Below are 72,089 nucleotides of genomic sequence, written 5' to 3' on the forward strand. Positions count from 1 at the left end.
AAATAAATAAAGTTAATTGCTTTTAATAAATACAAATAAAGCTAACTTATTGATTTCCATTTTAGTTGAAAAGTTGATTTAATTGCTAAATATGAGAAAAGTAATTTTCAAAAAAAGGGAATTTCCATTTATTTTAGAGGAATATGAAAAAGAAAAAAAAGTCAATTGTTTTATTTTAATGTTTTTAAATAGAAAAATATTTCAACCTAGAAAATTAGGTTAAAACATTGTTTTACTATTTTACCTTGGAGAAGATTTTTGGAGGATATGCTTGTTTGGAGGAGAAAAACAAATTCTGGAAAAATTTCTTGAAAGGAGGATTTGGGTTTTGAATTAGCTTGGAATTCTGCTGAAGCACACAACTTCTTCTTGGGAACTCTAGAGGTTGGTTGAATCCTTCTTGTCTATTTTTAAAAATCCATGCTTTCTTCCAATTCTCTGTTTATTGTTTAAAGCTTGGTTTATGAGTTTTGGGTGTTGAGTCTTTGCTTGCCATGAGATTGTTGAAGAAGAATTCCATCAATTTGGTTACCAAATTTCAAACTCAAACTCTCTCCAAGTAATTTCATAATTTAATTTATGTTCTTCATTTTTGCTTGTGCAAGAAATTCATGGCTTTTGCTGTTTGTAGTTGGAGATATTGTTTTTGGGTTTTAGTAGAGTTATGCTGGCAAAATTTTGCCAAGCTTTTACAAAATAGTTCTTCCTGGTAATTTTCAGTTTAAAAATAATAAATATGAGTTAAATTTCTCTTGTCCATGCTTGTTTGGAGCAAAGAAAATCAATTGGGGAATAGAGATCAAGCTTATTCCCATTCAATTTAATTTTATGAATGAATTGGGCTGATTTGGGGAAATTTTTATTGCCTCTGTTTTGTCTCAGAAGTTTTCTTGCTGGTAAAATTTTTTATTACCAGTGACTTCTCTAATTTATCTATTTGTTTGTAATGTTTTAAAAAAAAAATATAAGGAAGACAGAATTTGGCTAGGGAAATTATTTGTTTTTTTTAACAGAGATTATCTCTGTTAGATGTTTTTTTGTCTCAGACGTTTTTTAATGTAAAGCAGAATTTAATTTAATTTTATAAAAAAAAAAAAAATAAATAAAAAATTAGTAGTTTGGGATTGGAGGCGGTGGCGGGGAGCTGGGCCCAACCCAGCCCACGCACCCCCTCTCCCTGCAGCAAGCACTGCTTCCCCAGCTTGGGGTTAGCAGCAGCGCTGCTTCCCCAAGTCTGAGGATGCAGCAAGCGCTGCTTCCTCATACTTGGGGATAGCAGCACTTGCTGCCGTGGGAGCCTTGGGCCCCACGTGGTATGTTTATGGTTTTTTTAATATTTTTTTTTAAGTTTAAAAAATAATAATATAATAATCGATAGTGTAATAATATAATCAATAAAGTTATTTCTTTAATAATAAATAATAATATATTGTTATTTAAATAATAATAATAATATTGTTATTATTTAATATTAAATAATAATATTAAAGTTAATTGATAGTTATAATGATATTAATGTTAATTAATAATTCTTCTATTTTAGTGATTAGATTTAGTTTCTTTGCATTTTGGAAAATATATAAATGATATGGAAGTGATTATTAATTTTTGGAATAAAGGGGAAATTGGATAAATTTAATATTAATTTTCGTTATCCAAGTAATTTAATATAATCATATGGTATTATATTCGATGAATATGTATCATATTGGAATTATTTTATATTAGCTTATATATATCTGTTTAATTTGATTTAAATGTTGACTTGGTTATAGTCGAATTGGGTAAATTGTAATTTTATCATCATCAACTGGTTGAGGGTTTAGAATCGTAAATGTGGTTCCAATTCAACCTTATTAGACATGTGACTTCATCATTTCTTTATGTTAAATAGATGCGAGTTCTTTAATTCCAGAAATCCTTATTGCGAGCATTTTATGTTGGTGACTGCTTAAAAGAAAGATTGCTTGTGTAGGATCTTGTGTTTTATTAATTGCAGTCTAGTTGTTTAAATGTTGTTGCATTATGGTTAAGATTGTCATTATGTCGTTGATGTTACCCTTGGTCAGGTGTCGATGTTTAAACCTTGAGGATGTGAGCCATCATGTGTTATGTCCCTAATGGTCAACCCTGGGTTTGTGATTGTGAGTCCTTCACCTGTGTTATGTCTGGATTATTTATGGTTGTCAGCCCCACCATAGAGTTCTCATAGAGAGTCTTATCCAGTTAGTGTCCTAGTAGAGAGAGTGGCTTTCGGGCGAGGGTCGCACCCGAAGTGGATGGCAGGATAACCCCTCGAAAGTCAACTATTAAGTGATAACCTAATAATTTGATTAGGGGTTGGGTAGTTATTAATTTAATTAAGATAATGTACCCCGTACACGGTTGAGTGCTTGTATAGGCTCAAGGTGTTTGGGAAGGCCTGGAATGGCAAACCTACCACCTTGTCCTCACAAAAGGATGGTAGGGTCCGCATGATGCTTAGATGGAGCCGGGGGTTCGGGAGAGGTTACCAGGATAACCCAAGATGGGGGCCGGGACCTATGGAGACCTACCTAGGGTAACCATCTTAAGCCATGTGATGACACTCTCTCTTTAGGGTCGCTAGTGTTTTGTGAGTTGAGTCACTTGTGTACTACGGAGTCATGTGAACTGTTGTACTTATCTTGCTTGCTTGAGGGTCTTCTTCTATCTCCTAGCACGGTGGGGTGGTTCCATTATGGGATCACATTGTCGGGTGGTAGTGCCACTTCCCATCGGATATCTTGTTCCTACCTTCATGCGAGGATTGGCTTCGCCGGTGTATCTTGGTTCTTGCTTCGTGTAGCAACTCATGTTCTTGATATTGTACCTTTGAGGCCCGTGTGGTCATTGTATCAGCATCTTTGTAACCTTTGTACTTTATTGTTCTATGGAAGCCATGTAATTTATGGAATATTGTAATTTAAAGATCATTGGATATATGTTGTTTCAATTATCTTTCATCTTATGTATAAATGAATCATTGGAAGTATATATGTTGTAACTCTTTAAATCTATCTTTTGGAGATCAATTTATGAATTTGAGTTATTTAATCGTAATTGACTTTCCCTAATTTTGATGGATAATTGGATTAATTTTGTGATGTAGTCTTCTTTAGAAGTAATCTTCGTTGGTAACCCTTTAGGATGTCAATGATAGTCTTCCGCTTATGTTGTTATGGTGCAAAGTTATGATTAATTCACTTAATCCTTAAAAAAAAAAAAATTATTTCTCCCTTTAGTTGCCTTGTAGTGTTGCAATCCTTTAGGGTTCCTGGCGGGGCATTACAGATAATTGTTAACAGACTTTGTCCTACATTGATTAGATGTGTGACAATATTTATTGCAATTGTAACAATAACAATTGGACTTAGTGACATTTGGTTGCTTACCTTTTTTGATTTGGCACATGTTGGTAGTGTGACCTTGATTTCCATAGTAGTTGCAAATAGGCTTCTTTCTTTTGATGTTCTTGTTGATTCCAACTTGCTTTGATGATTCTCCTCTCTCGGTAGTATGAATTCCCTTCTCGGTAGAGTCTTTTCCTTTGTAATAGAGTCCTGCATCTTTGTTGGGTTGTCTTGTATTCAGTTGCTCATCCAACATCTTTGATGCTTCATAACTCTTCTTCAGTGTTTCTTTGGATTTCTTCTATGTTTCGAGTTCATTGGTCAACCTTGATACTTCAAGTTTCAATGCTTGATTCTCATCATCTTTCAGATTTGCTTCATGATGTGCATAACCTAGTTGATCTGATAGATTTTGTTGAATCCCAGTCAATCTTATGATTTCATCATTCTTTTAAGATACTAAGGCTTCAAGTTGTTGTTTCTCTCTTTCTAGATCTCTTACTTTATCCTTGGTTGTCCTCAATGCATCAAGATTTTCAGTCATTTGTGTGCCGAAATGCTCATGTTCCCTTTTCATTGCTTTTAGTTGATCAGTCAGTGCTTTGTTCTTTTCTCTCAACACTTCAATCATTTCTTCAGTCTCTTCAGACATACTGTTCTCAGATGATGTCTCAATTTGTTCCACTAACTCTTGAGAGTCCTGCAAATCATCAGATAATCTTCTTCTCACTTTCAATGATTTTTGCATTTGTCTTTGCATGTCTGCAATCACTTGATTAGCATGATCCAATTCTTCTTGCAGATACACAATCCTTCGAGATTGTTTATAGTCTTCCATTGATAAGATCTTTCTCTTTAGGCAGTTAAACCCTTTTCCAAGATTGAAGCTCTAATACCAATTGTTAGGCCCAATATGGAAAGCTAATGTACTAAGAGGGGAGGGGTGAATAAGTACTTCAAAAAATTTCTTCAACAATAACTTTACTGTTAAGCATAAACTGAATAGTGTAGTAACATAATATAATGTTAAACCAATTAAATAACAATCATACATGATTCACTCCATAACATTTATATTTTTTTATGCAGAAACTCTTGGTTAGAGAGAAAAACTGCGGTGGGGATGGCACCCACAACTTCACTACTGCAATAATAAAGGTTGCTTGGTTAGAGCTACATGTTTAGCTATTTCTGATGGCTTACCTTGTTAGGAGTATCAAGATCTATTAGATCTACCTTGCTAATGGATTTTACAACACTTAATCTAAATGTTGCACCTGGTTAGAGGCTTTACAATTTATAGACTTGATTAGAGTTTTTTACCTTGTTAAAGGTTTCTCTTACAGTTTCAAAATATTACAATAAAATCATTACAAATATCTGTAACTTTACATCTGAAATGTTATAGCAGATTCTATGTGCTCAAATAAGATTACCTTGCTTATAGCATACCTCGGTAACCCATATAGTAACTCGGTAAACCCTTCTGTTTACTCTGTTCTTTGACTGTTCTCTGAAATCCTTCTCGGTGACCTCCGTGTCTCTGTAACAGTCATAACACTTAATACTTTCACATGTCTTGCTTCATATATTTCTATATCTTCCTTTCTATCATACTACATGTGTATATCTGATCTCAATCCATGTTGTATAAATAGATCTCTTATGTCAGTGATCTAATTCATTGCTTCGATCTTACAAACATGATTTCTCGAATGAATAACTATACAAAATATTTCATTGGTTAGATGACCCCAAAATCATACACAATCTTTAAGTGCAATTTCCAATGTGATAACGGTTCTATGTTCCTCAATCTTGTAACACGTTTTCATATGTGTGTCCAGGTTCAATGAATCTAGTAACACGTTTCACTCAGTGTATATCAACTCGGTGTGTCATCTTTGCTGCTCGGTAGACATGGAATGATACTCGGTAGACAGCTCGGTGCCTACTGGGCTCTGTGACTACTTTCTTCTATAACTTACTGGATTGTGTATACCGACTAAATATTTTGATAGAGGTAACCGACTAGAGTATATAGAATAACTTTGAACATAAGACTAATGGCAACCTTAGTAAGTAGTAACATAAAGTGTTAAGCAAATCTGATAAAGAGGTTGTTAGATCTGATTAAAGAAGTTGAGATATTTGTTAAATGGTTTCAGATTTGAGATAAGTTTGATTTTGAGTTAAAGTTTCTATTGGTCTTAATACTGATTCACCCCCCTCTCAGTATTAACTGGATCATCATAGAATTAACATAGTCATTGTGTTCTGGCAGTGTAGATTTGAAGCAGCTGGTAGAGGAGGAAAAGGTGCAAGCAAGGAGAGATAAGGGGTGGTTGCATAGGTGTGGAGAAATAAGGAGTTTGTAAGGAGAGATAAATGGGTGCACAATTCTGACCGATGGAGTGATAAGGTGGTACTCGAGCTTTTTTTCAATGGGGAGATAATGAATGGTGGAGTGATAAGGAGATTACAAGGAGTAATAAGGAGGTAAGAAGCATTAAGACGATAGAGGAGAAATAAGGGAGGTAATGATAGACATATCTGAGGATGAGGTCCCTCAAAAATGTTGCCTCACTAGTTCATAGCTCCATTCAAAAGCATTTACCGATTAGAAAAAAAAGCACTTATAAAATTATTGCTAAAGCCTTATCTTCAAGAATTAAACCAGTGGTTGGGATTATATAGTTGGACTTGAGTAAGTTGGGTTCCTAGGTTGACATTTTATTCTTGATAACTTAATCCTTGCATGGGAAACATGTGAGTGGGCAAAATAATCAAGGTAAGATGCTTTGCTTGTGAAACTTGATTTTGATACAGCCTATGACAGAATGAGGTAGATATTTATTATCAAAATACCCCAATGGGTAGGGTTCACACCCAAACTTTGTAAACATGCTCAAATGTTATTTTGGGATGCAAATTCTCATCTTGTGATCAACAATTCTCTCACTAATTCATTCCCATTACAATTGTCTACCAGACAAGGCTGCCCTTTATCACCTTTTCTCTATGTGCTTGTTGTAGATGCTCTGAGTTATTTACAATAAAAATTTAATCAAATGAATTTAATTAAAGGCATCCACATTCTTAATAATGTAGTGATGATTAATTCCCATTTTGTTGATGAGAGCTTGTTATTCATTCAAAGCTCTAAAATTAAAATTAATAATGTGTTGAAAGTTATAAATTTGTATTGACTAGTTTAGAGATCTAAGCTTTCCTACCACAAAACATAATTTACTATGATTAATTTTTATTCAATTTCTTCTTGGATCGCCAAAGAATTTGGAAACAATTCAAACATGGACATATTACTAGATATCTATCTATGCTCGTTGATTTTGGGGTCTCTATCTGATATGTGGAGTTAGTTCATAGTTAATTTGAAAAACAAGATCTTTAATTGTGGAAACAAATACTTATCTCTTGTTGGTAAAGTTCAAGTGGCTTAAAAAAAAATTGGCCTCTCATGTTTGTTGAATATCCAGGCAATTGAGATGTTGGGGGTGGGGGGTGGGAGAGGGGGGCGTGAATCAGTTGACAACTTAAATCTATTTCTTCTATTTTTTTACTCACCCAGAGTAACCATCATAATTAATTAAATGCACATATAACATGAAAACATAAACATGCAATAGACCACACACTGAACAACAGATATGACGTGGAGAACCCAAGAAGAGAAAAACCATGAATAATGTTAGTTCTCAATATATAACTGTAGTGTCATAAATTATTGTACACCCTTAATTGGGTAGTACAATTCCACACTTAGGTTAGCACCCGCCTTAGTGTGTTTGCATCTTGCATTTAAAATTCCCTTTAAGTATTTAATTAATTATTCAAATTAAATCTAAAGTCTTCTTTCATCCCTCTACATATCATAAAATTGGTTCCTTTTACATTAAGTGTGCCCCTTTTATTTTATTCTCTCAATAAATCATTTCATCAAATACCCTAATTATGTCCTATTTCGACCTTCAAGGCCCGATTTCGCATATCTAGACATCTCAAATTCCCATATACTCTTGGAATTTGCTTTGAAATCACAATATCTTGCTTCCCCAAAAATTTGGCGAAAAGTTGGTCGGACCGTGTGTTCGGACCAAGTTGGTACCTACTTGGTCCCCACTTTTTCTCCTCTAATTTCAGGAGCATGTTTTGGTAGCATTTTAATATTTAAATCCAAGAGATTGGCAGAAAATATTATTTCTAATTCGACCTATGACTCAAAACAAAAATAGGGTCTCATACATAAAGCCTTTCTTTCCTCATTTGAAGGATCTAAGATCTAGCGATTAAAGGAGCCTCTTATGAAGTGAAAGTGCAGGCTTTATGAAGTCTACAACAGAAAATCAAGAATTCACCAAGTCTACATCAAGAATTTTCAACATCCCTCAGGAGCTTTGAAGACATTGAAGAATAATAGAAGATCACCGACTGATGATTGGCTTGTACCTCTCCCTAAGGGTTTGGTATGGTTTCTTGTTGTTTTCATATCTTTATATGAGCTTCATTTTCAGATTTACATTCATGCTTTAGATATGTAGCTCATTTGCGATTTGAAGCATTTTCATTTTCATTTACAAATATTTAGGGTTTTCTCTCCAAAGCATAGGGTAGAACTCTAGATTCTCTATTTCTCTCATTTAGGATCTTGCATACACATAAGATTCTTGCACACACATTTTCAGTACATTATCAGCTATTTGTGGAGCTGGAAATCACCAAAACAAGGGTTTTGACTAAGGCAAAACCCTATATAGCCACCTAAACACCATTTTTCAAGTTGCAGGTGCAGGTACAGGAATCCAACGGACGCACAAATTTTGGGATGGACGAAAGACACATAGACAGTCTTAGTGCTAGAATTTGATCTCAGATTATAGAGATAGGGGCATAGCGCCTTGGGATAGGACCAGGGTGTGGCACCCTGGTCCCCAAGGTTTTGTAGCTTTTTGTACTAGATCTGCATCTCAGACCCTCAGGACCTCTGATTCAGAAATACAACCTTTTGTCAGCACAAGGACCAAGGCATCCAATTCCCTGGTCCTGCCCATTTTGCATAAGATTTCAGCAATAGGTTTACCTCTGAGCTTCTTTTCTAGTCCTACTTTCTGTATCTTAGTTTTAGTTTATACAAAATTTGCATTTTCAATTTAAGTTTACTTTGTTTCTCATCTCCTAGCTTAGTTGATTGTTGCATCAGGGTGAGTTCACAATAGTGGTTCCCACTTTCACCCACGAAGGAAAAACGTGATGGTGAGAAAATAAATTTGGACGACGTTCCTATGAAGTACCCTTTGGGGTTTGAGCGAACCCCCCACTTCGCTCGAACCCACCCTTTCATTCGAACCCCCTTTAACGATTTTTTTGTCTATTTTTAATTATATTTGGGAGGGGGGGGGGGGGTTCATTCGAACCCCTTTTTCTACACTCCTCTGAAACTTTCTACAAATTTTTGTAGATTTTTGGCCTTCAAACCACTGGTTAAAGGCTCAAATGAAAAATATTGACAACCCAAAAACATGGGATGAATTTGCTCAGGGCAATATTTCCAACAACTATAATTTTTTTTACATTGTGAGTTTATTATAATCTTGTTTTTTACATTTTACGAAATATTAGTTTTTCAATGAACATGAACTTCTCTGTTCAATGCATTGGGAAAAATAGTAAACTAACTCAAAAAAATTATGAAAAATATCTATGCCCTACATATTGATGTCTTATTTCTAACAAAACAAAATAAAATGAAAAATATTCAACATATCACTGTCAAACCAATTTCATGTCCTATATATTGATGTTACAAACCAAAATTCAAAATAATTGAGTTTTTATCATTTATAAAAAAAAAAGTTATGCATTTCGGAAGGCACATCACTCTTAAAAAAAGTTGTTTGCTGTAAGAAACTACTTTTCGAGGGAGATGGAATAATTAAAAAAAAATTCTTCAATTTTTTTTAAAAAAAAATTTAGAATCTACAGAAAAAATTCTAAAAACCACTAATTTACATCATCTTCAAATTCTTAACAGTTTAAAAGTTGTAGGTGTTAGAAGGTGAAGATTATTTTAAAAATGTTTATCTCAGTGTCAAAGTTGGCAAAAAAGTGGGAACCATTATTGTGAGTTCAGCCATCATCTTCTGCATATTTACTCCTCATTTACAACAAAGGAATAGAAACCCTAAGAGATATTTCTTAACTATCTCTTCCCTACAAGAAGTAGTCAAAGGGAGATATCTCCCTATGTTCTTTTGTATTCCACTTTGTGTACATGAGAGTGGGATTAGGTATCCGTCACTTGATTCCATTTTTATGCTCCACAATAACACTAGTTAAGGTATTTTTTACTAACGGTGGTTCATTGCCAGAATGCTCACTACAAGAGGGCTCACTGTCGAAGAAAGAAGAAATAAAAAGAGAATCCACCATTGATATACAATCTGCAATATTGGATTGTTTTCGGTGCCTCAATACCAACACACTTCACACCTTACTATCAACATCAATCAAATTTTTCCTTTTCAATCTCACATATCTTCCACAGAATGCCACACACTTGCCACACTAACTAATTCAGATCATCCTCATATATATATACTATCTCTGGGAAACATGATCTTCTAAGTCGGCCAAAACAACGATCTAAAATAGGTCAACACTAAACATTCCGGTGGTGGGAAGGAATGAGAAGTAGACCATACCACAACACACATCATCGGTCAGATCAACATGTTACATCCATCACAAATTCCAGACCCAAATCATGACTCACATCCATCACAAATTCTGGACCTAAATCATGACTCACATCCATCACAAATTTTGGACCTAAATCATGACTCACATCCATCACAAATTCTGGACCCAAATCATGAGTCACACATTTTTTAATGAAATTTTTAGATGTATGCATTGAATAGAAAACTAATAATTTGTAGTTCAAAGTGGTTCAATATTTTATTGAAAAAAAATAATATTAAAAACTGTCTACATCTATATGTATATATATATATATATATATATATATATATATATATATATATATATGAGATTAGGTCTTATTGGGTGCTTAATAAATAGTTCTAGTTTGAGTACAATTATGGAAGGTCCATAAGATAAAAAATTCATAACAAATTTAAATCTTTAATTTCAATTTGTTTATATTTATAACTTACTTCACATAACTAGAATACATATATAATCAAACTCTAAAAAATTTAATAATATTTTTAAAAATAAATCAAAATAATGAGATTGGGAGAACTCAAACTCTATAACAATTGACTAATTAATGGATACTACATTTCTATACATCATTAAGTTGGTAACTAAATAATGTTATAAAGTTGGTGTTACATTTTAAAAGTCAAAATTTTAATTCAAACTTAACAAATTAATTTTGTAAGGTTAAGGTTAGGGTTAGGTTTCCATAAATTAAAAAGAAATCACAAAATTATGAAGATCATAAAGGAAAATCGAATATTATAAAAATGAGACGATAATTTATTTTTTTACATTGAAAAAATGCCTGTATATAGAAAAAATTGCAATTAAAAATTACAAGAATACAACCACAACAAAAATTTCTCTAAGAAAAACACATTGTTGCTTGGATTGAAGAATATTTTCAAAAAAATAAAAATTATTATTAAACATAAACAAATTGAGTGAATGAGCTTTTTGAAGAGTCAAGGCTTCACAAAACGAGTAATTTGGAGCTTTTGGGTCATTCATTGGAAATTTGCCTCACAAGAAAAAACACACACATTTAGAATTAGAGTTTAATTAGAATTATATTTAGAGTTTAATTTTGGTTATAATTATGATTAGATTAAGGTTCAATTAGGGTTTCTATTTAGTAAGGCTTACAAATTAATTAGATTAAAGTTCAAGATAAGGCAAAATTAGGATTAAGGTTAGGTATAGGGTAAAATTATGTTTAAGATCAGGGCTTAATTGAGTTTGAGGTTAAGGTTACATTTAGGGCTAGGTTTCACTTAAGCTTAAGGTTAGAGATAAACTATAATTAGGGTTTAAATACGATTAGGTTTTTGTTAGCCTTAATGTTATATTAAGGTTCAATGAGGGGAAAATATTTGAGTTAGGGATAGGGTTCATTTAAGGTTATGATTAGGGTTTATTAAGGTTATATCTAATTGTATTATGATAATGATTAGACTAACCCTAAATGTTCTCTCTTACACTAATGTTGTCCCTACTCTTAACCCTAATCCTCACCTTAACCTTATTTGTAGCTCATATTCTATCTCTAACCCTAATCAAAACCTTAAAATCCAAATTTACTTAGTTGAACATTGTAGTACTTGATGTAATGTAATGTAAGTTGACTTATCATGTATTTTGTTAACTTGTAGATTACTTGCTTCGTTTAGATGCATTCAATTTCAAGTGTTTTTAATATTTTTGTTTGTTTTTAATTTTTATTATTTTTTTATAGTGGATTTTATTCCATTTATAAAGATGTTTTGTTGTAGAAACATAAGTAAATTTTTAATGTACAAACATCTTTAATGCTTTCAAAAATATTACATTTTTTCTCCCTCCAATATATTACCCAAATTATATCTTGTTATCGAATGTAACCATTGCACCTCATTGGGGTGCAAGTGCTAGTATTATTAGTACTTGCCATTAGGCAATACTATTGTAATGAATTTTTTTTTTCTATGCTTAAATGGTTATTAAAAAAAATTATTTAGACCAATTGTAAACAAATATTTTTTTATTTTTTTAAACTTTGTTACTTTTCTTAAAGTCTACATTCATATTTTTTAAGTTTACAAATTAGAAAATTTATTTTTCTTATCAACCATTGGACAATATAGTTTTACGGATTTTTCGAAGGCTTGCTAATTTCATGGACACTTCTGTTTTTTATGCTCCCACTAATATTTTATTAAGGTTTATTGTTGTTTAATTTTTTTAATTATAAAATTTATTTGGTTTTTTAATATACAAATAATAATTTCAACTGTTAAAACAACATTGTGGAGAAAGGTACATTGTTATGTGACAATTAATTTGAGAACTGCATACTTCAATGATTTAACCATAACTAAGAGTGTCTATATTTTTTTATTTTTTTTATTAAATTGATGAATAATTAATTACATTTATTTATTTTATTATTAATGCTAAATTATTATTTTTTTATTTTTTAATATTAATGTTAATAATTATCTTATTATATCAATATTATATCATAGTATTAAATCAATTCTATAATAATTAACTAGATTTATTTAGTTATGATTAATGCTAATTTTCTTATATTTTTATATTAATATATAAAATTTATATTCACAATTATTCTATTATATCAATATTATAAGACAAGTACTCGCCACTAGGTGGCACTTGTTTAGTTGGTGTTTTTTTCTTGTTTATTTAATTTTGTGCTTTCCTTCCATTTTTGTATTTTAGTTTGCTTTAGATGTGTTTGAATTATTGATTGTCTTTACTTTTCATTGGGTATCTGCTTTGTGCCTTTATTTTATTATTTATTTTACACATACATACATACATATAATCTTTTTGTCTTATTATTTATTTGTTTCTTTCATTTGTTAATTGGTTTATTTTCTAGTTCTTCTATGTAGGTCAACTATCTCCCCTTGTCCTAGCCTTGTACTTCATGCACCTTCCACCTCCAACCCTCTCCCTTTCTTTTTATTCTCGTGAGGTCAGCAACCAGTCCATTTTTATCTCCTTATGCTCTCTATCATTCTGATGATGAATCAGAGAGTGTGATCTGAAACGTTGATGGTGGGAAGCAATGAAAGCAATAACAAGAGAAAACAATATGTGTGGAATATGATTTAAGTGCATGGTGGGAAGTAATGAAAACACCAACAAGCCAATCTGTGTGGATGATTCCAGTCGCACTTTCCAAACGCGGATTGATCTTGATTTTTGCATACATCGTTGCATTCGTTCTCCAACCAAGCAACAAACTACAGATATATATAATCCTGTGAAAAGTTAAGTAATATGTTGTGTGAGGAATGAATTACGTACTAACTAGTTTATATAACTTCTTTCGGTGGGGCGGCTGTTTGTAGCAGAATGGTGATTTCTAGACTTAAAAGTGTTAAACATTCAAAAGACTGATTTAATATGTTCCTTAATGTGTGTGATTTGAGATTGATGAGATGCGAACAAATTAGACCCCAACTTAATGGAAATACAATGAATGACCCTACAAGCCAAGCAGAATATATACCTCTAAAGGCACACTGCACACTGCATAGACAAAACATAAACAGGGAAACCTCTGGGCATATATTCAGCTCTACATTATCCATATAAATTATATGGCTGACATGGCCTTTTCTTTTCTGAGTGTTTAACACTTTTAAGTCTAGAAATCAAAACTTAGTGTATGTGATTTAAGCCATCTGTACTTTATCCTTCATAGATCTCCACTCAATGCCCAACTCATCAAACTCAAAAAAAATCAAAGTATCGGCATTCATGTTCAGATCACTTGAATTAAGTTCATAGACCATTATTATTCTGCCCTCTCTTCATCATAAAGATCCATCACCAGTCACGAATTGTCTTATATATTTCTTTGTTTGAAGCATCCTATTTAGATGAGTCAGTTTGGGCCAGTCTTAAATCACACACACTAAGCAACATATTAAGTTTAGAGAATGTTAATCAATTCTAAGTATTTTAACATTTTTAAGTTTAAAAATCAAAACTTAATATATATGATTTAAACCCTCCAAAAAAAATAAAAATTGATCAAATTTTCACGCCAGCCCAACATGTCTTATACTCACATCCTTAGTGTCATCTCTGTCCAAACAATGACCTCATTAACAGTCAATCCTCAAAACATAATAATTTCTTCCACGCTAATTAAAGCATCACCTCTTTTGTACTGATAGAGGCTTTGCAATTCGTTGTATTGGTACCCAATGTTTTGAAATATTTTTATTATATAAATGTGCTAATTTTGTTGATTGATTTTGACCAATATTTGTGTCATTGAATTGAATCCATATTGTATCCATTTTGTTAGTATTTGTATATGCTTTTAGTATTCCATCAGCACCATTCACTAGTCCTTCGTTTATGTCATAATTTCCTGCATATATTTCGACCAACATGTCTATTTTCAATTCTAATTGTTGCGGTAGACTCTTTTTTTGATAATTTGTTGCATTGCCATAATTTTCATCTATTTCATCTATTGCATTTATTATGATTGGTTCGCTAAGTTGCATTGATAAAATTTTCATGTTGTGTTGTTCTACTTTCTTGTTAGTGTGGAAAAGATATGGGAATCTGGCGTCATTCGGGGGTGTCCTAAAGGAAGTGGTATTGATGTAATCTATGTCAGTATTAGTCTGAGAATTAGTTTGTGTTTTGTTTAGAATTCATAACATTTGATCATTTCTTTCCAAAAAGTATATGGGAGTTTTTCCTTGTTCAGTATAGGTGATTCAAAAATGTAACTATCTTGTATTGGGTGTGCTTGGTAGAAGTCTCCGCTGAAAATTATGTCAACACCACCAAAAAAAATTATTGGGCTATGTTTTATTTCTCTCATTCTCTTGTCAATGGAGTATAAGAAATGACTTCCTATTAAAGACGCTTCGTCTATAAGCAATACTTGTAATTGTTGAAAATGTTTTTGCAAACTATCTATTGTTTGATTGCTAAGTTGAATGATGGTGGATTTGTTAAATGACAAGAGCAATGCATAATGTATTGTTGTACCTCCTGCATTGTATGCTTCTTTGCCTGTGTAAGCCATAATCAATCCTTTTGGCTTAAGAGAATCAGAATCTGGGGATGAATTGTATATACGAAGTAGGATTTGGAAAATTACTTTTGTTGTAAAAGTTTTGCCTGTTCCCGCTCCACCAATGAGGAAAAGGTACAGTGGTTTGTTTTTGTCCATTTTTTTTTCATTGTAATGTCCTTGAAAATTGATTGTTGTTCTTTATTTAGCATTTGTCTTAGCTTATAATATTCAATATTTTCTAAAATGTTTGGGTTTTGTACAATTTAAAATTCAATATCAAGTTTTTTTGTGCTGGATTTTTGTTGTACGTAGAACAAGTCTGAAGTAAGGTCATATGTGTCTGCATTATTACTTGGTTTTGTTTCTTTGTTGAATTGATTTTCAATTGCAATTTCATTTGATTTTTCTTCTTCAATTGCATTTTCTAAATCTCCCCATTTTGAATTGAAATTGTATGTATATTTTTTTTCGTTTTCTTTGATTGTGTTTTTATAGTAACTATGTGCATCGTGAATTGTTTTGAAATCTTTTGTAATTGAATTTTCATTATTATGAAAAGGTACATATAATAACAATTTTTCTTTGTAACAATTTTCAGGATCAATGTATTTGCTATATTTGACAAATCTGATTACAACAATTTTTTTTCGCCTTATTATTTTTGCCTTTACTAATTTGGTATTCTGAAGCAAATTGTGCTAGGCAAATGTGCTTCAATAGGTGGCGACGTGTGATGTATCGATCTATAAGTGATTTACACATTATTTTTGTTGAGTCATTGTCTTCAACACTTAGTCGTGCTCTCGGCTTTAGAATAAATGCGCGGTCTTTTGGCGGAGATGTGTTCACAAATATACATTGTCATGAACTTGAACTCAAGGGTAGTGATAAAATTATATGTACCGCAAGTTGGCTCGACATTTGTTGTAGGTTTAGCATTGTATTTCCTAGACTTTGAATCATTTGTATGGCATCGATTTTTGTTGTTTCATGCTCTTTTCGTATTTGTCTAAAACTTGTTGTCATAGATTTGTCTACTTTAGTCATGTATGATGAACAATATGTTGCTGCAGCATATGCATTTAGTACAAATTGTGCATCAATATTAGCTTGCCATAATTCTGATATTTTCTTTGCAAAACTATTATTCCAAACATGTGCAAGTTCTCTTTTAAGGAATATTGTTACCTTTGTTAGAGTTGACTGTATTGCTTTTATATAATTTTGTTCGTCTATATTAATTATATTCAAGAAATTTTGGAAAGTAATTGTTTCGTCATAATTTTCTTGTTCTATAATTTTGTAGATCTTCTTTGCATTATTTCTTATACTATCATCCACTAGTTCTAGTGGTTCAAGTATTATTGTGTTTCGTATAGGTGGTGTATATGGTGAAAATGGATAACAACAATAATGATATTGAAAGGCTAAACGAATTCAACCACAAAAACCCTAGCCTAACAACAACAAAGATCCACCATAACATATGAAGATTACCTAAGACAATGCAAATCAAATGAAATCACAAAGATTATACCATCACATGTCCAATAGGGTTTGGATCTCCATTCTTCCTATCTCCATTGATCTTGCTTGATATATTTGCTCTCAGATTTTATGTGCACAAGAGCTCAACAAAGAACGGAATGTGGTTGCAAGTAGGATCGTAGCATAGTCAAGTGCATAAAATTCATTAGAATGCATAGAACGATTAGGGTTTGATAATGAAGGAAGCATATCCTTATATAGAAGACACTATATGAAATGGAGGGATAAGATTGAGAGGTGTAAAAGGAGGTCGGCTATGATTAGAGGGCAGGTAAAAGAAATAATAAAATAATGAAAGGGGTAGGTAGTGTATGAATTAAGAGATGAATGACATGTGTCATGGGTAGAAAAGGTTAATGAATTAATTAAATAAATAAAGATTTATATAATTAATAGAAGAAGTGGGATAATTAAATAAATAAAAATATTTATTTAATTTAGGAAAAGGATAATTTAAATAAATAAATGTATTTATTTAAATGAGAAATAAGGCTAGAAGAGGATAAATGAATTAATTAAATAAATAAAGATTTATTTAATTAATAGAAGAATTAAGCTTAGATAATTAAATAAATAAAAAATTTATTTAATTAGACATGACAATTTTGGGTGTCTACAAGTGGGATGGGAAAATTATATCTACAATTTGTTTTTTTGTTTTTTTTACAACTTTTCGTATGATAGTGTCGATGTAGTTTTGCCAAATTTTCATTAATGTTTTTTGTATTGCATGTAATATACTTGTCAACAATTTTTTCAATTTGTGAGTTGTTTGATTTTCCATAAACGGGAGCATCTTTAATCCATATCAGTGCATGATCATGCTCATTTCCTCTATTTTGGAATTCAGTAACAAAAAAGAAATCATTGACATGTCCTAGAATTGTGTAATAACCCACCATAATTCATCCCACAAAAATTGAGTATATATTTTTTTTCTTTATTATGTTTTATTCAATTGCATACTCTGGGCATCCATCCAATTAGGATTAGGCATTCATCCATTCGGGATGAGCTTCTAACCATACGGGTTAGGCAATTGTCCATACGGGACGTAAATTCCATCTTTCCAATACGGGATAGGCATCTACCCATACGGGGTAGGCATCCATCCAAACGGGATAGGAGATGCTCTGGCCAGAGACTTAGACTCATCGGGACCATTCAGGTCCTGAGCCCCTCACTAAGTACTACATTCTTCTAGCAAGAATGCACCGAGGTCGCCGTCCTTAGGAGTAATTTAAAAATAACACAAGCTTGAATTCCGCCTTGGAATTTGGCTTAAAGCCTCGGGAAGTCAAGCGAATCCATACGGGATTCCTTTCGAGTATGCATTGAATTAAATTGATTATCTTATTTTTCATTTAGGATTCTTACTCAATCAACCCTAGACCCCACCCACGAACGCCTGAGTACGAGGGACAACTCCGTCCCAAGACTGCCTACATACCCGCTTCGGCACGGGATCAAGGCGTAAAGTATGTAGTTCTATTTTCTAATCTATGGTTTGATGTAAACTGATTTGTGGGTACGCAACCCTTTCTAGGGTCAGTGTCCCAGACAGTTTCTCTGTGGTTGCTACCCACGATGGTAGCACTTAAGCGAAGGCTCAAGATGGCCTATTGCTTGTGGCCTAAACAAAAAACTAGGTCCTAATACTTATCATGAGTGTCACCCAATTGCAAATCACCAATATCCCTTCGAGATGAATAAATAAATAAAGAAAGTAAATTTCATGAGAGCTCTTAACTTGACCATCCCTAAGAGGGGTTTACTATGGTTTATCTCAACGGATGTGAAATTCATTCAAAAGTTATCTTATTAAATTATCGATCCAAGGGGGATTACCCGCCCCTCGGATTTTAACTTCCAAATGTCCCTTATTACTCCCCGATGATTTATAGGGACGATGCCACAGACACCGTTAATGCAGCTTTATTAGGCATTAAGTGTAGTAGTTCAACACGACGGCATTACCCGTAAGCGTGACCCAGAGGCACCATATATACCGAACGCTGCTAGTTTTGGTTTTCCAACTTCCTTTGTTTAGTTTTCTAACTACGAATAACAAAAAGAAAGCGTAATTAATTGAAGTAACTACTTTGAAGTGTAATTTGCATAACAAATGAAACTTGCATAATAGTAATTGCATGAAAGATATAATTATTCTATAAATAATTCGCATGCTATGAATCCAAAATAACAATTAAATTTAAGCATTTGTATTAAAGACCAATCAAGTGTCCCAACGATTCTTAATGGGTTGAGTAACTAAATTTTAAAAGAATATAGTCTATGATTTTAAAACTTACTAAGGCAATTTAATTATGAGCTTGCTACATATTAACCCAATTTTTCTAAGTCGAAATACATTATCTTATAGCTTACACAAAAAAAAAGAATTCATTATTCTTAAATGCCATTTCTATCAACTAAAGTAAATAATAAAAATTTAAATTAAATAACAAGGGATATTAATTTACATATAAAAAAATTTCCAATTTAAAATGTCAATTTACAAATTTAAAAAGGGAAGAGAAAACTTTAAAATTAAATACATGTATTAGTTGGTAGTGATAGGGCGCAGGGTGGGGACCACGGGTCCCATCACCCCTGCGGCCCTGCATGCGCAGGTCCGCAGAGGTGAGGGGACCCGCGGGCCCCCCGTACTCTGCGACGGTTACTACGTAACCGTCCATGCACCTTTGCCGACGTCCAATTAGTGCGAAAACGCCATGCATTACGGGGTGTTGGGAGATTTTTCTAACGTTCGATATGATTTCTTGTTTTTTGGTTATTTATTTATTTATTTATATATATATATATGTTATAATATTATTATTATCATTTTTCTTACACAAGAGTATTATAATTTTTTTAAATAAATTATTGAAGATTACTCAGAGCAGGGTAAATAATAGGCAAATAACAATGTTGCAAATTAATTCCAGGGACAAAATGAAGCAGTAACCAGAGGGGTTCTTCTGCTCTTCTTTTCCCATTTCTTTTGTTTTCTACACAGGGAATTTCATTCACAGATAAAGAAGTAAATTATATCTTTTTCTTTCATTTCTTTTGTTCTTTACACAGGGAGGTCTATTCACAGAGAAGGGAGATTTATTTATACACACAGGGAGATTTGTTCACAGAGAAAATTGTTTGCACACACAGGGAGATCTAATTTTTATCAAAAATAAACTGAAGGCAATGAATCTAATTTCCATTTACTCTACTTCTTTCAAATCTGAAACTAATTTCTTATCAGAATTAAAACAATGAATCTCATTCTCTACAAAATTTGAAACTAATTTCTTATCAAAAATTTAAACAATGAATCTCATTTAAACAATAAATCTCATTCTCTGCAAAATCTAAAACTAATTTCATATCAAGAATTTAAACAATGACTCTCATTCTCTACAAAATCTAAAACTAATTCTTAACAAAACACAAATGAATTTCATTCTCATAAATAGTTTAATCAAATCTAATCTACCACAAGAATAAGATGCATAAACTAAGTTGAAGGAACCTGGGTGCTTGCAAAATGGTGTAGAGTCTTCCTTGATCCTCCCAAATTGAAGAGAAATCCTCCCAACAAAATCTTGGCTGCCAATGAAAATGGACTACAAAGGAGAATTTAACTTGCAGAATTTCTTATGGAATAGCCAACACTCATTTTGAAACTTGTACCTATTTTATAAAAGAAATTTCAAATTCCCACTACCTAATTTTTTAATTGAAAAAAAGAGATTCTCTCCCAATTTGGCCTCCATGCAAATTGATTAGGCTTAGTGGGAGGAGTTACATGCAAGGAGGTGGAGAAGCCTCTAGAAGCTTCTTATTCCTCCTACAACATGTGCCTTAATTTGGGTGAGGGAAATTAAATAACTAATTAAAATATATATGCATTTTCCATGTGTGTGTGGTTTATTATTTTTATTCCCTTACAATATTCATTCAATAATTTATCCAAAGAATATAATAGAGTTTTGTATTTTAAATCAAAAAGGTGATAAAGGAGGGTTGTGACAAATTGTGTCATCTGTACTTAGTAGTTTTTTTAGAGAACTCATTCTTTGTCTATAATAACGGGTGCAAGCGACATGATTGTTTCGAATAAGATAGTTAATATCAGGTTCATGTTCATCTTAGAATTGTCTTCTTCATCGTTCTTTGTATAATGTAGTGATTGCACATATCAATGGTTGCCATGTATGCTCTGCACTTGAGAATGTCAAAAAGAAGGTGGGAGGTCCTAGTTGCCTTATCATTGCAAATATGTTTTTTTTTAATTTGATGTAGGAAATTTGGAGATATACGGATTTGTTTGAAGTCCATACATCCGATGTTTGATTTTAAAATCTTGTCTAAGTTTGGCTTGTGTTTAACATCTTTTGCAAGTAGAATACGTCCTCTTAATTGTCCTTTTCAAATTCGTATTGATATACTAGACATTATTTGCTCAATGATAATATGAATTGCTTTGAAGAAAAGATTTGTAGTGTGACTTGCAAAGTCACAACTTGAGTGTAATGTCTCCCATTGTGTAATTTTTCGATATGTGAATGTCTTTGTTATGTCTTGATCTCGTGGATCACCAAAGAAAAGGGTCGGGAAGTTCATTTCTTCAGCATGTTTATCCTTGAAAATACCAAGTGGTTGATTTCCTTGAGCGGGAGCTATTTCGAATATTTTATCTTGTAAGTCGTAAACTGTTCGAGATTCTGTAAATCTGTGTACAAGAGTGTCTGTTTGTGTTTCTAATTCATTGGTGCATTCACTGTCTTCAGTATTTGATTCGTTGTCACTTTCTATACTTTGTATTGTAATCTCATTTTTGTCTAGTTTAATTTTTTTTTCCCAACTTTTATCTATTCTAACTGTAGATGTCTAAAAATGGTCAACGCTTGCGGAGTCATACTTTAACATTTGCGCATTGCCTTATTTTAGGGTTCTTGTGTCGCATTAACATTTCTTCTATGTTGCGCACTTGGTCTTTATCATTTGTGAGCATCGAGTCCTTCTTCGGCATTCCTCATTTTTATCGCTTTCGAATTAGGTCTTGTCGATAGCAATCTCGTCATTTTTGCGATCGATTCGTCATTGATCCTTGTCCTTGTCAAATATCATCATTTTGCGATCAATTTGTCATCGATCCTTGTCCTTGTCAATCTTGTCATTTTGCGATCGAGTCGTCATCGATCCTTGTCCTTGCCAATCTTGTCATTTTGCGATCGGTTCGTCATCGATCCTTGTCCTCTTTAATCATGTCAATTGGCGCTTTTCAATTTGATCTCCTTGTCAATCTTGGTCAATTTGTCATTGATTTTTGTCAACCAATCTCAATCATTTATCAACACTGGTCTTTTGTCAGTCAGAATCATGATCAAATCGACCCTACATCAATTATCTTTTGTCAAGACCTAATTGTCATCCTTGCATTTCTAATTCATCTTCTAAGGTTTTGTGATTTATTCATTTAATCTTGTTTGTCATTTTCCCTTTAGGTTAAATAATTTATTTATTTATCCTAAGTCTTCTTGTCACAATTAAATATTTATTTAATTGGTTAATTAATTCCTCTCTCTTTTTGTGAATTAATTAATGAATAAAAAATTATTAATTAATTTACCTAATTTTCCAATTTTCTAATTTCCTAATTTCTAATTCATCTAATTTTCTATTTTCTCCTTTTTTTCTAATATTTCCCCTAATTTCATGGGAATGACATTTCAATCTTGTCATAATTTGTCATAATTTGTCAATCAATCAATTTTGCATAGCAATCTTGTCAATTTGGTCATAATTTGTCAATCAATCAATCTTGCATAGAAAGTGTTAATTTGTCATAATTTATCATATTTGTCATTCTTGATTTTTCCTTTCAAATCTCTTCATGCTAATCTTGTCATCTCTTCAATTTTTTTATAAATTGGATGAATTTCTTCAATCAAGGCCCCGATCAATCAATCACGCTTCTAGTATCCTTACGCTATCATCTCATCTTGTCAATCTTGCTTTCATGCTATACCTTTGCATTTGTAGGTGAGATCCACAAACAAAGCAATTTGAAGGAGAAAGAAGGACAATGGAGAATCATGAAGAAGATATTCGCATTTGGGATAGTTTGCATTTGATTTGAATGTCTTGTTTTCATATCTCTATTGAATGTTTTTAGGTTTGTTATCATTGCAATCTAGTTTTTGTGATTGAGCTAGTCTAATTTGCTATTTGCTTTGATGAATTCCAAATTCCTATCTACAGTAACATTTTCTAGATTGTATAGATGTCTGCGACATAAAAGTGTTAATGCTTTCATTATTAGTTTTGGATCAACAATTCCAACTTGATATAGATTCTTATATTCTAGTTTTTATTTTAGTGCAATAGCAATTGTGATTGTATCATCTATTGGTCGTGGGAGTAATCTTTGTATTATGTTTATATTTGTGGGAACATTAATAATAGGACCAGTTAATCCAATTTGTGATCTTGTATGTCCCCATTGTCTTATTTATGCAAACGCTAGGCATGGTGATATAAGTCTCTCTTCAAGTTCTGTTATAGATGACAAAATTGATAATTTCTTATTTCATCTTATAAATGTTGGAGTTGCGAAGCTTGGTAATTTGCCATTGTGTAGCATTACTTTACAGTAATTGCATACATTTACAATGTTGTCTATATTTTTTTTTCTAGGGAAATTTTGATAGGTTTCTTGTTCTTTTTGTTAAGCTTTTTAAGTTTGTGTTTGAAATTTAATCTTTCACAAACATAGCACTCATACTAAGGGGTATCTTGTATCACTTCAAAATAAGTTGTTGTTGGACTTTTTTTTGGTCTTTTAGTATTGTTATTTAAAGTTGGTTCCTTTTTCCGTTTATTGTTACGTAGTGTTTGTTTAATTTTATGAAGAGATATTTTTCTTTTTGGATTTGATGTCGTATAATGTGCGTGTGAATAAGTTGGTTCCTAAGGTGTTTCAATTTCATTTATGGTTAGGTTAGTATTGTTGACTTTAGTGTTACGTATTGTTTGTTTAATTTTATGAAGATATATTCTTCTTTTTGGATTTGATATTGTATAATGTGCGTTTGAATAAGTTGGTTCCTGAGGTGTTTCAATTTCATTTATGGTTAGGTTAGTATTGTTGACTTTTTTTGCTTCAGATGTGGTAGTTTGATGTTTTCATTTACATAGTTGTTGCATAGGTGTTTGTACTAGTGGTTTGTAATGTACATGTGTAGTATTTGTTTGAAATGATACTATGTTAAATATTTTTTTATACTATCGTCGGTTATGAAAACTGGTATGATTTATTTAGTTGTTGATGACCACAAACAAATTGTGATTTCCATTATTTTGGATAACCAATGTAAGCAAAATTGTCCTCCTTCAATTTTACCTTTTGAATATGGCATTGCCAATTTAATAATATATTCTTGCCAATTTGCAATAGATGGAATTGATTCTAGTAAATGTTTTGTTAAGTAGTTTTCTATATAATAATTTAGTTGTGAAGGATTATGTTTCATTGAATTGCAAAAAGATTGTGCAATGTATAGTCTTAAACATTGAATATCAAATTCTTCATTCAATAAATATTGGATAGAGTAGAAAAGAGTATCACCACAATTTTTTGTTGCAATAGTATTCTTTTTTACCCCATTTGTTGCCATTTTAGATGTAATTTTGTTCCAAAACATTTCCAATGATGTACAAGAATTTGACAAGTAATTTGACGAGATTGGATATAGAGTTGAACCTTTTTTACAAATTAAAGGCTCGTAATGACCACAAAGAGGGTTTTCATCATGAAATAGGATAGAGTATGTGTGTTTGTCATTATTTTTATTGAAATGTAAATATTTTTTCTTTATAGTTGTTGACCACAAAGCAATTGATATGTTTAGCCATTTTGACAACCATCGTATACAAAATGTATCACCCAATAGTCCTCTTTCTATGTTTGTTATTGTTGGTGATGCTGATAGTCACATTTTATTTAAATATGTACTCACATCATGTATTTGATGGATGCCATTCAATGTGTCGGGATGCAGTTTGTGTTTTAATTCTTTCAATGCATCACAATCTCGGTTTGAAAGTGAAAGCAAGAAGTAGTTGATGACTTTGTTTCTCAACTTGTTTGAAGTGTATTGAAAATGAAGTAAAACTTGAAGACTATCAAACAGACAATTTCATATAGTATAATAAAATGATTGTAGTCGAAATAAAATTGCAGTTGCTAGAGCAATATCAATGTCTACTGAGTTTTGTTGTTTGTGTTTGCTATACCTTTCAACGTTCACAATGTGAACTATTTTCATTTCTTTATTATTTCGTATTATTTTGTTAATCTCATGAAAAGATTTTTTTTTGTATCGGTTTTGATTGTCTTTATGTACTAGTTGATTACTTAGTTCAGAAATGTTGTCAAGTTTTGTCTTTCTAGGAAATCGTTGTGGAATATGTGTTTCAATTAGTGGCTCGTAGTGTATATGTTTATTTTCTGTTTTGAACGATATTATATTGAATGATTTCTTGATTCCTTCTTTCTTTCGGAAGACTTGTTCAAGTTGTCTAGTAGTTGAAGACCATAAACAAATACTAGTTTTGAATATGATTGCTACCCATTGTAAACAAAAGTGACCTCCTTCTATTTCTACATCTACATAAGGCATTGCCAATTTGATAATACATTCTTTCCAATTATGAGTAGATGAGATTGTTTCAAGTATATTTTCTATTAAGTAATGATCTATGTAGTTATTCATATTTGTAGCATTACCCTTCATTGCATTGCAAAATGATTGTGCAATGTAGAGTCTTAAAGAGTAAATGTCAAATTCTTCTTCTAATAGATAGCATATCGCATAGAAAATTCTTTCACCACAATTGGTTGTTGATAATGTTTTCTTTTGTATACGATGAATTGCGAATTGTGGTTCAATTTGTTGCCAATAATTTTCTAATTTTTGACAGAAATTGGAGAGGTGATTTGGGGTTATATTGTTGTAACATATATCACTTTTCTTTGAAATTAGAGGTTCATAGTGACCACAAATTGGGTTCTCATCGTGAAATAGAATTGAATATGTGTGTGTTTTAGATTTGTTAAAGTGTAAATTTTTTTTTTTGCTAGTAGTAGACCATAGCGCTATTGATATGTCTAACCATTTTGCTACCCACTATATGCAAAATGTATCACCCCAAAGTCCTTGTTCTTTTTCTGGTAATGAAGGTGATGCAGACAATCACATTTTCTCTAAATATTTATCAACATCGTGTATACCATGCATTCCATTCAAAATATTTGGATGCAATTCACACTGAAGAGCTTCTAAAGCATCTATATCATTTATGGATATTGATGACATGAAGTAATCAACTATACCATTTCGTAACTCAGTTGAAGTATAGCAGAAATGAAGAAAAACTTCTAAGCTACCAAACAAACAATCACCAATAGTATAATAGAATGGTTGGAGTCTAAACAAGTTAGCATTTTCCAAAATAGTATCAATGTCAATATTGGATGTGGTTTTTGTATTGGTTTTCATATAAGTGTCAACATCAATCACATGAGCCATTTTTTATCTAATACAATGTAGCTTTTGTTAATATAATATATATGCAATATATTATACTATAAGTACAAGTAGTATGACAATATTATTGAGAACATTAATATAGAACACCATATATAAATATATATATACACAGTAAGAATATAGAAACAAAAGTCTAAACCATTGACAATATTATTGGATTTGTAAAATTTTGAACATGAATACTACACTCCTATATTGTTTTCCAAAAAAGAACAAATACGGAAAGAGAAGGAGACATTGTACTTACTTGATATATGCAATATGAACTGAGAAGTCTGAATGCTAGTACTGGTACAATTTGTGAATATTTAATAAATGTTAGTTTAAGTTTTACATTGTTTTGTAAATAAGTAGTTAAAACTAAGAAAAAAGATGAAGATTTTTTTTTTCTGTTTTAATGATTTCTCTGTTACTGCATGCTTAACAAATAAGGTAAGCATGCAGTAACAGAACAACAACCTTGGTTGCAAATACATATCAAAACAATGAAGTTTTCGAGACTGTTAACTTCCTTGAAAACACTAGTGGAATGAATGCAAATGATAATATTTTTGGAATCACTAATGCATTTTTAGAAAAAGAGCATGATGAAGTCAAGTATGACAAATTTTTCAAATCAACTTATAGTGATGAATTCTTGCATCACTTCAATGATGATAGTTCAGATGTAGAGAGAAACTACCACAAAAGTATGTGCAAGTGAAGGCAAAATCAGTAATTATGTTGTGTGTGAAATGGTGGATAAAAAATATTCATTTTTTTTTACTGCTGAGTATATCTACCCAGTCATATTGCTCTTTCTCTTGGTCTGTTGTACTATTTTAATATTCTAAGGTAACATACCAACTTGGGAGCAAATTTAAGGGGATCAATTCATATTAAGAAGTCTTGGTGACTTCTTGCATCCAATGTGGCACTTAAAAAACCTCTAGTGCAGCTTTCAAGGTGGTCAAAGATCAACACAAGGGAGTTGAAGCTTGTTGAAGGCTTGAAAAACTAGGGATAAACTTCGACACAGTTTTTGGTGGGTCCAAATCACTAGCCACAACAATCAAAAGGAGGGTCATGCAAGGGCTGAAGAAGGACATGGATGTAATTATTTAGTGCCCAGTGTAAAGGAGTCAAGCCCACATTTTAATAAAATCCATCACCTTTCCTTTGTATAAGCATGCTAGTAGGAAATCATAACTAACCAAGGAAGAGGAGAGTACATGATACAAGCATCTACTAGTCGAATGATGTTGGCAAGGTAATCACGTGGGGAAACACAATTTAATGACAGTTGCTAGCATTGGTGGGAATCATCCAACACAGAGTTGAAAGAAATATCAATGTTGATAAGCTAGTCAATGGACATGAAAAGTATATGGAGGCTATGTTCTTTGGTAGGTCCCTTTGATGGGAAAAACTTCACTGTTACTGCATGCTTAACAAATAAGGTAAGGCAAATTTATGAGAATTGCAAATTTTTCAAATCAGCTTATAGTGATGAATTCTTGCATCACTTCAGTGATGATAGTTCAGATGTAGAGAGAAACTACCACAAAATTTTTATTTTTTTTTTCATAATTTGTGTAACTATATATAGTCAATGTTTGATTTTAAGACATGCTTAGAAATATGTAATTGTTAATATGAGTGTTTAGAAATGTTACAGGTTGTACCACTTGTCACGAGGAGTGCATTAATAATGACACATGGATAACAACACTATGCAAGAAACTTGGTGTTTGGTGGCCACGCGTATTCTCAAGGTGGAAAAATTTATGATGTTAATGACTGTTTAGAAATGTTACAGGTTACACCACCTGTCACGAGGAGTGCATTAATAATGACACATGGATAACAACACCATGCAAGAAACTTGGTGTTTGGTGGCCACGCGTATTCTCAAGGTGGAAAAATTTATGATTTTATTGTCATAACCCTCTTTTTTTTTTATCTTGATTGGACTTCTTGTTGTTGTTGTTGTTGTTGTTGTTGTTGTTGTTGTTGTTGTTATTATTATTAGTATTATTATTATTATGAGTAATGTTAGTTAGAGATGAAAAATTGAATAAGCATGAAATTATTTTAAATAGAAGAATTAATAAGTGGTGACTCGCATGTGAGGTCATAAATTATTTGGGAAATTATTTATTCTCTCAATATTCTAAATTGAGCACATGGTGTAGGAGAAATAAGAACATTCTAGAAGGGATTTTCAAATTCAAAATGCATGGTCAAATGTAACCACCACTATGACAAGTTGTAAGGAATATGTCTTGCATGAAATAGTTTCAAATTCAAAATTTAATATGCATGTAACCCCCACTTTTGCATGGAAAAAAATAATATGTGAATCAATTAATTCCTTTAGTAGTGGGAAAATAACTCCTTTTCTATATAATGGATTTCAATTTTCAAAATAGTAGTTCATGGTTTTTAGATGAAAAGTATTATGGAATTCTTCATGTTAGTAGTAGGATTTTGTGAACACTTTGTAAGGTAGAAGATAGGATTTTAAAGTCTCTTGGAGGAGATTCTATCAAGCCACAAGGAAGTGTTGAAAAAGATTAGCTGAGAGATTGAAGTCGATTCCTACAACAAGTTCTTCGTCCAATCCAGGTTCCCCCTTTTCCATTCACTTGTTGCATGTATGAATCTTGTAATCTTCAAAAGAAATCTCTTTTTAATCTCTTTTACTTATTTATTTATTTATTATTTGAAATCTTCCTTTTTAAAATAAATTATCTCTCAATTATTTCAATAGAATAATAAGAGAAATCCTTTTTCCTATCCTTTGCAGTTTCCATGTAGGAAAATATTTGATATTAGTTTTTTTTCTAAATATGCAAATCTCATTTAAATCTTTTTCAAAGAGAAAATAAATGATCTAATTTTTAGGAATAAAATAATATAAGTAAATACATTTGTTTTATTAAGAAGAAATCAAGATAGAAAGAGGAAAAATCATGTGCTTTTTCCTCTGTGTGAAATTTTTCCTCAAAATATGCATTGTATAATTTATCTTCTGAGAAATCTTTCTCTAGGTGAAAACTTTACCTCAAAATATTAATTTAGCCCAAATATTTTGTACAATTTATTTCTTTGGGAAATTTTCCTCTATGAAAGTTTACCTCTTTATTTCAAATGCATCCTGTAAACTATTTGTTTGAGAAATATTTTCTCATTATGAAAACTTTATCTAGTTATCTCAAATGGAATTTTTTGAAAAATATTTAGTCTCGGGATAAATTATCTCTCTATGCATTTCATTGGTCAGAGTAATTTGTTTTCCTGCGTTTATTCATCTCCTCCCGAAATAATTTACCTTAGTCTCTTTTGCTCTTATGAATTTATTTATATCTAGGGGGATAAATTATTTCTCCGTGCTTTTCATTTCTCTGAATAATTTTTATTCATGTGTTTATTCTCCTCCCAGAATAATTTACTCCATATGTTTGCTTGACTCTCAACATATTATTCTCCTCTGTTAAATTATCTCTCAAATTTATTTAACCTCTGCATTTAAACAAAATGAATTAAATAGTGGAGTATATATATATATATATATATATATATATATATATATATATATATATATATATATATATATATATATATATATATATATATATATATATATATATATATATATATATATATATATATATATATATATATATATATATATATATATATATATATATATATATATATATATATATATTGTCTTTGTGTTTATTTCTCTGGAAAATTTGTCTTCGAAAGGTATAATTTGTGAAAAGCTATCTCTCTGTGAAATTTTTGAAATTTTTTTATTCCCAGAGTGAAATCTGTAAAATCTATCTCTCTTTTTTATTTCTCAAAGTGAAATTAGTGAAAAGCTCTCTCTGTGAAAATTTTCATTTCTCAAAGTAAAATCTGTGAGTTCTACCTCTCTGTGAAATATTTACCTCTCAAAATTCAAAATTATGATATGTGAAATTCAGCCCTTTGTGTACAAATATCTTTGTCTATTTATCTCTGGAATACTCATCTACCCTTGTCTATTATCTCTGGATTACCCATCCCTGTGTACAATATCTCTGTAAATAAGAAATTTTATCTCTGTTTTTATTAAACAGGAAAAATAATAATAATAAACCACAAAATCATTATATATATATATATATATATATATATATATATATATATATATATATATATATATATATATATATATATATATATAATACCCCTTTTTTTATGATTGTTGAATATACTAATTATATCTTTATTTTTCCATGGGTTAAAAGAAAACGTTTTTTGGTGTTTCCTGTTTTAAAGAATTCTTTTTAGTATCCTCTCATATTATATTAAGAGAAAGTTTTTATTTTGAGTGTTATGAAATAATTAAATTTATTTATTTGAGTTATTTAATAAAAAAAAGTATTTTATTAGTTGAAGATAACTAAAATTTATTAGTAATAATTAAAATTGTTTTATTAAAGGTAAATAAAATAATCATATCTTTTTAAGATTATTTAGTTGAAATTTATTTATATTTAAGTTGTTAGCAAAGATTTATTTGTATCATTAGGATTAATTTGCACATTTGAAAATTAAAAATTATTCATATTAGTTGAATTGATTTATAGTTAAGGATTACAAATAATTTTAATAGTTAAAAATTTGTTCAATTTATTTAGAATCTAAGGATTTATTCTTAAGTGTAAATTATAGTATTAAAGAAAAAAAATTAAAGTGGTAATAAATTTCCTAGGGAGGAGGACGACAAATGTAACTCATGATAAAAGAGTTTGATATGGAAATTTAAGTTGTAAATTTGGACCTTCCTTTTAATAAATACTTTATCTATAAAGATCTCACTATCTCCCTCAAAGACGGGAAAAGAGCCTTTGGGGGTTTTAAAGGATAAATATTGCATAAGGAAATGGTCAATTACACTTGTGGGATTCAAATAGATAATTGAACATTAAGAGATTTATTATAATGAATTAATCCTTCATAGGATGTAGATAAAATGGTTAAATCTCCTTATTAAATAAAATAGTTGACTTAAGGAAAACAAAAGAAAGGGAATTGACATTGCTCTCATACATCTTGGGAAGCTTTTGCACCAATGAAATTATTCCAAGTATTGGATTCTCCCTTATTAGTTAGTCTCAAATGGAACCTAGTAGTAAATGGATTTCTCCAAAACATTTAATACTTTTCAAATATTTAATTTCTTTATTTCGAAACTACCCCTTTGTATATTTAAATTTGTGCAAGTATTAAGGGATAAAATAATTTACCTACTATGTAAATGTGCTTAGATTCGTAGCACTCTTCATGTATTTCGATCAATATGAATTTTCTTCAATCCAAGAAGTCGAATATTTGATTAGTCTCTTTGTTATATTTCAAGGCATAGAGGATGGTCATTTCTATTAATGGTTAAATTCATCTACCTTCTTGCTATAAAGAAACATAGGGCTAGTAAAGTAGAAGTTACTTTTATATTGCAAGTAATTAGTATAGATATATTTGACTAACATTTAAGTTTCGAAATGATTTTCATACAATCTAAAGGGTATTTTCTATTTTGGGAGAATAGTAGTATTAATCAAGGTGTAAAGAATTTTTATTTGAAAACCAAAATAGTTTAGTAAATGGGTGTGACAAAGGTTGAAATCTTTTACGTGAGATTATTAAACTTGATTTACCTTGCGGACCTCAAATTTAGTACTTATCTCTAATTTATAAATTATCTGATGAAACTTACCTTCGAAGCCGAATAAAGTTAGGATTTGTTGTTATAAGATTATTGGGTTCTATCATTATTAAGCAAATGAGTTTTCAAGAAAACCACCCCATGATCACTTGGAGAGTAATATAATAAATTTTAATTGAAGTACATTTTAGGAGCAAGCATTAGCTCACTTCTAATAATTTGGAATTGGAGAGGTTGTTATATGTAGGAAATATCTAAGGATAAAGTTAACATTATTTCAAGTGGAAGAAATAGTTAGTTATCTCTTATAATCTTGCAAGGAATTATCATTGGTTCTAAAGTAACTAGAAGAAGATTGATTCAAATTGCTTAGGTTCTTTATTTTTAGCAAGTATTAGACTCTCTTCTAATCTTATTTTCGAACAATTATTGATTAAAAGTATTGTGGTTATTAAAGAATATTGTTAATGGTTATTTTCTTTTTCCTTCAAACAAGTGAATATCAATTTTATTTCCAAGTAATATTAGATAAATTAGCTTTTTCTTTAAGCAATTTAGTACCTTTCGAGAAGTATTTCAATCTTTTTCATAAGTTATAATTTTACAAGTTTTCAAGTGAAAATTCCCTGTATACTATAGTTTTATTTTCATGATTGTATTAGTATATTGCTTTACAAAAGATTTTTGAATTCAAAATTAGATTCCTAGTTAGAAAACTAAACAAGAGGAGACGAAACCAAAACCTTAGCAGCGTTCGGTATCTATGGTGCCTCTGGGTCACACTTACGGTTAATGTCATCGTGTTGAACTACTGCACTTAACGCCTAATAAAGATGCAACAATGATGTCTGTGGCATCGTCCCTATAAATCATCGGGGAGAAATAAGGCTCATATGGAAGTTAAAAAAATTCAAGGGGTGGGGAATTCCCCTTGGATCGATAATCTAAAAGGATAATTTTTTAAATGAATTTACATCCACTCAGTTAAACCTTAGAAAACCCCATTAGGGTTTGGTGGTGTGTTATAATTTGGAATTTATCTATCTTGATGCTTTTTTTCAAAGTATGATAATTGATTTGAGGGTGATGTATTTAATAGGAAATAGGACCTAGTTGTTTTAGGCCACAAGCATGAGGCCACCTTGAGTCTTTTTGCTATAGAGCTACCATCGTGGGTAGAAACCGCAGAGAAACTGTCTGGGACATTGACCCTAGAAAGGGTTGTGTACCCACCAAACAGTTTACATTAAACCATAGTTAGAAACCAAAACTACATACTTTACGCCTTGATCTCGTGCTGAAATGGGTATGTAGGCAGTCTAGGGACGAAGTTGTCCCTTGTACTCAGGCGTTCAGGGATGGGGGTTAGGATTTAGTTATGGGTGAGTAGTTGGTTCTTGAAGTTATTTTGTCTTTTAATCAAATGGTGCAAATAATAATTGAAATGTTAAATTAATTCAATGCATACTCAGAAGGAATCCCGTATGGATTCGCTTGACTTCCTGAGGCCTTAGGCCGAATTCCGAGGTGGAAATCAAGCTTGTTTATGTAATTATTTTTATACTCCTAAGGACGGCGACCTTGGTGCACTCCTAGTAGGGGAGTGTAGTCTTTAGAGAGTGGCTCAGGACCCGGATGGTCCCGATGAGTCTAAAGTCTTTGGCCAGAGCATATCCTATTCTTATGAATAGATGCCTACCCCGTTTGGGTAGATGCCTACCCTGGATTGGATAGATGAAACCTCCTATCCCGTATGGACAGATGCCTAATCCGTATGGTTAGATGCCTAACCCATATGGTTAGATGCCTAGTCCCATATGGATAGATGCCTAACCCGTATGGTTAGATGCCCATCCTGGTTGGATGGATGCCTATCTCATTTGGACAGATGTACCTGAGTATGTGATTGAATAAAAAATAAATAAGAATAAGAAATCAATATTTTTATATATTAAAAAAAAAAAAAACCAATTGAGTTTTTGGATTAAGTTCAAGTGGGTTATTACATTTATCACATATAGGTATCTTGTGGCAAATGGTGGAGGCGGTGAAAAAATTGCGGTAAACATAAATAGCCCCTTTGGGTGGGAGACATTCAGGGTATGTGATATCCATTTCTAAATTTTGGTTTTACATTTTTTGATATGCATAGAATATTTAAGCTTTCAAGAGGAGGAACTATAAATGGATGAAATTTGATGATTCTAAAATCTAAAATCTTTAACGATTAGTACTCGTTTATTCATAGAATAGAAGGCATGTGAATTAATTGAGATTGTGTATAGGCAAAATCCCAAGATCAGTTAACTGCCGACTTCCAAGGTGAGCCAGGGTGGAGGAATAATGCTGCAACTTTTGAGATGACCATTGTCAAAGGATTGCAAGGTGAGTATCAACTCACAAATTCAACAGTCTATGACGAAACAGATTCAACAAACAACAAGTTAAAAGTCTACAGCCTTTTCAGAGCATTTAAAAGAGATTTTTGAAGTAATTTTAGTTATTGTGTAAATTGTGCTTGTTAGATCTTTATGATCTTCTACCTGGTATAATGGCAAACGCTTGAAATCAAGAGCTAACCCAGGCATAGAATCTTTCTCTTCTTTCTGTCTAAATCAGATCTAGCTTCTACTACCTGTTACAATGATGAAAGTTGTCTATTATTTATTGTGAGGCTTCAAGATTTGGATTAGACAATGCCAATAAGTGTTTGTAAGAAGGAAAATCCACTTGCATTGTTGTTAATTGAAAGTATGTTGAAGATGTGATGAAATATTAGGAAGGTTTTATATCAAAAGAAGACGTGTTTAAAAAGTATCAGGACTGCATTTCAAATATTTTTTTATTAACTTTATATGTTCTGCACTATTCGTTATTAGCATTTCATGGAAATAGCCTCCTGTAATTTTATTTTGTCTGTACTTTATATTCTATTTGATAGGTTGTATAAATTTAGCATGTGATTCAGGGAATTTGATGAAACAGTGGCCACTAACCAGATACAGGTCATTTCATTTTAATTGTGTAAATTACTAAAGTTAAGCCTCCTCATTTCTTATTTCCCTAATCTTTGGTTGATGTCACGTGTTTATGAAATCAAGGAGATGGAGAACACGATGAAAATGGTAACATGCCAATGTATAATAAAGTTCAAGAGTTTGCTAAGCCTATGGAAGTTTACCTTGAACCCATGCAAGTTTGTCTAGAACTTATTCAAGCCAGTGGGAAGACTAATGTAATAATTTAGATTCTAGATATCTTGATTGAACTGAAAAGAGTAGAAGAATGATTGACTTGCTTCTATTCCAATGCACATCGTTGCTTTGCAAAAACTAATTTGAATACTAGGGTTCATTGTTTGAATAAATTAAATACTAGGGTTCGTTGTTTGAATAAATTTCATATTATGAACATTTGCAGAAAGGTTAGAAAGACAAGATTCAACAACATATAACTCATTCTGCAAAAAGACACGCTAAATTAGATGTCTGTGAGTGGGTAAACCTTCACTATCAAATGGTTAAATAATAAAAGGGATACTAACTTAATGCAGAGAAAATCTTCCTATAGAAAGATGAAATTGAATAGTGCATCTTAAAATCCAGGTAAGAAAACCTAACCTCCACGGAATCGACAAGCCCTAAACAATTGTTGACATAAACAACAAAGTATTACCAGAAAGTCAAAAAACATTCAAAATGCGACTATAATCTGCTTACATTTTCTATTCCCGATAGAGGCAGAGGTAGATGTACGAAGCTTCCTGAATGAAATACCATTCCAATAAACAACTTAAATAGCAAGAGAAAACTCTGGTTGTGAAGGAAAGAGAAAACTTCGATTGCACAACAAACCTTGGCGAGGAGTGGCATCCTGAAAAACCAAAACTGCCCCTAGGGAAATATTTTTTTAATTATAAAATTAACAAATATTATGCTGCTTCTGAGAAATCTATTATGTTGCATCCGACAAACCCATGTATAACAGGAAAAAAAGTATTAGCCAATCGTTTACAAGAGAATTTTTTTTTTTTAATTATAAAGTTAACAAATATGCATGTATATTTTAAAATAAATTTTAAAATTTAAAAGAACGAAAAATATTTGTTTATGATTGGTCAAAATAATTTTTTTTAATAACTATTTAAGCATAACAAAAAAAATTTCATTACAAGAGTATTGCCTAACGGCAAGTACTAATAATATAATATAAAACATTATTAATATAATATAAAACATTATTAATATACACATAAATATTATAAAATAGTAATATAATGTTGAAAATAAAAATATTCTACTAATTAGTACTAATATTGATAATAATATTAAGTCAACAATATAATACTATAATACATTAGTAATTAGAATAATAAAAAATAATAATCTAATAATTTTGACATTAATAATATAAAATTAACATTTTTATAATACAAATAAAATATAAGATTAGATTATGGTTAATGTAAGATAATACAAAATAATAATATTTAAAAAAATATTACAATGAATATTGGAAAAATAATGTAATGAATATTAATACAATCTAATATAAATAAAAATTGTTCTCATTTCCTCTTTTTTTAGAAGAGTTATAGTATTCTTGAATGAAAAAAATTAACTAATTTGATTTTATATAATTAGTTGTGTGATTATTTTAATTAATCTCTTCTATTTGCTAATTGTTTGAAAAAAACATATTCCACTAATATACAAATAGGGTTAGGATTAGATTTATAGCTTAGTGTTAGAGTTTAATTAGGAGTAGGGTTCAATTAGGGTTAGGACTACTTAGAGTTTAATTAAAGTTATAAAATAATTTGTTGAGTTAGGGTTAAATTATGGTTATAGTTTAAACATGGTTAGATTAAGGATTTAATTACAATGAGGGTTAGGTAAAGTTAAAAATTGGAGTGAGGGTTAAGGATCAATTAAACTTATATATGAAAAAATTCATTTAGTGATAGAGTTAAATTATTGTTAGGATTCAAAGAGGTTTGGAATACAATTCATTTAAGATTAGAGTTATAATTGAAATTAGAGCCACGACTTTTATTAGAGTTAAAATAAGGTTAGGGTAAGGGTTAAGATTAGTGCTCAATTTAGATTAGGGAGTATTATGTGTTAAATTTAGTACTCAATTAATTTATAATTAACATTCAATTAGTATTATAGTTAGGGTTCAAATAAGATTACAACTTAATTAGGGTTAGGATTCAATTAACGTTATCTATTGCTAATTAATTGCAAAAAACCATAATTACTATTACAAATCTAAACAGCAAGTACTAGCCACCATGTGGCACTTGTCTACTTATCTTTTGTTGACAATTCAGAACACTAAAATGTTAACATATAATAATTTTAAATATTTTAAAATTTGATATCTGTGAAATATTTTATATAATTTTTTTGAAATATAAGTATACTAGTTGTTATTACTTCTTTAGTCCCACATTCATTATGAGATTCAAATAACTTGGCTAAACGAATTTAAAAAGCAAATTGAATTGCACTGTGTTAATAAAAAGACTCTTACAAGATATCATAATAATTACACTTATTTATAGGAGATGGATTAGAGGTATGAAGCAAAATTATTAGAACTACAAATTATTTATTGTTGTCTTCTTTTCATTTTCTTTTTCTTATTATATATTTTATGATTTTGTTTTTAAAAGAATACAATTGAGAATACTAAAAACACACATACACACATATATTAATTTTATAATATAAAATAAATAATTTAAATTATCTTTTAAATAAATGATTAAAATTATTAAATAGTTTTTTGTTTTCTATAGTTGTATGATTAAAAAAAAAAATTAGTAGAATTAATTTAATTTTATAAATAAAATAATTTTAAAATATTTGTTGTGTAAATAATTAAAAATAAAAATAATGGAAGTAAATAAAAATTTAAATGATTTTTAATTAAAAAAAAAAATTGTTGGTTGTGTTTGGATTTTTATATATGATCATGCTATGAAATTTCCCGTGCTAGTTTGGATCATAAAGTCTCAATTTTGAAGTTATTTCATCATTCAGCCATATTGAAAAGGTGAATGTAAAATCAAAATTAATTTAAGGAAGGTGATTTATTGTGAATGATTGTATTTTGACAAATAGTCGACACATGATGCTAATTTCATCAATGGCAATGTTAGTGCTATCAAGGAATATTTAACATTTTTCTGAGGCTACACAATAGTTTGAAATCAACAATTTTTTTACAAGTCTAATGCATCATGATCTTTTTAGGTTGATGAATATCATCCCTCTTTATCTTTACACCTCTTAATCTTATCCCTTCATTTCCTATAGTGTCTTCTATATAAGAGGATGCTTTCTTCATTATCAACCCTAACGATGCAATCAAGCTATTAGCCACATTTTCGTTCTTTATTGAGCTCTTGTGCACACATAAAATTTGAGAGCAAATATATCAAACAAGATCAATGGAGATAGGAAGAAATGGAGATTGAAACCCTACTAGACATGTGAATGGTATATTTGGTTTATTTTTGTTGATTTACATGGTCTTAGGTATCTTCATTTGTGTATGGTGGATTGATTTCATTGTTAGGCTAGGATTTTGTGGTTGGATCCTTGTTAGTCTTTCAATATTGTTGTTTTTCACTATCCACTTTTCACCATATACATTTTGGCACGCCCGGTGGGACTCTTGTCCCTTTATTTTAACATCTTATTTGCAGATTTTATGTTTTTCAAAGTTGCAGGTTTGACATTGCGACGATTTTGCTTTTTTTTTTTTGCATCTATGACAGATCTGATCGTGTATGCGCTTGTGACTGTTATTTCTGTGTTTATGATTTTCTGTTATTTTTGCAAATTTTTTGCCCCGAAATCGCGTCTGTGCAGCTTCTTATCACGTTTGTGTTGCATAAAGTTGCTTTTTTTTTTGCAGAGTTTTTGCTCAATTTTGCAGTTGTAGGTTTCTGAAATCGCGTATGTGAGTTGTTTTATCACGTCTGTGCTCAGATCTCGCATTTGTGTAGGTTTTTTGTTGCGTCTACATTCTATTCTCTATTTTGTAGGTCTCGGATTTGGGAAATTGCATATGTGTCTTATTATTTTGAAATGAACTATTTTTGCGTCTACGTTTGGTATAGCTGTGTCTGTGTTTTTAGTTTTCCATTTTTGCTTTTGATTAGGGTTTTAAGATTTGGTTTTTGGGAATAACCTCTTTTGATCCAACTAATGAAGTGGTGCATCTATTTAAAAGGGAGAAAATGTCTTGTCGAAGGCCCCTATTTCACAAAGTCTTTTGGATCTAAAATTTACCTAACTTGTGTGCTTGTAGGAGGGGTATTATTTCAAAACTACTAACAAGTTTGGTGTAGGACCTTTGGAAAAGATTTGATTTTGAAATTGCTTGCTTTGTCTTCATTAGTCTAGTAAAACATTTCAATGGGTTCTCTAAAATTAACAAGTGTCTTTTGTGCCTTGAGCAATAAGCTCTTTGTGTTTTATCTTTTAGAGGGCCTACCTCCTGAGTAGCCCATAAGGCCAAGTGCGAGGGAACGACCCAAGTGGTAACAAGCTAAAGCCAAGCTCTTCCAAGCCACTATAAATAAGTGTGTGGCAAAAGTTGCAAGCAACAGGTTTTACATGTTGCTATAACAGTGTTATGACTCCCCACAAACCCTATACAATGCAACCTCTATAGGCTGGGAGGTCTTCCATTTAACGAAGCGTAACACGTTGTTGATTATAGCCACCCAAAAAGATTCCCTTACTAGACACCATTTTGTGTTAGAAGCCAAAAACCTTCTAGTTGTTGGTGCAGGAGGTCGGACCTTTGAAGCGGCTCACATTCTTATGATTCTTAGTAGAGATACAAAGTTCACCATAGGGAGTTTTTCTGGGGACTTGTGCTTGGCTGCCCCAGAGAAGTGAGTGTCGAGGGTGGAGCCAATGGGGTCAAGCATCTAAGTATCTGCTCTGAATTGCGTAGCTCAGGGTAACCCCCCAAGTGAGATTCAACAACTATTGTCCCGGTCAGCCCTAGGATTTGTGCTTGCATGATCAAAACACAAAGACATTTTCAAGCAAAACAAAGAAACGTTGTGTCTATCATGTTTTCAAGTGTATGCAAAACAAACAAGGACATTTTACAATCACACTTGAAATTGAACCACTTTATCATTTTTGGACAAAAACACCTTCACACATTGTGTCTTCATTGGTTGTTATGTTTTCTTGTCACTAAAAGTCAAAACATTGAGATTTGGTCACATTCAACAACTTCACAATTGGACAAAATTGCAAAACATTTTCAAAATCATGTCTAGGTTTACTTAAACTGCGTTTGTGTTCAGAATTAAGAAATTGCAAAAGATTTGTTAAGAAAAAAAGCACTTAAGTTTTCAGATTCAAAGAGCTTCTAAGGCTGCTTCCTATAGGGTTCATTTTCAGTCAGCCTTGTTGGCATTTTCAGTAGAAAGGAGATTGTTGATATTCATTAAGGATATTGAGAAGGTTGTTGGAGACTATTTGATATAACTGAAAAAGGATGATAACTATCTTTATAACATTATTTTGTCATTGATGTCAAGAAATTGATTTTTTGATTCAGTATGATGTTGCCATATCTTGAGAAGATTGATTTGAAGAGAATTAAGTGGTCGGTAAGTGACACAGAAAGAATGTGATAAGAAAGGGGAGAAATAAGTTATTCAATGGGCAACTATTACTGAGTTAGACAATGATGAGATCATGATGTTTAGATTTTTTTGATATCCTACATATGTTGATTGATTGTAAGGTTAATACTATACTATGTCACCGAGCAAGGAACCTAGTCAGTAAACCCTAAGGAACCTAGTCAGTAAAACCCTAAGGTTATCGATATCGGTTAGTGAAGGTGGAATGCCTACCGAGTAAGATTTAGTATTTCCCGAGTTGCAACCGAGTTATGACAGAGCGCGTTGGATGAATACAAGCATTATTTAATGAAGTACAATGATGAGCTGGAGATGTTTAAATGATTGGAATGCCACGCATGAAGTTTGTTAAGGATCTATGGCAATAAAAGATCAGCAGGAAGATCTACAACGCAGATTGAACCGCAATAACCTTGTGCAAGTTCCAAGAAAGGAATGCAAGTCCCTAGGCAAGGAAAAATGTTTTTAGATCGAAAGATGCATTGAACCTAGTCAAGATTGAAGATCTGATGGCTAAGATTGATCATGGGAAATGTGATCAAGGAGATTAAGCAGTTAGCAAATTGTTTATAAATAAGAAATTGTTGGTAAACAATGTATGTGGGCAAGTGTAAGCACAAGGATGCTACATAGTGATTATTGAGCACATAAGCTTGAAGACCTGTTTGAATAACAGAGTAAGGAGCCCAACAAAAGACTAGATAAGTCTTATGACTAGATTGTTTTGAGCAAATAAGAATATGCTTTAGCATTTTAGATGTGAAGTTGCAGATATATTTACTACTGTTGTTTATTCTAAATAACAGAGGAATCTCTTAACCGAGTGGACTTAACAGTCTTATTTGTAAACCCTCTAGCAAGGTAACATTCTAAATGAGTGTTTGAAATCCTTTCACAAGGTCACTTCTAACAAAGTGAAGATCCTAACATATTTGAGGGAAATCCCTTAACCGGGTCACATCTAGCAATGTGTTTGTAATCTTTAACAAGATTTGCTTTTAACCGAGCATACTCTAGAAGAGTATATTTCTTAGTGGGTCCGAAATCCCAAAATTGTTTTTCCCTATTTGGGTTTCCACGTTAAATCTAGTGTTATATGTGTTGTGATGATTATGTGTTTATGAGTTTGCATGTTTAGTAGTTTTTGGTTATATTGTTGAAGTATATGTTACCGAGGTTGAATCTGTTGATTTCATGGAAGTTTAAGTTTGTATGGTTCACCCCCCCCCCCCTCTCATCTTGTTAGCTATTGGCATCAGTACTTTGCAATTAGTATCAGTACTATCAAGCCTGTCTTGGTCACACAATCAATCATTTTCCTTCACTTGCATTGTCCTCATACATATTTTCCAAATTTGAGTCAAAAGGTTACTTTGCTTGTCCTCACCAAACTTTGCAAACATACTAAAACACAACACTAGGTGATTCTCGTATCAAGATCTATCATCTTAGGGTCTCAATTGGTCTTTTTGAGTCAAGGTAAACTTACCTCATCAAGCGATCCACCATCTCTTTAGAAGCCACACCATACTCTCAAACATACATACTTTGGTCGTACACTCTTGGACATTGCAAGTTTACTCTAGATTCATCTACACTTCATACACCTCTTGGTCTTCCATAGTCTATGCATTTTCATACTACCTTTCATTTTGGTCAAGACTTTAGTCCATGGTTGAAACCCGTTCACAAAGGTCTAGAAGGGAAGTCGAAGAATCTTTAAGGTCTTTAAAAATGAGTACCTATGAGTTTGATGGAAATGAATTTTACAATCCATTTGACAATTGCAGTAATATATACCAGACTATGAAAATGACAATAATAAGAATAACAATGGAAATGATAATGACAATGACAATGCATCTGTGGATTCTGCAGAAGTTGAGAAAACTATCACAGATCCCCATTTTAATAAATTGGTTCAAGAAATCATGAAGAGGGATAGACAATATTTTCTACAAGTTATGGCACAAAGTGGAACAGGATTACCCCATGATTTTGATATGTCACAAATTTTGGAGGATGATCCAAATCAAACAAATAAAGTTAATACAAGGCATAGGAGGCCTAATAATGGTGGTAATAGGAGAGAGCGTCTCATGCTTGAGTCACCTTCCTCCCTATTTCAAAAACCTGAAATTCCAAAAACATACACTCATTCTCATGCCAGTTATGATAGAACCTCTCATGAACAACCCCGCAGTCAACCTTTCGCATGGAGAAGAACTACCACCATGCATGACCATGATGATACCCAAGATAATACCAATGCATACAATTACACTCAATCAAACATTCAAAATCATGACATGAGGAGACCTCATGTCAGATTTGGGGGCAATATCCAAGATCATTCTTATTGTTACGGGACTTTTTCCCGTGGAAATAAATTGCAATTAATATAATTAAATAAATGTAATTATGAACATTATTATAGTTATGAAAGGGTGTGATTTTTGGTAACCACCCCGTGATTAAATTATTTATCATAGGTAAAAGGTTGATTACATTAGATTTAGATTAATATTTTATTTATTTAATCTGTTGCTAATGACAAAATTAACCATAGAGAAAAGTACCATCACAATTGGTATCAGAGCCAAATCGATCTTGAGAGGCTGTATGAGATAATTCTGTTGCTACACATTTATCTTCCCTTCATTACACATTAGAAAATAAATCACCAAGACAATAAAATAGTAGTTAATTTTTATTTTTTGATTCAAGATTATTAGATTCCCTATAAATTATTTACCAAAGTATTTACCACCAAGACGATAAAATAGTAGTTACTTTTTACTTTAGGTTTTGATTCAAGATTATTAGATTCCCTATAAATCATTTACCAAAGTATTTACGATCACATTTTTATTACTGAATATGACTTTATGAGTGGATTACTTCTCATTAAGAAATAATTACTAATAGAATAGGCCAAATTTTAACATCTTTAAATGTAAATTTGGTAAATTATGTGAAAAAGTAACCATTCTTAGTAGACATTAACTTTTAATTAACCCTTTGTATGTTTTTTTAAAGAGGGAGGAATAGGAAGATTTGGGAGATAAACCTTAGATTACACATAATCTATCAATCTTTTAGAATTAAACTATATTTTAGTTTGTTATGTGTATTAAAAAAAAATTTAACCAATGACATTTGTTTTAAATATTATTTATGTTTCTTTTTAATTTTCTATGAGTATCTAACAAAAACCCTGGATTTCACAAAGAGAGAGAGAGATCCGCATCAACTTTGCCTTTTACAACACTCTGAGGGCATTAAATTAGATGATGCATTTATATTCCTTGTTCTAAAATTATTTTCACTAGTTCCTTGTTGGATGCCCAACTTGATTTTTGTTGCTCTTGGCATAAAAAATAAAAAATAAATCTAAATTGTCTTGTAAGGAAAATAAATTGGTTAAGCAAAGGAAGTACATTTGAAAGTAAACATATACATCTTTAAAAAATTGAAACAACTCTAAGCTAGAGAAACTCCTTAAGACAAAAAATTTGGTAAAGACCTTAGGAAAAAGGGAATTGACCCATCACAATGACTTCGGAAAATGACCGAAAAGCTTACAAAGACCTAGAGAGAACCAATCAAGTCCTACTAAATGAAATCGCTGAACTAGCGGCTCAAGTCAATCAACTTAAGGAGGAATCTATAGAGTGAAGCAAACAACAAGAGATGTCAAACTTAGAAAGCAAGAAAAAATCTTGATCAACACGACATAAAAAAAAAGAAATGAAAAACATAGAACAAAAAGTAAACAACGATGAGAATCATTCGAAGAGAGTAACACTTCCAAATCAAGCAACTCTAACACTTCTGAATCAAAATCCTCAGAAAATATATTTAGCAAACAAACACAATGAGAATTAGATAATTTTGCCCGTAAAATCAAGCTACCTAAATATAGTGGTGACACTGGTACAAGAGAGGAAGCAGAGCAGTGGTTGACTAACCTAGAAAGATATTTTGACTTACAAAATACAAGTAGCTATGCTAGAACAAAGATCAACACCTACCAATTGAGAAGTAGTGCATTAAATTGGTGGCAAGATATAGTTAGATCTTTAAAGCTACAAATTGATAGAACAAAATGGTCACAATTTAAAAAATTATTTCAACAAAAATATATTTTCGATTACTTTTTACAAGAAAAGAAGAATGAATTTTTTGAATTGAAATAAAGGCTACAAACTGTAAGTGAATATAAACAAAACTTTGAAAAACTTAATAGATTTGTACCATTCATCGAAGGACATGATCGTGTTGTTAGATTTATCAATGGTTTAAGATATGAATACCAAGCTCAAGTATGGTGCGAAAATCCAGTATCAATAGATGAAGCTGCACAAATTGCAGAAAAAATTGAAAATTATCATCAAATTTCAAGACAAAAAAGAGAAAATCGCAAAATAAACAGGGAAGGATCATATAAGGAAACTTTCAAATAAGGAAGACAATATTCCAACCAAAATACAATTCAGTGTAGATGCACCAATATGTCCCATTTCAACAAAGACCACAAAACATCATCAAGAATTTAATGTTGGGCTTGTTGTGAGAATCATCTTCAGCGAAATTGTCCTCGAATGCACCCTTATTGTAGGAAATGTGGCAAGAACCACCGTAAAAATGATCGTTCATGCAACCCCCAACAACACCAAAATCAAGATAATAAAGTTTTCACCCCTTCCAACATGAAGATTTATGCAACTGTAGATATAGGTACGGTGCATTACCAACCTTCTTTAATTGAAATTAAAGGTTCTATAAATAATCATTCCATTGTTTTTCTTGTTGATTCAGGAAGTAGTCATAACTTTATTTCTCCTAGGTTTGTAGCACAACTAAGGATTGCATCTAATTCAAATTTACCTTTAGATGTCGAAATGGCAGATGGTAGAATAATTAGACAAATGGGTGCAATTATTGAAAATTAAAAATTTGAATTAGACAAGCTTGTAACATATGATTATTTTCACATATTAAATCTAGGTACGTATGATGCTATTCTAGTTATGAGTTGGTCGGAGAAAAACAATGCTTTCCTAGGTTGTGAAAATAAATAGGTTATGCTAAACTCTAACATGGGGACATGTCATATTTTACAAGGGGAGAAAAGACCTATTAACATTAAAACCATTTCAGCAATGCAAGTTAAGCATAGTGCGAGGAAAAATTGTAAAATATTTTGTGCTATGCTTTTTAAAACATGTGATAAATTTAAATTAGATATTAATATTAAACCTGTGGTGCAAGAATTTAAAGATGTGTTTCCCAAAGAATTAAATTGCTTACCTCCTAAACAATTTGTAGAACATACAATTGATCTAATTCTCGGGGCAGAACTTGTCTCCAAAGCTCCCTATCGATAGTCAATCCCTGAATTAACTGAACTAAAAATCCAATCAACACAACTACTTAAGGAAGGTAAGATAAGGCCAAGTGTCTCTCCATGGGGTGCACTAGTATTATTCATTAAAAAGAAAGACGAGACCATGAGGTTATGCATAGATTATAGACAACTTAACAAATTAACCATAAAGAACAAGTACCCCTTGCCTCGAATTAATGACATCCTAGACCAGTTACATGGTGCCAAATGCTTTTCCAAAATAGATCTACGGTCAGGATACCATCAAATTCATATTAAAAAATTTGACATTTCCAAAATAGCATTTCGAACACGATATGGTCATTATGAATTTGTGGTAATGTCTTTTGGTCTAACTAATGCACCTACAACCTTTATGACCTTGATGCATGATATCTTCTGACCATTTCTAGATGTATTTGTTATCATCTTTTTGGATGACATATTAATATACTCAAAAAATGAGCAAGAACATGAGCAACATTTGAGGATGGTCCTAGAGACCTTACGAAAACACAAATTATATGCCAAATTAAGCAAGTGTGAATTCTTTAAATCGGAGGTATCTTATTTAGGTCATATAATTTTAGAAAAAGGTATTTCACTAGACCTTGCAAAGATTAAAGCAATTCAAGATTGGCCTATCTCCAAGGATGCTCACGAAGTAAGAAGTTTCCTAGGATTATCTGGGTTCTATCGTCGATTTGTTATAAACTATTCAAAAATTGTTGCACCTTTAACCGGCCTAACTAAGAAAGATCAAAATTATAAATGGACTGATGAATGTGATAAGGATTTTGAAACATTAAAAACATTGCTAACAACTACACCTATTCTTTGCATCTCAAATTTTAACAAACCTTTTCGTATTTCATTTGTGTAATAATTATTAACTTTCATCTTTAATTTCAACCCCTTTGAATTTTAAATCTAAAAATTTGTATATGAAAAAAGAACTAGAACATTAAGAAATAGAATTATAGAAGAAGTAAAAGTTAAATGGAGTCATTGTGGTAATGATAGTGCTACATGGGAAAAAGCTGATTTTATTAGAGTTCAATATCCACAATTGTTTGACTAAATGTTATTTTACATGTGTTAATGATGCAGAAACTCCTCATGCTTCTAAGGGAAGCAGCTGATTTACAGGGGGAGAAATGTTACAGGACTTTTTCCTGTGGAAATTAATTGCAATAAATATAATTAAATAAATGTAATTATGAACATTATTATAGTTATGAAAGGGTCTGATTTTTGGTAACCACCTTGTGACATTATATAAACTCATGAATTAATAAAGAAGGATACACAAAGAGAGGGAGAAAATAATAGAAGAAAAAGAAATTGAAAGAAGCAAAAGCCAGAGGATAGTTAAGGCCTGGTGGTTGGGCATTGGGCATTGGAGAAGGGGCATACAGTGTGTTTCCAACTTGGGGTGCAACGTACACCTGGGAGTGTCCTAGCTAGGGCTATGTTTATTTCATGTTGTGAAGGCATGTGGGGTTCTGTGTAGGAACCATTTCCTCCTCGAGTGCTTCCTTGCCTGGAAACCCTAGGCCTATAACTAATCCTCTATGTGCAGAAAGCAGCCTCTCCATGATTTACAGATATGTATTAATCGATTTTATTTAGTCATTACCCCAATATTTTCACTATTGCAAATCATTATCTCAATGTTTTATATATTGTGAGTAATTAGTTTATCATTACTGGAATAAATTACTTTGATACTTTATTAAAATATTGTGTAAACACTTCATAATAAATAGTAAATTAAACACCCTACTATTAAATTATTTATCTTAGGTGAAAGGTTGATTACATTAGATTTAGATTAATATTTTATTTATTTAATCTACTGCTAATGATAAAATTAACCATAGAGAAAAGTACCATCACACTTATGACACCTCCTATCCCCATGGTCATGACATGTATCGACCTAGACCTAGTGCTCCTCACTACAACGCCATACCAAGTGGTCCATATGCAAGCTATAACTATGTCCCTCCTCCATATGAACACATCTATGATCAATAACATCCATATATGCATTATATCCCTCCTCCTCCACCTGATGGCTCGGGCATGGAACTAGCTCAAAGAGAAAAGACACCACCCAAAAATGACTTGCAATAGCAGATAAAGGACTTACAAAAGCAAATGGTAGACATGGATACACCAAAGCAACAATATACAATGAAAGATATATGTCCTTACCCATTTGATAGAAGGATTCCAATGCCTCCATTCCCTCCACATTTTGTAACACCAAAATTTGATAAGTACAAAGGCAAAGGGGATCCTAAGGCACACATAAGATATTTTTTCATAGCTTACGTTGAGGTAGCGGGAGAAGAAACGTACTTGATGAGATTTTTCCCACAAATCTTAGGTGAACAAGCAATGGAATGGTTCTCCCAACTTCCACCTGGAATTAAATCATGGAGTGACCTAGTAGAGGCTTTCATACAACACTTATCATACAACATTGAAACAGATGTGTCAGTGGCTACCTTATGCAATACTAGGCAGAAAAATGGAGAATCTTTCTCTTCATTTTTATAGTGATGGAGAGGTCTTTCTAGTCGATGCTCTAGTGATATACCACAAAAGCAAATGGTAGAAATGTTCACACAGAATGTCAACAAGGATATCAAATTTGAGCTAAGAAAAGCATGTTTGTCTACCTTCAAAGAGGCCATTGAGAAATGAATGGCGATATAAAAAGTCCTTATTGAACAAGGTGTCACCAAGATATTCAAAGAAAATAAAAAAGAATCAAATGGGAAAGAGAAACCCCACTTTTGGAACAAGAATAAGAATACAGTCAATGATGGGGTAGTAGATGCAAATGTTGTGAAACCTAAGATATCTTTCCCCGGTACAAGTTCTTCGAACTCAAACAATCAAGTGAACAATCAAAGGCAATCAAAACCTTGAAGGAAATACACCCTGTTGGGAGAGCCATTTGAAACCACATTCAAGAAATTGGTTGCAAACAAGCTAATAACACTACTAGATAATCCACCATATGAGCCAAAAGTAAAACCAAATTGGTGGAATGATGATGAATATTGTGATAGCATAAGAGCAAAGGGCATCTAACTAGCAATTATCACAGATTGAAAAATATCGTACAGGATCTCATTGACAAAGGTGACATAGAATTTGATGGTCACACCTCCAATGAAGAGCATGCGATGTTCAAGGATCCATTTCCTAAACATGACAAGGGAAAAGCCAAAACTATACAATCAAGCTAATTATACCAAGATGCCCTATGATTATGATTCTATTATTAATCACATTTCAATGGACAATCATGTTTCGACCATTATCATAAAGGACACAACTGCTAAAGGTTCTACCCAAAGGAGTAAAGTTGTTTTGAAAGGCATTGGACCATCTTTCTCATCTTCTAAATATAAAACCTCTTAATGTAATATCACAACTCATCAAGGAAAAGTCACCTTGCAAGGTGTTCCATCTAAGATCACAACCTCATCATCCACAAAGAATGTGTATGACCTTGTAGATCAGTTAGGGAAGATGCCCACCCTCATTTCCATCCTTGATCTTTTATGCATATCTCCCGCACATAAGGCCACCCTTGATAAAACTTTGAGAGAGACTTTTGTACCCACTGATCTGAACATGGACCAATTTCAAGCCATAGTGGGAGACCTTTTCGTTCCACATACCCTCACATTCACAGAAGTCGATGATGCATCTGTAACCCAACCTCAGAATGCACCTCTACATATTGAAGCCTTTATCTATAAAAACCGCATCAAACGAGTCTTCATAGATGGAGGAGAAGGTATGAACATTTGTACATTGAATACTATTAAACAATTGGGATATTCTGAAAAGGTTATGAATTGTACACATGTAATCACCATAAAAGTATATGATGATGAAGAGCATTCATCCAAGGGCACAGTCACCTTACCTCTTAGAGTTGGGCCAGTCACGAAGGATGTGGTATGTCAAGTCCTTGATTTAGAGCTCACATACAATATACTATTGGGACATCCCTGGATTCATAAAATGAGAGATGTTCCCTCAATATATCATCAGTGTATCAAGTTTCCACGCAATGGAGTTGAAGTGACCATTAATGGTGATCCAAATCCGTTCATATATTGCAATAATCTATGGTCAAAATTGGAAACAATAATACTAATCAATAGAGAGGCAACTGCATCATCCACGTATGTTGATCCCGAGTCACTAAAACCCTCAACATCAAAACAAGGTGAGCTTAAAGGGAAATACTAGGATAAAGGCATGGGCGAGTACACTCTAAATCAAACTATGTACCTAAGACAAGTAATGGATTCTCCAAAAGAGTATGGACGACCACATCCTTATAAAAAGGTATCTAACATTACACTAAAATGGGATCCTACTATATTCCAAAAGTGGGGTGAGATGAAAGAAGAGGACTTATACAAAATGCTTTACAAAGAACCTAAAGAAGATATATAAGATTACATCAAGATACCATGTGAAAAGTATGGCAAAGCATTCAAGATCCTGCAAAAATTTGGGTACGATGGTAAGAGCCCTCTTGGGTTAAGAAAAGAAGGTATCACTCAACCTTTGCAACTAGAATTGACATTCAAGAATCAACACTCAAAAGGACTTGGTCTCATACCTTTCATTTTAAGCACTCACAAATCTACAGAAGCATTGCAAATCATAGACTCCAATGATCAACAAGAAAAACACTATTCCATCGACTCCAATGAGTGGAGATGGGGTTCAGACATATCATCTAGTGATTATGAGCTCATAGAAACATTCAGAGAACCAGGTGAACCCACAGAGGAAGAATAGTTCTATAAAAAATTCAGGGTTGGTCAAACTACTTCAGAATCTACAACTCAAAAAGAGGATATTAAAGGAAAAACTCTTGAGGATCCCAAACAGTCTTTGTTTCTAGGTTCTAGGTCAAAATCACGAAGAGTGAGGACTTCCATTGCTGAATGCACTTATAGTGATGCCAATTTGGATTCGTTTACGATCGAGACAGATGAGAAAAGTGCTAACGATGACCTCGACCATTACCTTGATATACCTGAAGATGATTGTGTCTTTACCCTTACTCCCACTGACTTTGAAAATATTGATGGCCTTCCCCTCGTTCACTCGCAACTCATTGATTGGGACCACAAAGGACCTTTACAACTAGACACATTTCAAAATGATGAGGCTTTCATAGACTACTTGGGCATACGAGATGATCTTCCGGTTGGGGACCATAAAACAATGTACATTATAGAACTCAATGGGTAAGTGCACCAAGATGGTGTGCAAAAAGGGGGGTATAAGTGGACACTTTTTTTTTCTTTTGAAATCAGGTAAATATGAACTTGGAGAAGAAAGTTGAGAGCCATCCACTCAAGATATGAAGATACTCAAAGAACAAAGATTGTAGTACTCTGAATCTAGTTCCCAAACTACTTCTTTTTTCAAAATTGGATAAGATTATGGGGGTCAAATCCTTCACGCATGAAAAACAGACCGTGATTATTTTTTTAAAACATAACATAGTGTTGAATGTGCGCATCAAAAAAGTCATAGTTAGATTTAGTATTTTGACAAATCCTTTTGTAGAAAGATATTTAAGAGTGACCACTAGAAGTTGTGTATTTTTTTGTAATTTTTTGTTGAGTACTTTTTTTTATGATTTTTCCAATCGAGCACATCCTGAAAATCAGATACTTGTTTGTGCGTGAAGCATAACCTTCCCCAAAACAATCGAAAAATACAATTTTTTTAAAAATTGTAATGAATCAAATGCACTACAATAATATATATAGTTTTTTAAATTTGGATAAGTACATTAAAAGTTATTTAAAAAAATGGTACACATATGTCTTTGAGAACTATGGAGACACTGGTAAAAGAAATTCAATAATAATATGTTATTGTTGTTCAATTTTTTTTAAAAAAATGGTTAGAAAGCTTAGAAGATTGGTGAAAATATGGTGGTAATTTTAGAAATACCCACTTGATGAAGTGTAAACCTGATGATGACAAAGTTGAGAAACCAAGTTGATAAAATAAAACACATCAAAAAGGAGGGAAATGGAGGGAAATCAAACTTCCAACCTACAGATTTGTCATCCAGACATATTCACAAGCCTAAACAGTCAAAAGAATGTATGGGCTCCCCGTACTATAAAGAGTGTGTACGGGGTATTTTTAAAACAAAACCGTGTATGGGGTGTCTTTACAATAGACAACACGTACGCGCTTCTACCTGTATTTAAAATGTGGGTGTGTGCATACATATATGTATACATGCATAATATGTAAAATATGATATTTCATGGATATATGTATATATAATGTGTATGTATGTATATAATATATATTATATATTATTATATAATATATAATATATTATGTATAAATACACACACATATATGTGTATGTATGTGTATTGCCTTTTGATATTTTATGTGTATTATATGTATGTGTATGTACGTATATTGATATATATTATTTTTTGATATCTTATTGTACTGTATTGTATTTCTCTCTCTCACTCTCTCTCTCTCAAGACCCCAAATAACATGTAATGACCTCTTTATACCATGTATGATATCTCAAGGGGTCAAATGGTGTCTTAAGGGGTCATATGGTGTTGTAACACGTGTGGCTCAATTAGGACCACACGTGACTCCTAATGACATCATGTGGTATGTCTTCCTCTTTCCCCATCTCTCTCTCTCTCTCTCTCTCTCTCTCTCTCTCTCTCTCTCTCTCTCTCTCTCTCTCTCTCTCTCTCTCTCTCTCTCTCTCTCTCTCTCTCTCTCTCTCTCTCTCTCTCTCTCTCTCTCTCTCTCTTCGGACCCCACGTAACACAACATGACCCTTTAGGAGCATATGATGTCCTAAGCGGTCATACGATGTCCCGAGGTGGAAAGATGAACCATTATTACCATATAAAAAGTAGTGCCAATACTACTTACAAAATTTGACACCTAGGGGGTCATACGGTGTCCTAAGGGGTCATAGGACACCATATGACCCCTTGGACCACCATACGACCCATAATGACACCATATGGTGTCTTAAGGGGTCATATGGTGTCTTAAAGGGTGGTAGGACACAATATGACCCCTAAGGATACATTACATGACCCATAACGACACCTAAGGGGTCATAGGACATTGTATGACCCCACATAACACCACATGACCCTTTAGGAGCATATGAAGTCCTAAGGGGTCATAAAGTATCCTAAGGTGGCAAGATGAACCATTATTACAATATAAAAAGTAGTACCAATACTACTTAAAGAATAACAAACCAACATGCTCCTCCTCTCTCCCTTCCTCCATACCCCATCCCTCTCTCTTCTTCTCTCCCTCCCCACTCTTTCTCTCTCCCTACTCCCTTTATCTCCCTTAAATTTATATTGCTCTCTCTCTCTCTCTCTAACAAACCAAAATGCTCCTCCTCTCTCCCTTCCTCCATACCCCATCCCTCTCTCTTCTTCTCTCCCTCCCCACTCTTTCTTTCTCCCTACTCCCTTTATCTCCCTTTAATTTATATTGCTCTCTCTCTCTCTAACAAACCAACATGTTCCTCCTCTCTCCCTTCCTCCATACCCCATCCCTCTCTCTTCTTCTCTCCCTCCCCACTCTTTCTCTCTCCCTACTCCCTTTATATCCCTTTAATTTATATTGCTCGCTCTCTCTCTCTCTCTCTCTCTCTCTCTCTCTCTCTCCTCTCTCTCTCTCTCTCTCTCTCTCTCTCTCTCTCTCTCTCTCTCTCTCCCCTCTCCCTACCCCCCTTTATCCCCCTTACTTTATATTGTTGTATTGCAATTAGGCCTGCCATGTAGTGGTCACCATTTGGGATGAACAGTAGATCTAATAATCCCAAGATCCACGGTTTGAGTAGCAGAGGCTATGCTTTCCTTGATATTCTTAGCATTTGAATCAATGTACAAAACCAATTGTGCATCATCCCTCAACCACACTCCTCATGTTCTTGGGCTTTGGGCAATCTTTGGTAATGCACATTTTTTATTTCCAATTTGTTCCCCTACAATTCTCAGAATACTAAGAGCCACACAACAAAGTTATTTCCAAGCCGATAGTTTAGCTAACAGTCTCAAATAAATATTCTCACATTTTTTGCAATCACGTCAAATAAATATTCTCACATTTTATAGTCATGTCAAATAAATAAGAGTTCTTTAAAAGATGTGTGTATAGATATTTTATTAATGATAATTAAACTCTCTCTCTCTCTCTCTCTCTCTCTCTCTCTCTCTCTCTCTCTCTCTCTCTCTCTCTCTCTCTTCTCTCTCTCTCTCTCTCTCTATCCTTTTCCCTCTCCCTCTCTCTCCCTCTCCCTCTCTCTCCCTCTCCCTCTCCCCTCTCTCCCTCCCACTCCCTCCCCCCTCTCCCCTCTCCCTGCCCCTCTCTCTCCCTCCCTCCCTTTTCCTTCACATTTTCTTTACTACAAAAAGCACGTACGATGTACTGGAACTATTAGTTCACTGGTCTGCTAAACATTTTTAAGGACTAATAGTGCGTACGGGGTACCAAAAATATTAAAGTTGGTCTGCAAACATTTTTGGGCCTAACAGCGCATACAGAGTTACTAAAAAGACTGCGTACGCGGTATTGGGACATATACTTTTAGTTGCCCACCCACCTCAACGGCCTCAAAAGAATTTTTTGAGGTCGTTGAAGGCCCCACTGGAACTGTGTTTGCGCTTCTTTGACTATTTTATACATAGAAGTGTTCGCATTATAACAGACAATGGGAGATTGTTGGCATTTCAATAAGGATATTGAGAAGGTTATTGATGATTATGGATATAACTGATTAAGGATGTTTACTGTCTTAATAAATTGATTTTCTGATTCAATATGATGTTGCCATATCTTAAGAAGTATGTTTTGAAGAGAGTTAAGATGTCGGTAAAAGACACAGAAAGAATGTGATGAATAAGGGGAGAAATAAGTTATTCAATGGGCAACTATTACCGAGTTAGACAATGATGAGATCATGATGTTTAGATTGTTTTGATATCCTACATATGCTATTGTTTGTAAGGTTAATACTATACTATGTTACCAAGCAAAGAACCTAGTCGGTAAACCCTAAGGAACCTAGTTGGTAAACCCTAAGGTTATCGCTATCGGTTAATGAAGGCAGAATGTCTACCGAGTGAAGTTTAGTATTCACCGAGTTGCAACCGAGCAATAACAGAATGCATTGAATGAATAAAAGCATTATTTAATGAAGGAAGCTGATGAGCTGGAACTGATTAAATAATTGGTATGCCGTGCATGAAGTTTGTTAAAGGATCTATGGCAATGAAAGATCGACAGGAAGATCTACAGCTTAGATTGAACCACAATACCCTAGCACAAGTTCCAAGAAATGTATGCAAGTTTCAAGGCGGGGTAAAACATTTTCAGATCAAAGGATACATTGAACCTAGTCAAGTTTGAAGATCTGATGGCTATGATTGATCATGGGAAATGTGATCAAGGAGATTAAGCGGTTGGCAAATTGTTTATAAATAAGGAAATGATTGATAAACAATGTATGTGGGCAAGTGTAAGCACAAGGATGCTACACAGTGTTTACCGAGCACAGAAGCTTGAAGACCTATTTGAGAAACAGAGTATAGAGCCCAGCAAAAGGACAAGATAAGTCCTATGCCTAGATTGTATTGAGCAAATAAGAATCTGCTTGAGCATTTTAGATGTGAAGTTGCAGATATATTCTTATTATTGTTATTTTGTAAAGTGACAGAAAATCTCTTAACCGAGTGGACTTAACAGTCTTATTTGTAAATCCTCTAGCAAGGTGACATTCTTATTGAGTGTTTGAAATCCTTTGACAAGGTCACTTCTAACAAGGTGAAGATCCTAACAGATCTGAGGGAAATCCCTTAACCGGGTCACATCTAGCAATGTGTTTGTGATCTTTAATAGGATTTTCTTTTAACCGAGCATACTCTAGAAGAGTATATTTCTTAGTGGGTCCGAAATCCCACAGTGGTTTTTCCCTATTTGGGTTTCCACGTTAAATTTGGTGTTATATGTTTTGTGATCTTATCTGTTTATGAGTTTGCATGCTTTACAGTTTTTCTGATAAGGTTATCGAGGTTGAATTTGTTGTTTTTATGGAAGATTAAGTTTGTATGACTCACCCCCCCCCCCTCTCATCTTATTTGCTTGGCATCTGTACTAAACATTTAGTATCAAAACTATCAAGAAGTAACTGAATTTTTTGTTTTTGCATGATTTCAAATGATTGAATTGTTGTTCTTATTGGTTTTGTCAATTTTATTATGATTGTTTAATATTTTTTATTCAAAAAAATAATGATAATTCTCAAATTTATGGTTATTTGATTGTTTATGAACCTTTTTTTTACATATATATGTAATATGATTCTATTTAGGACAACCGATATCAACCATGGGAAAGAACAAGCGAGGAATGATGGAACAATGAGAGGTTGAAAAGGAAAGACAAAGGCAGCGTATGAAAAAATTACGTGACATAAGAACAATGGGACAAGAAGGTATGTCATCCTCAACATCTCAATTCGATTTACCAAACGAACATAATGCACCTAATGCAATTGGAGAAGAGACATTTGATTTACTGTATGGACTTAATGCAATTGAAGAAGAGACCACATTGAATAATCAATTAAATAACGAACATACACCTGCTCTATTTGATGAATTGAATGTACTTGGAATATGATTTGCCCATGATCTGATTTGTACATGTTTAGGGGCATAATTTTGTATATTTAAATGGCCACGAGTTGATTTGTACATGTTTAGGGGCATAATTTTATATATTTAAATGGCCATGAGCTGATTTGTACATATTTAGATGCCAAATTTTGTATATTAAAATGGCAATGAGTTGAATCACACATATTTAAATGCCAAATTTTGTATAAAAGCCCATGATATGATTTGTAACACATTTTTTGTATATTTAAATAGACAAGAGTTGATTTGTCCATATTTAGAGGCAAATTTTTGAATAATATGTGACAATGTTTTGTGACTATTTTTTGTGATTACGTTTTGAGTTTATGTGATGTGATAAGGTCAATCATGACTATTCTTGATAAGGCCAATCATGAGCATTCTTGATTCTTGTATAATCATGGAGAATTATTTGAGTCATTATTGGGTCATGAGAGTCATAGAGTGAGTCTAGATACAATTTGAGCAAATAATTATCAATATTGTCAAAAAAGTTGTCAAGCAACTTCTACATCGCGTCGGTAGGGTATGGATCTTGATATTCTGATGCTTTGGGAGGCATAATAGGAGAATGCATAGCGTAAACCTACCCACCCAGACGCACTTATGATGTTGTTTTGTGCAAATGACAAATGAAATCAATTATAGCATATCTTGCAACTTTGCACTGCATGCCATTGACAGTTTTTGTAGCAGGTGAAAAAATGCTACCAAATGAAAATGGCTCTGAGTCGTCAGAAACCAAGATAGGTCATTGTAGAGGAGCCTCACATGACCCTATAGGTTCAAAGGGATCGATCATATGTATCTTGGATTGCAAGAAATAGTTCATCAAAGTTTGATAATTTTTTGGACTCAGGGCACTTGAGAGATCGCGTTGGTAGGGTATGGCTCTCGACATTCTGGCACTTTGGGAGGCACAACAGGAGCATCTGTAGCGTAAAACTACCCACCTAGACACTCTCATGATGGTTGTTTGTGCCCATGATGAACGAGATCAAATCTATCCTATCTTGCAACTTTGCATTGCATGCCACTGACGATTTTTGCAGCAAGTGAAAAAACACTACCATTTGAAAACGGCTTCAAGTCGTCAAAAACTGACATAGGTCATTATAGAGGAGCCTCAGGTGACCCTATAGGTTCAAACAGATTGATCATTTGTATCTTGGATTGAGATAAATAGTCAATCAAAGTTTTATAGTTTTTTGGACTCAGGGTACTTGAGAGATCGCGTAGGTAGGGTATGGCTCTCGATGTCCTAACTCTTTGGGAGGTACGAGAGGAGCATGCCTAACATAAACCTTCCCACTTGGATGTGCTCATGGCGTTGGTTTGTGTACATGATGAACGAAATAAATTGTATCCTATCTTGCAACTTTGACAACTCTGACAACTTTGACAACTCTGACAACTTTGACAACAACTAAGCAACTTTTACATCTTTTATCCAAATGAGACCAAACTTTGACAACAACTGAAGCAAGTTTGACAACAATTGAGCAACTTTTACATATTTTATCCAAATGACCCCAAACTTTCACAAATGGCTTCAAATGATCATTAAAGATCCTAAATTACCTTATTTAGATAAAACAATGGTAAAACAAGACAAGAACCAAAATTTGACCATAGCGAGCATGAGGGTGCTCTCACACCACACACATTGACAAATATAAATGAAAGGAATCAAAAGCATCCACTAATCATTACCATGGATCAAATCTGATCATTACCATTGAATTTCATTTTCATTGAAACAAAGAGTTTTGTAGGGTTAATTCAATATGTAGAAAGTTTATCAAATCATATTCTACGATTGCAATATTTTATATCATAGTAATTTGTTGTTTATATTCATATTATTGATTACATAGGAAAATATTCATTTAATTTTATAAAAGGGAAGCCACCAAATACAACTAATACACAATAATGAACTCAATACAAGGAGTTTTGTAAGGTTAATTCAAAATTTTAGAAAATTTAGCAAATCATATTCCACGATTGCAATGTTTTATATCATAGATTTTTGTTGTTTATATTAATTTTGTTGATTACATAGGCAAATAATCATTTAACTTTATAAAAGGGAAGCCACCAAATACAACGAATACACAATAATCAACTCAATACAAGGAGTTTTGTAAGGTTAATTCAAAATTTTAGAAAATTTAGCAAATCATATTCCATGATTGCAATGTTTTATATCATAGATTTTTGTTGTTTATATTCATTTTGTTGATTACATAGGCAAATAATCATTTAACTTTATAAAAGGGAAGCCACCAAATACAACGAATACACAATAATGAACTCAATACACATTTATTGGGTCAAATATCAACATTTATATATATCAAAAAAGGCATGTATGCCAAGTCAATACAAGTATTACAAAAATGTGGCATATGCCATGTCCAAATCGATATACAATAAAAATGTAGAATATATGTACATATATTGGTCATTCAATGACCACAACTAACACTATATGATCCTATACTTGTGGTGGATCATCAAAATCAAGCCTCTTCGATGTAGTACACGACTATGTAGATGGCTGCAAAACCACAATTCAAAAGACAAGTTAGAATCCTTTTGTAGAAAATAGATCACAATTGTCAACATAACTATGCATTTAACTATAATTTCTTTGCAATTGAAATGTAGATTACCTCATCAACTGATCTCGGATCTAATGTCTTCGCTCTCTTCTCCTTGTCAAACTTAGGAGTTTTCTCATAAACAAACTTCAAAGGTTCCAAGCTATGGCCGAACCGCGAAGGGGGATATTGTAGATTAAATGTAAAATTAATAAAATGTACTAACATATATACATCAAAAACACTAAAAATCTATAATATAGAGAACAAAAGTGTATCAAAGCTTGAGATGCTTCTCTAATAGATCGAGGAGGGCTCACCATTGATCAAGCAGTTGTCGCTATTACCTGTACGAAAAATAATCAATCTAAAAATCCCAACTAAGACAATTTCAACTTTTTCAAACAATTGTACAACTAAAAATGTGTTCAATTACCTTCTTCCCATGTTTTGGCATCCTCAAGTATTTCTTTTGCTAAGGACGAGGCCTAGACACGAGGGGGTACCCTAAAAAAACAAAATTAACGTGAGATATTAGTGCAGATAATATTAAACATAATTTAACAAATCTAAAATGAAATGACTTGCATATTCCATTGAAAGAATACATAAAATAAGGTGTACAAAATATGATACCGTATAGCCTTGTAGGCCAAAATCGATGGCCGAGAGTGTGACATCGTCAATCTGGGACATTTGGTCCCCTGACAATGCGTAAAAACAAAAAATTGTTAAGCATCAAAGAGAGTTAGTACATCTTGTAATTGTTTTGAATTCAAAGTGTACTATTATACCTCAAACGTCAAAGTTGTCACTGCAGTAATTGCGGGAGGAATATTAGATATCGTTGCTACATCCTAAAATGCATATTATTTGTATCAATTTAAATTTATCTATAAATAAAAAAATCATTTACATTTACAAATTTTAAGTGATTGATAAATAAAATGCTATGAATTCAAATCAACACACTTGTGTTTGTGGATGAGTGCGAAACAACATGTCGATCAACTCATCTGTCAATGCCACATCCTCTGTCGTGCGGGTCTGACATCTACTCCCGCAAATCGTGCATGAATGGGATATGGATCCATCTGAGGTATCCTCATCATTCGTCCTTGTGCATATCCATGAGCAAGTGGCACACACATTTTGAATGGGCTCACTAGCACCACCTGCAGCAACTAATGACTCATCATCAAGTACAAGAGGGTGTGCTAATTGTGTCCTATGTTGGATGATCGCATCAGTCAATGTTGTGGCCTTCTGAAGAGTCTGTAGCTTCGTTGACTCTTTTAGGTCTACTGGGACAGTCAAATGCACCTTGGGTTTGGGTTCTAGGGGGCGACGACTCTCCTGGGCTACTCGCCTATGGGCTCCAGGTCTATCTTAGGCAAAGCCGCCACCTCTACCATAGAACTCTCTCATGTCAAAATAATTAGGCAGCACATTGAGGACAAACTCACAGTATACTTTCCTCAAAAAATACAATGGCACCTCAAAATTATTACAAGGTGGTTCATCAAAGACCATCCACCACCTCTGCCAAAAAAGATTCTTCATCTACACATTGGTACACCATTGTATGGGAAACCTCTTTGCATTAAGAGGTAACGACTAACCAGTTCTATGATCAACAAAAAGGGCACATTTTTGTTGTTTACTAATGTTTTTATTTTTCACTCCCTCATATGATAACCCACTAGCATAAAATTGACAACACCTATCCTTATTGTTTCCCCATTTTCTAATTTGAGTGGAAACTGCAGTGGCACCATTAGCTAATGTTTCTAGGCTAGTGGAAAGGGATTTATGATGCTCAAGCTTAGATGTTTTCAATTTATTAATCAGTCTATTTATTTTAGTTGTGTTTTGCCCTAACTGATTAAGTAATTTCTCCTGTGTATCAAGTGTATGGTCAAAAGGAAGAGTTGGAGGTGTATTTTGTGGGTTTTGTTCAGGATTTTGAGGAGGTGCATATTGTTATTGTTGTTGTAGATTTTCAGAATCTGGTTTGTGTAACAAAAAATTTAAAAAACCCTAATCAAAATAAATGAATTTAAATTCAAAATGTAAAAAAAATTGAACAAATGCAAAAGAAAACCAAAAATCAAGCAATATCAACCTTGATCCATGGCATTTGGGTGAGAAAAGAGCGATCTCGTGCGTGGTTTAGCAAGAAAAAACCCCAATTATCAACTCGCGACCATGTGAAAAGTAAAACACAGTCGGCCAAAAAAAAAATATTGAGAGGTACCGCGTATGCGTTGTTTTAGGACTTAAAATCATGTATGGGCTGCTAAGTCCTCAAGCAACGCGTACATGGTCACTTTTGTAAAGGAATCCTATACGTGCATTTGTCCCTTTAGGCTTGGGGACAATGAACCTTATAGTGTGTACGAGGTGATTTGAATTTTAGTATCACGATCACGGTGACTATTTTTCCAAGTTTTTTTAGGTGTGTGTCCACTTTTCTGCACACCATCTTTGTGGACTTACCCAATAGCATGTCATACTTTGGTGAGGGTGTTGGGCCTTCTAGTCGCAAAAAATAAATAAATAAATAAATCAGGGGTCTTATGGTGAAAACCACATTGTGGCACTCTCTAACTCTAAAAAGGTAAAAAGAAAGGATGTATCTGAGGGTGAAAACCTCTTTGAGGTGCCCAAAGATGGAAGGATCGAAATCCTCCCGATATCATATCAGGATAAATCATCCATGTTGGTAGAGGAAACTATCAAAAGAAACATTGGCACTAAAGAGACTCTGCATAACATATTCTTAGCACAATCCCTGACAGAAAAAGAAAGACCAAAGTTCATAGGTTTCTTCATAGAATGACAAATCAATTTCACATGGTCATATGCGGATATGCCTGCACTAGACCCTGATCTAGTAATGCACCATTTGACAGCTACACTAGGAGCAAAGCTAGTGAAACAAAAATTAAGGAAAATGCATCCACAAGTGGCATTATTAGTAAAGGTAGAACTTGAGAAATTGTTGGATGTTGGATTCATAAGACCAATTGATTACCTCGAGTGGATCTCTAACTTAGTACCAGTTAGCAAGCCAGATCGCAACATCATAATATATATAGATTTCAGAGACATCAACAAAGCTTGTCCTAAATATGACTTTTTGTTGCCAAATATTGACTTGATAGTGGATCTTACAACTGGTCATGCTATGTTATCGTTGATGGATAGATTTTTGGGCTACAACCAGATACAAATCGCACCTGAGGACCAACACAAAAAATCATTTACTTGTCCCTGGGGAACTTTCTGTTGGAATGTCATGCCCTTCAGACTAAAAAATGTGGGTGCCACATACCAAAGAGATATGACTACCATCTTTCATGATCTTAAACATGTAACTATGGAAGATTATGTCGATGACCTCCTAGGTAAATCATTAGAAAGAGAAACACATTTGGACATTCTTTCAGTAGTTTTCGATCGGTTAGAGAAATACAAAGTAAGATTAAATCCTAAGAAGTGTGTCTTTGGAGTAACCTTCGGGAAACTCCTTGGATACATTGTCTCAAAAAAAGGAATTGAAGGCAATCCAACAAAATTCAGAGCTATATTAGAAATGCCACCACCAAATAATATCAGTCGACTTCAATCTCTATAGGGAAGACTCTAGTCTATACGAAGATTCATAGCTCAACTTGTAGAAAAATGTCATCCTTTTCAACATTTACTACACAAAAACATCAAATTCAAATGGGATGATAAATGTCAGCAGGCTTTTTAGACACTCAAATATTATCTCCTAAATCCACCAGTTTTGATGCCACCAATTCCATGAAAACCCTTGGTACTTTACATATCAACTACACAAACACATTGGGGGCACTCTTGGCACAATAGGAAAATGAAGGCAAAGCAAGAGAGGTATATTACATCAGTTTCACTTTGGTTGGTTATGAGCTTAACTACACACCGATTGAGCGTGCATGTCTTGTTGTGGTTTTTGCCTTGCAAAAATTACGATATTACATGCTAACTCATAAAACTAAGCTTGTTGCAAGGATAGATCCACTAAAATATCTTCTCAATAAGGCAACTCTCACTGGTAGATTAGCTAAATGGGTTATGATCCTAAGTGAATTCGACATTGAATATGTGGACATAAAATAAATTAAAGGACAAGTTATCGTAGATCAATTGGAAAATGCACCCATGGTTGATGATACTCCTATAACTTTAGAGTTTCCAGATGAATCCATTCTTGCGGTGACACACACAAAGCCTTAGCAATTATACTTTGATGGTTCATACACGCAGCACGGTGCAGGAGTTGGCATCCTCTTTATCACACCTCAAGGGGATTCCATTCCTAAATCCTATGGATTGTCATTTCCTTTCACTAATAACATAGCAGAATATGAGGCTTTGACAACAAGATTACGAATTACAGTTCAGTGGAAGATCCAAGAACTTCATGTTTTTGGGGACTCTCAACTTGTAATTCGTCAAGCAAATAATGACTACCAAACAAAAGATGAAAAATTATTGCCTTATAAGAAAATGGTAGATGATTTCAAATAATACTTCACAAAGATAATCTTTGAGCAAATCCCAAGAGAAAACAATCAGGTTGCAAATGTCATGGCTACTATTGCTTCATTGATTGATCTACCACATAATGAAACCTACTATGATTTCTTGGTGGACAACCTTTTGGTCCCCTCGTATGAGATCACTCTCGGTGAGATGATATGTGTCATTGGTCCTAATTCCCCTTGGTATGATGCCATTTTTACATACCTTCGTAATAGTACCCTTCCTCCTGACGTATCCAACAATCAGTGTCGTACCTTCATCCACCAATCTTCCCGCTATGTCATTTTAGCCAATAACCTTTACCGTCGAGGTCTAGATGGCACTCTTCTTATATGTTTAGAAAGGGACGAAGTTCAGATTGCATTACGAGAGGTTCATGAAGGTATATGCAGTGCCCATTCTAGTGGTCTTACCTTAGCCAAGAAACTCATCAAGACTAGATACTACTGGCCCAGTATGGAAAAATATTCATATCATTTTGTCAAGAAATGTAAGCAATGTCAAATTCATGGAGACCTTATTCATGCACCAACTCAAGAACTTCAACCGATTAGGATTCCTAGGCCTTTTTGTCAATGGGGACTCGATCTCATAGGCAAGATTCACCCTCCTTCCAATGGCCATAAATTCATTATCAGAAGTACAAAATATTTCATAAAATAGATTGAAGTCGTTCCTCTCACCCAAGTCACTGGAAAATAGATTGCTACATTCACCCTTAACTACATTAAATATGTTGCTATGGTGTCCCTCTTTCTATCATTATAAATAACTGACGTCCCTTCAAGAATCAGGATGTTCATGAACTTTGTGATCACTTCCATATTATTTACCGCTTCTCCAATCCATACTATCCCCAAGGTAATGGTCAAGCTGAGGCTTCCAATAAAACCATTCTCAAAATCCTAAAAAAGACAGTTGATGACGCTAGCTGAAATTGGCACATCCAACTTAACCCCGCACTTTGGGCTTATCGCACAAGTGTTCGCACACCTATAGGAGCTACCCCTTATTTACTTGTCTATGGTGTCGAAGTTATCTTTCCTATTGAGGTTGAGTTACCATCTTTACGAGTCTCTTCGCGCGATATGATCAGTGACGAAGACTACAGGGTCTCTCACTTACAAGAACTAGAACTATTGGATGAATGATGACAAACTACTTTTAATCATCTTAAGGCTTATCAACATAGAATGAGTCATAACTAAAATCACAAGGTAAAGCCTTGCCCATTTGAGGTGGATGACTTAGTGTTGAGAGAGAATCCTAGGAATCAACAGGACCGCAAAAAGAAAGGAAAATTTGAGCCTAATTGGCTTGGTCCTTATGTCATCGCAACAGTTTATGGATCAAGTGCATATCAGCTCTCAACACTAGATGGAGAACCTTTGGAAGATCCTATCAATAGCATGCACCTTCGCAGGTTTTACACATAGCTCTTCATAATATCTTGATATTAAAAATTAAAAAAATTAAAAAAAATCGTAAAAATAAAAAACTCATTACTTGGTGAAAACTTGGCAAACAGGTGCCTTGTGACACAAAAAAAATTGAAAAATCGGAAAAAACTAAAGAGAAATAAATTTGTTCAACAGTGAAAACCACTTCAGTGGTACCCTGAGCAAGTACCATGTTGAAAATTGGGTTACTAGCGCCATATGTAGAGACATTGTTCCTCCCTCCTTTAGGATTCAATCTCATCCTTTCACTTTGTGCACACTCACAGCCTACACCTCCATAATAAATTTACCCATTCTCATCATGGCTTGTTATTGTTCTACCTAAGATTGGTTAGCCATTCATAATAAACCTCTCTTTTCACCCCTTTCCTTCCATAATAAAGCAGGTCCAATCTATAACTGGGGCAAAAATTCTAAATCTAGTGATGGAAGTGGTACCCTAAGCATTGTATGTTTTTAGGAGCATTGTCTTTTCATTTCATCCTTCTTTTCACACACAATTCGCCATAATAAAATTCATTTGCATTACTAATCCGCAATAAATTTTTGTTCTTCTTCATAATAAAGTATCGGTTTCATGGATTCAGTCAGTTTCAGATGAAACGCAATCAACAATGGGCTTTCAACAAATCAAATCTTTCAGCAGACTTTGGCAGCAACATGGTTTTTAGCATGATCTGTCCTTTATCAGGATGATAACATTATGACCAAATCAAACATGTTAACATATGTGGCAAGAAACATAAATAACTTGAAGATTTTATTATGTGTTGGTGTCAAGTCTTGGTTTTCTTTTGATTTAATCTTTTTGGTGACATGTCTTTTAGCTTTTCTGGGATGTCACTGACTAGAGATTCTATCTCCAGGATGTCTTTGACTAGAAAGGTGAGGATGGGATATGATTCACCTATTGTTTTGTTGTTTTTGGATTGTCTCTTAGTAATTCTATGACTTGTCCAAGGATATGAGGACACTGTGAGTATAGTGTGAACTGGGGCATTCCTTGTTTGCAACTACCTGATCTCCATGCAAATGGGTACAATGACTTTCTGGGTCGAACCTATACCTCGATTGTCATAACTTATTTGCCATAATAAATCTCAATGATGATAAAGCACAAGAAGCTCTTTCATTTCTATATCTTCTACCTTCCACCTTCCATCCCCCTTTTGTGATTGACCTCCATCGTCCTTCCTTGAGTCTGTGTAGCCCACTATCACATGATTGAGTATAATGACACACCAAAACAAATATTTGCATTTCATGTAGATTTCACCATTTCACCTGCATCATCACATGATAGTATATCTCATTTCATACATACATATAGATATCGCAATCACATCACATCTTGCATATATCAGTGGTTAGTATATGCATTCTCATATACAACATAAAATGCCAAAATAATAACACATCATGCATCTTATCCTGTAAATAATCATATCATTGGTTATCATTATCATACATTTCATCATGCATCTAATCATAACCATATACAACATCCACATTTGCATTCTCATTATAAAAACATAAAAGAACAAAAACATGTTGCATATCATCATATACATATTTGCATTCATAACATAAAATCATAATATAAGATCATAACCATTATAATCATGATCATAAGCATCATAGAATTATTATAGGAACATGCATACATAAACTACATCATCATCAGCATATAGAAGCAAAACATAGGTACACATGCATATAGCTACCGCAAGGAATGAGTCATCTCATATATATATATATATATATATATATCAAAATAATAAAGTGACATGATACAATGATGTCAAAATATCATATGGCTACAAAATCACCCAAAGGTGTCTACATCATCATACAAAAACTGATGCAAAATGGGATCCAAGAGAGCTATGATGAAGACCCTCCCTCGGAGCCAACTAGCCTCGAAGGAATCTGAGCTCCTAAAGGACCAGCCCCTGGATCATCTCGTTTGTCCCCTCCTATAGACCCTGTTGGACCATCTTTTTACCAAAGCAGTTAACAATCTTGTGTTTGCCCAAATCTCAGGCATATACATAATGTATCTCACTCCCATCACCTTGATCGCGATGTGGTCCTTAGCAATCAAATTTGTTCGTAACCACTGTGTGATAGGGAATTACTCTCTAGACTCAATCTAGGGTAAGTACTCCTGCATCCAATCAAATCAATTGTGTCAATCCTAGTGGTACTTATGTTTATCACATAATGCTACTTCTATCCTAGTGCTTATGTCTATCACATTGCATTGTATCCTAGTGTATATGTTCATCATGTTGCACTTGATCCTATTTAGAGGCCCTGCTTAAGTGTATCCTCTCAACAGCTTATCCAATTGGCAATGTATATTTATCATAGAATTGTCAATTCTAGCCTTCTTTCTAGTTGTCTTTCCTAGGGCACCTGTTTGAGTGAATCCTCTCAGCAGCTTATCCAATTGATAGCGTATGTTCATCATAGACTATCAATTTTGTCCTTTTAAGACATAGACACGATTCTATTGATTCCTCTTGAGTCAGTCTTTTTCCTACGTGACCTTGTCACCCTATCTTGTAAGTCCTTTCTAGCATTTCTTTCTTATCGAGAGATTGTGTATGATCTTTTAAAAAAAAATCATCCAATCTCTCGAGGGGGCATATCATTCTCATCTTGGAGCAACTTTGTATCAGTTCATCTTATCTTCTTTGATCCAATACAACAAGTTGCATTGTCTCAAAGAGGGGCAAAATGTAGACATCTAAAATTGTCCTGTCTATTTAAATAAATATTTTATTTATTTAATTATTTTATCCTAAGTCTTCTATTAGTTAAATAAATCTGTATTTATTCATTTAATTCAGTTATCTTCTTCTAGGCCTTTTCTCATTTAAATAAATACTTTTATTTATTTAAATTGTCCTTTTCCTCAATTAAATAAATATTTTATTTATTTAATTGATCCCACTTCCTCTATTAATTAAATAAATCTTTATTTATTTTATTAATTCATTAGCCTTTTCTACCCATAGCACATGTCACTCATCTCTTAATTCTTCTCTTACCTACCCCTTTATCATTTAATCATTTCCTCTACCTACCCTTTAATCGTAGCCGACCATTTATCTTTACACCTCTTAATCTTATCCCTTCATTCCTTATAGTGTATTCTTGTTAGTTAGATGAGAGGGGGGGGTGAATCAGATAAACTCACAATGCATCATATTCATCAGATTCAACCTTGATAGAATTTACTTGATATGCAACTAAGACTGTAAATCATTCAAACTCATAAACTGATAAACTTGAAACATCAAAACACATTTAACACCAGATTTAACGTGGAAACCCAAATAGGGAAAAACCACTGTGGGATTTCAGACCCACAAAGAAAATATACTCTTCTAGAGTATGCTCGGTTAAAAGCCAATCCTATTAAAGATTACATAAACACATTGCTAGATGTGACCCGGTCAAGGGATTTCCCTCAGATTTATCAGAATCTTGCACTTTGTTAGAAGTGACCTTGTCAAAGGATTTCAAACACTCATTCAGAATGTTACCTTGCTAGAGGATTTACAAATAAGACTGTTAGGTCCACTCGGTTAAGAGATTTCCCGTCACTTACAGAAATAAATAACAGTAATAAAATATATCTGTAACTTCACATCTGAAATGTTAAAGTAGACTCTATGTGCTCAAAATAATCTTGTCATAAGACTTATCTTCCTCCTTGTTGGGCTTCTCAATATATTCTTCAATCAGATCTTCAATCTTCTGTACTCGGTAATCACCTTTGCAGTATCACTGCTCTTCTATTTGCCTGCATACTTTGTTCATCAACTTTTCCTTATTTATAAGTAATTCCTAACCACTTAATCTCCTTAATCACATTTCCCATGATTAATCTTAGCCATCAGATCATCAAACTTGACTAGGTTCATTGAATCCTTCGAACTGAAAAACGTTTTATCTTGCCTTGAAACTTGTATTCCTTCCTTGGTACTTGTGCTCAGTATTGACTGTTTAATTTGTGTTGTAGATCTAACTCTTGAATTTTCATTGTGATTGATCCTTAACAAACTTCTTGCATGACATTCCAATCTTCTATAAATCTCCATCTCATTGGCATCCTTCATTTAATAATGTATTTATTCATCCAAAGCATTTTGTTACTGCTCGGTTGATACTCGGTTAATACTAAACTTTACTCAGTAACTTCTTTCTTCTTTAACCGACACTGACAACCTTGGTGTTTATCGACTAGATCCTTGCTCAGTAAAATAGAACAATATCAAACCTTTACTCATTCTGTTGCATGAAATCTTTTCTCCTTCTTATTCAATCTTCAAAACAATCAAAATAACATAATCTCATCACTGTCTAACTCGGTAATAGTTGCCCATTGAATAACTTATTACTCCCCTTCATTTTCACATTCTTTCTATGTCACTTACCGACATCTTTATACTCATCAAAACACACTCTTTAAGATATGGCAACATCATACCGAATCAGAAAATCAATTGCTTGACATCAATGACAAAATAATATTATTAAGACAGTAATTATCCTTTATCAATTATATCATCAATCTCCAACAACCTTCTCAATATCCTCATACCAACAAACTTATTGTAATGCCAACAATCTCCCCCTTTGGAATTGATGGCAATACCAACTTGATTTCTTCCAATTGATTCGAACTGTTGTTATTCTTCTCCTGTTATCCTCTCTTCCTGTCATTAGTCTTCTCCCCCTTTGACAACAATGCCAAAAGTAAAACTAATCCATGATTACTTCCCCTGTGAAGTAATTTCCTTGCTATTAAAACATATACAAATATATCATCTTAGTCACGGTTAGAGCATCTTGTCTTCGTTCACTATTTACTGCACAACTTTAGACAACATCCTAAAGTGTGTAAATCAACATCAACTCACAAATAGTATTCTGTAGAGTCATAGAATTGATGCTTTCACCGAACTCTGTCAGTGAGTACTAGATAGGGGTAGGACCCCTAATTTACTTATGAGATACTCAAAAGTGTCCCTTGGCAATGGCTTTGTGAAGATGTCTGCTATTTGTTCCTTTGTGCTAACATATTCCAGCACAACTTTCTTTTCTTGAACTTCTTCTCTTAGATAATGATACTTTATAGAGATATGCTTTGTCGTAGAGTGTATTACCAGATTTTTTGAAATGTTAATAGTACTTGTATTATCACAAAATATAGTTACTGGCTCGGTAACTGTCTCATTCATACCTTCCAACAGTTGTTTGATCCATGCTATATTGGTACAATTCAATGTTGCAGCGACATATTCAACTTCAGTTGTTGACTGTGAAATGCATCCTTGTTTCTTGCTAAGCCAACTCAATAGTCTTTCTCCCAAAAAGAAATCTCCACCGCTTGTGCTTTTCCTGTCATCAATATTTCCTACCCAATCAGCATCAGTATAGACTTTTAAGTCAAAATAATTCTTCTTTTTATATAGTAAACCATAATCTTCAGTGCCTCTTAAGTATCTAAAAATTCTCTTGATTGTTGTCATATGGGTTTCTTTGGGATCTGCAGAAAATCTTACAGTTATGCCTACTGCATGTGTTATATCAGGCCTGCTGTGAATTGCATATTGCAACTTTCCAATCATAGATCGATAAAGTGTCTCATCAACATATGCAGATTCATCATTCTTTGATAGTTTACAATTAAAAGTCATAGGAGTACTTACAGGTTTATAATCCTCCATTCCAAATTTCTTCAGGATTTCCTTTATATATTTGGATTGAGTAATGAAAATCCCATTTTTCATTTGCAGTATCTGTAAACCTATAAAATACTTTATTTCACCAATTAATGATATCTCAAATTCTTTGCACATTTCATTTCCAAAGTTCTTACATAAAGAATCATTTCCACAAAAAATAATGTCATCAACAAATATGGCTAAAATCAGTATTCCATTGTCCTCATAATTCTTCATATACATGTTGTTGTTTTCACTTGTCCTCATAAATCCAATCCTGATTAAGTAGGAGTGCAACCTTTCATACCAAGCTCTAGGTGCTTACTTTAGGCCATATAAAGCTTTGTTCAACTTGCATACCTGATCTTTATCCTTTTCTTCAATAAATCCTTCAGGATGTTCAATATAAACTTCTTCTTCTAGTATACTATTAAAAAATGCAGATTTAGCATCCATTTGATATACCTTGAAATTTTTGTAAGAAGCATATGCCAACAATGTTCTCACTCCCTCGAGTCTTGCCACAGGTGCAAAAGTCTCAGCATAGTCTATTCCTTCTTCTTGAGCATAACCTTTGCAAACTAGCCTTGCTTTATTCCGAATGACCTCACCTTTTTCATTTAGCTTATTTCTGAAAAATCCACTTTGTACCGATTACATTTTTCTCTTTTGGTCTTGGGACCAGTGTCCATGTTTCATTTTTCTTGATTTGTTCAATCTCTTCTATCATAGCATTCACCCAATCTTCATTTTTTAATGCCTCTTTTACTATCCTTGGTTCAAACTCGGATATCAGACATGTGTTTTG

This window comes from Cryptomeria japonica, chromosome 9 (assembly GCF_030272615.1).
Source record: "Cryptomeria japonica chromosome 9, Sugi_1.0, whole genome shotgun sequence".
Taxonomy (NCBI): domain Eukaryota; kingdom Viridiplantae; phylum Streptophyta; class Pinopsida; order Cupressales; family Cupressaceae; genus Cryptomeria; species Cryptomeria japonica.